Raw genomic sequence first — 72,089 nt, 5'->3', positions numbered from 1 at the left:
GAACCTAACTATTAATTCGAGTCAAAAGATCCAAAGGAAAGATTAAAAAAACTTGGGGCTCCTGGCTGACTCAATCAGTAGAGCATGAGACCCTCGATCTTGGGGTTTTAAATTCGAGCTTCATGTTGGGTGTAAAGATTACTTAAAAATTAAATAATTGGGGGGGCGCCTGGGTGGCTCAGTCAGCTAAGTGTCCGACTTCAGCTCAGGTCATGATCTCACCGTTTGTGGGTTCGAGCCTGCATCAGACTCTGAGCCTGGAGCCTGGTTCAGATTCTGTGTCTCAGTCTCTCTTCTCCCCTCCCCTGCTTGCGCTCACTCTCTCAAAAATAGATAAATAAAATAAAATAAAATTAAATTAAATTAAATAAATAAATAAATAAATTTTTAACGTTTATTTATTTTTGAGAGAGAAAGAGAGAGAGAGGGAGAGCAAGAAGCATGAGGGGGCGTGGGGTAGAGAGAGGGAGACAGAGGATCTGAAGCAGCTCTGCACTGGTAGCACAGAGCTCGACGCGGGGCTCGAACTCACACACCGTGATCTCATGACCTGAGCTGAAGACAGATGCTTAACCAACTGGGCCACTCAGGCGCCACAAAAAATCTTCTTAAAAAATTATAAAACAGTGGGGTTATAAACATCTGACAGGCACTAAACTAAATGTGTGGTTCTTTCTTGGCCTTTCTTACTCTCTCAGTTGTGTATGAATTCACTCCACGAAGCAGGCTTTGTACAAGTGTTTCAACTTCTCCCGGTGGTAAGACACAGTCAGAGGCTCTGCCTCCTTCCTGACACTGCATTCAACAGACCTATTATCTTTGTAGATTGGACCTTTGTAATAGGGCACTCGATGCCAGAATACATCCCTCATTGGCTTATTTTTTTCTAATTATCAGTTGAAATTACACTAGAGTTTATGATACAAAAACACTACACACGAGATTTACATATACACATATATATTCAGTCGTTACATGCTTGTTTTGTTAACTCATTCATCAAAATTACATACAGCCTGGCTATTTTCTTTACTGAAAATGGCTACTTTGGTTTATATCAATGTTGTCTCTGGGGATTTTAAGCGTAAGTCCAGATTTAATTTTTCATTCAAAAATCACTTTTGTGCCAATTCTTTCCTCACACCTCCCAAATGTAGGAAACTGCCAAGATTTTCAAAAAATATATTTACTCATTCTTGGAATGTACTTGGAAGGAGATTAAAGTATGGAAAAATAAAAGCAGATAAATAGGATTTGTGGGCTAAAAGAGATATATTTAGTTCATTTTGTTGTCAAGTTCAAGAAAGAGAGGGAAAATAGGAAGGACGGAGGGAGGGCGGGAGGGAGGGAGGGAGGACGGTAGTAGGGAAGTAGGGATGGAAGGAAGAAAGGAGGGAACGAAGAGAGGGAGGGAGGGAGGAAGAAAGGAAGAAAGAAAAGAAGGAGGGAGGGAAGGAAAGAGGGAGGAGGGAGGGAAGGAAGGAAGGAAGGAAGGAAGGAAGGAAGGAAGGAAGGAAGGAAGGAAGGGAGGGTTCCATAATTTGAGGCAGCAATTCTAAGGTTTCTCAAAACTATACCTTAATCAATTACATCCATCAAATTATTACAGAAACTTGTCTTAACATGTATATAAATATTACCCTATTTTGTATTCGGTGGAGGCAATGAAATAAGACTATTGGAAGTTATGGTTTGTTATGTATCCAACTGGATAGTTATGATTCTTTAAAATACAGAAGATATTATGTAGTCTCACCCAGAGGCCCACTAAAAAAAAATATCTGGCCACTAAATCCCTTCAGTTTAATCATCCTGGAGAATATTTCCAGGGAGTAGAAAGTACCAAGCATTGGTATAAAGCTGCCTACTCATTTTTCTAATTAAAAACAAGCCCCCCGAAAAAACCAACAACAACAACAACAACAAACAACCCAACAACTTTTAAATATTGTCACTTAAGACAAAACAGGGAGAATCAATCTGTGTAACCGAAATGGATTGGAGGTCGGGGGGGGGGGGGACTTTAAAAATTCCAAAATGCTCATTTCCCTCTCAGAATCCATAAGGCGATTTCAAACGGCAATTTCACACTCTTTAGGGAATGGGAGAAGAAAAGGCAATTTAAATCAGTGTGATAAAAATTAGTTTCCATTTCAAGCACCTGATAATATGCAATATGCTGTATCCATAATATGACTGGTGCCCACTGGAAGTCTTCCTCTCACAAATTCTAAGGACATCTAGGATAGTAGAGGTGAAGTGAACTTCCTAAGGTATTTAGCTCTGAGCCTTAGTTCCTGACCTGTAGAATGGAACAGGAACAGTAACTACTTTATTGGGTTATTATGAGGCTTCAACGGAATTTGTATAGAACTTGATCTGCCTTGTGAGCGTACTTGTGGGTTTTTTTTGTTTGTTTGTCGGTGTTTGGTTTTTGTTGTTTTCATAAGGTCATCTAGTAGGGAGTTTAGAGTTTCTTTCCTCCTGGTCTCAAGGCCCCGCCCTCTTTCCACTATACCGCACATACGCTGAGCACAAAGAACGGAGCCTAAACTCCCGGAGACATTTAGAAACTCCAAACACTTTCACAGGATTCCAATATTTAAAGGCCAAATAATAAAGTTTTAGCTGTCACGTGGAATTCTAATTACAATAGAGAGTTTCTCTTACCCTAAAGCATGAGTGAGAACAAGCCCCTACTTCCAACAGTAGGCACGTATACTGGTGCTCTATCATCAGCCATCATTATTAAAAATTGAAATACCCATGGGGCGCCTGGGTGGCGCAGTCGGTTAAGCGTCCGACTTCAGCCAGGTCACGATCTCGCAGTCCGTGAGTTCGAGCCCCGCGTCGGGCTCTGGGCTGATGGCTCGGAGCCTGGAGCCTGTTTCCGATTCTGTGTCTCCCTCTCTCTCTGCCCCTCCCCCGTTCATGCTCTGTCTCTCTCTGTCCCAAAAATAAATAAACGTTGAAAAAAAAATTTAAATTAAAACACCCAAATAAATGATTATCATTCCCTGGGGCAAGGTGCTAAATTCTATAAAATAATTGTTAAATCATTGTTTAAAGACTTCCCACAAGCCAGCGATGTCCGTGTAACACAGACTTCAGTAAGCCAAGTATTACCAATATGTAATATGTGTCTGTGGGATAAATCACGTCAGAGACGCGCTGGAGAACAACGCTAGCACGGGCTCAACTACAAAAAGAAACAAAAGACGTTCTTATTCCGGGTCCAAGTCATTCGAATTTTATTTGAGACAAAATTACTGCTACGTAATTATCAACAAAGTAGGAGGGCAGAAGGTAAAATGAGATGGGCGGGCAAAATCCCCTTGTAACTTGAGAGACCAGCGTATTTCATGGACACACGTTTTCCCGAACACGTATGAAACCAGGGTGGAGAACAATACGTGGAGAATTACAGTCGATTTTGACCAGCAGCGAGTGAGGTCGTGGCCACGTATGCACGTGTGCAAATGTGGCTGCCATTCCTGGGGATGTGACTGCCAAGCCACAAGCCCACAACATTTCGGCTGACGAACGATTTAATAACCATTTGAGGAAAGAATCGGTTCCTGTCTGAAAACCTGCAGACAACTTCCGGTAAGATCAACAAAAGTGCCCGCATCCAAACTCATAGACTGATTTGGATGAGATCCAGAAGTGACAAGGCGCTCGGGGCGGCTACATCGACAGGGCTCCTGCTGGCCAGATGGTGACACCATGGGGACAACAGGAGCAGGGACTGGAGGGACCTGAGTCGAAAGTGATTCAGAAGACTGTCTAAAAAAAAACCTCATAGGATTACCTCACATTTACTTAGTGATCTTTTATGTTTATGTATGTCTGAGTGATAAATCATAAACATCTGTGTGTAAATATATCTAAGCTAGTTCTTTCGAGAAGTTGAAAACAAAAATCCTAATTGAGGGGCGTCTGGGTGGCTCAGTCGGTTGAGCGTCCGACTCTTGACTTCAGCTCAGGTCATGACCTCACGATCTTGGGATGGAGCCTGAGTCAGGCGGTGCGCTGACAGCCTGCATCCTGCTTGGGATGCTCTCCCTTTCTCTCTACCCCTCCCCTGCTCGCGATCTCTCTCTCTCTCTCTGTCTGCCTCTCAAAATAAATAAATAAACATTTTTTAAAACAAAGAAGAACAAAATCCTAATTGAAAACCATGCCGTGTAAGAGTTGGGCTGGAGGACTTCCTCTTGCTCAAGGGCACACGCTGGTGGTCTTGCCCTCTTGGATCTCAGACTTGACGAAATGCAACGTATTTCCTACCTTCTTCACCTAGTCTGCTGACCTCCCAAACACCCTCTTGTAGGACAAACCCTGCTCTTGTCAATCTGCCCTCTCCTACTTCTTAATTTCTGATCCTCACGTTTCGTCTCATGTTAAATTTGGCCCTATAAAACATAAGTACAGGTTAAAAGGACAGGCTTAAACTTACAGTGTTGAGATTCAAATTCCAGTGTTCCCAATTAATGGCTGTGTGGCCATTAATTAACAAACTCCGTCTTTTAATGGCTGTGTGGCCAATTAATTAACAAACTCCGTCTTTACCTCAGCTCCCTCATCTGTAGAATGGGAATAATGATGGTATCTACCTCACAGGGTGACTGTAAAGGTTAAAGGAGAAAATACACGTAAAGTGCCTTGAACTGTGTGGCCATTAATTAACAAACTCCGTCTTTACCTCAGCTCCCTCATCTGTAGAATGGGAATAATGATGGTATCTACCTCACAGGGTGACTGTAAAGGTTAAAGGAGAAAATACACGTAAAGTGCCTTGAACTGTCCTGGGCACACGTTAGTCCTTTTAAGTGTTGGCAGTTCTACTTTTTTTGAGAGAGAGAGAGAAAGAGAGCGCACACGTACTCAAGTGGGAAAGGGGCAGAGAATTCGCAGGGGGCTCCGTGCTGACAGCAGAGACCCCCCAGGCAGGGCTCAAACTCGAGAACCACGAGCATGTGACCTGAGCCGAAGCTGGACGCTTAACCCACTGAGGTGTCCCCGCCATTGTATTGTTTAATGTGGTTGTTTTGTCATCAATTCTGGAATGCGAGCTCTTTTTCTGACTTCTCTTGAAAACAAGTCGGAAACCTCTCCCCTCTGGCCCAGGCCTCCCCTTCCCACCTGCCAAAGACACTGCCTCGCTGACTGTGGGGAGGACTCCTACTTCTCTAACACCAGACCCTCTGTGGGTTCTCTCCCTCGTTAGCGTGTTCACCTTCCACAGGACCTCTTTGAGGGGGTGTTATCAACCTCACTTTTCTGGTGGTGCAACAGACTGGCAAGGACTCAGTAACCTAAGGTCGCTGAGCCACGTGCCAGGGGTTGCGATTTGCATCCCGGGTCTTGTGAGTCCAGAACATCCACACTCTTCCCCACCTGCCACCTGATACATGCACATCCACGGGGCCAAAGAAAGACAAGGCATGTGACCACCGTATACCTGCCGGTTTCTGCTTACATGGTAAGCATTCATGACAATACTCAGCAGCTCTGTGGGATTCAAACCCAGATCCGAACATCCTGGACCGACACTTCTTAATTTCTTCACCTTTTTTTTTTGGCCTTCGTATGGGTTAGAAAGGAGGAGTAACCTTTAAGAAGAAATAACTATTTCCAGGGGCAGAATCGTGCGTTCACATATTTACGTTAAATATATCTAGAAGGGGAGCGTGTCCAAAATGCAATCTAACAGAGAAGTTAATGTTTATGTAGGGAAGGTATCAGGATACGTTCGCATTTTGTCTAGCAGCATACCATACGCTCGCGTGGATGCCATGAATACATTAAACATAGTTTGATTATTTTTAATTGCAGGAATTGATTGCTATTTTATTAGCTTTAATTGCAGGAATAGATGATACCCCTCTCACAATTCAGATTAAAACAAAAATAGGGCCAAAAGAAAATTGTAATTCAAATAAGCGTGTCATTTTAGTATTTTCATGTGCCTTCACAAATTGCCATATTTAATACCTGCTGGCACAAGAAAACCTAAATGAGTATGTAAAATTTTATTTTTAGTGTTTTATTTTATATTAGAGAGAGAGAGAGACAGAACACGAGCAGGGGAGGGGCAGAGAGAGATGGAGACAGAATCTGAAGCAGGCTCCTGGCTCCGAGCTGTCAGCACAAAGCCCGATGCGGGGCTCGAACCCACAAGCAGTGAGATCATGACCTGAGCCGAAGTCAGACACTCAACCGACTGAGCCACCCAGGTGCCCTTGTAAAATTTTATTTTATAAATTATTTGCATTTATAGTTTTATCCAAAAGACAACAGGAAAGTCAGAGGCCCTGAAGAACAACAAAATCCCACCCCAAGGTGAACTTCTGATAAAGAGAAGCTTGGTTTCCAGGGTTTTGAGGTGAAAGGCAAGCTCTCCTCTAAACACAAAGGCCACAGGTTTCCTCCCTGTTCTCAGAAACCAGGAAACGCCCTGCTAGAACCAACTGGCACAACTTCAGGGTTCGGTCTCCTTAGGCTTTAGTCCTTCACTCATATGTCAATGTCACTGAGCACCTGCAGTGTCCCCCAAAATACACAGGAACTACGGAAGTATGGGGAACACTAGTGGGGACAAATTAAATGAGCGCAGAGCCTCGTGCAAGCCACGGGAAAAACCAGACCGTGTCACTCCATGACTTTTCTGCTGAAGAACGTAAAGTTGTACAGATACTGTCGCCTAAGCCCTCCGTGGCTGTGTCTACGTGATGCTGGGCCCTGGACACATTTACAGACCAGAGAGCAGCGAAGGCATAAAAAGTACGGGACTAGACAGCTACTCACCAGGAAAACCAAAGCTGCATTGAGGGCTTCCGATGTATAGGTCAGGATTTAGAAAAAACGAAACGTATCTTCTTCACCCGAAATGGCTATTTTTGTAAATGTGGTTACGTAGACTAATTTCCAAAATGAAGTGGATGTTAAATTGCTCGAGCTCAACGGATGTAAAAGAATGCATGCTGAAGATCTACAATTCACCATCGGTGCTCATTATTCAACCAAGAAACAGATGAGATTCCACAGACATCCTGTTACTGGTACATGGAGAGATTTGAAAGTGGAGGAAGTTGGCCAAAAAAGTGTCCATAATTACACAAGTACACTCTGTCCTCGGGGTAACTCTAGGAGGGGAAAAAAGGTAAATTTTTCATTTAAAATTGTTCAAGAGTACTCTTTTAAATTAAAAAATCCTCAGTGGAGCAGCATATGGCCCGGAATGAGACTAGAAGGTATTCATTTTCCAGTTTCAGATGAAAGACGTTAAAAGCTGCCTTATGTGAAGCGATTTTATTAATGATATAAACCATCCCATGTTTTTTTACCAAACACTCCTTACTTGGGATTTCTATTTCATGCATGCAACTCCCCATTAAAAAAAAATACATTCTAGTGCTGGCTGCCAATATTATGGACTTTTCTAAATATGCTTGATAGACCAAGGAAGACTTGAAGCCTAAGATTTTAGAGCTGAAAGATGAGGCTTTCATAATGTGATGCTGGCCCCTGCAGAGCCCTGGGGCTGCTTGGACTTTTAGGATATGAGTAAAAGTGTTCTGAGGCTAGGTCTCAAAAACTACGGAGCTAAGTTGAAATTAAGGCCAGTCTAGAGAGATGGGTCTCTTTTGAAGATGCCACGGATCCCTTTAGGTAGACTTTCCAGACTCTGAGACAAAAAGCCAGGATTTAGAGGGTCTGGGAGAACAAACGTCAGGCCACAAACTCCGGGCTCGCCAGTGTCTGAACCAGATTATGTTATCCTAGGATGCTTTTCACTTCTAACCTTCTAATTGTTACATATTTCTTCCTAATAGTTACCCTGCATCTTGCTTGCTTTAAATTTATATTCTGCTCACCTTGAATTCAGTGGGAATAAAAACAGTCCTTCATCATCACCAAACATACCACACATGGTGCCATTTATACAGAACCCACAATGCTACTACTGATATATATATATGCGTGTGTGTGTGTGTGTGTGTGTGTGTGTGTGTGTGTGTGTGTGTAATTGATGTTTTGGGCCTGCTTATCATGTGCTAATTATCGTGCTAAGGTCTATATTTATTTATTCCATTTGCTCAAGATCCTGAAGCCAGAAGGCAGTGAGGCCAGGATCTGAGTCTGATAGACTCTAGATCTAATGATCCCTAAGATGTCGCTTGTCTGTGGATGCATCACAACCTGTGGGTGATGGATATTCAAGGCTGTGGGAGCCTGCCACCTAATAGATCCCGCCACCCCACCTCCTACTCTGGTGAAGCACAATTACTGGCACAAAATCGCATGCTATCACCCTCGGGAGTACTTTTTTAGTTGGAAGTGGGGAGGAGGGGGAGGAGAAAGGCACGACATACGCGTCTGTAACAATCACACAAATGCATCCAAGCACACATCGTAACGATTTATTTGCATTTTGCATGGTGTGTGGGGAGCCTGGCTTTCTCCTGTCTTTCAAGTTGGAACTCTGATTTCCCATGCTACCCATAATGCTACATTACTGTAAACATTTATATATTGTCAATTTAAACAACACACAAACTCTACGCCATTCACCGAAATGTAAACGATTACAAAAGAGGCCAAGGCGGAACCGCTGTGAAAGCCATAACATTTATTGAAGAGCGGACATATGTTTGCAAATCACAGCGCTGCACGGGCACACAATCCACAGTTCATGATGCTGTTCCAATTAAGCTTTTAATAGAGCCTTCTCATATAATCCGTTTTAAAGACAATTAATGAAAGGGGAAAAAGGTGTCAGTTGCAATTACATTTGTAAAAACCAAACTGCAGCTTTTATTTAGAATGAATCTGTGCTCAGCTATGTAGATGTACACGTTGATTATTTGGACCTATGCACGCATTTCTGGATGGGCAGAACTTCTCAATGAGTAATGGCTGTAGTAACCCAAAAAGTATCTCAGAATATTGTCAGTCTTAGAGACCAGGGCAACAACTGCAATAGAATTTCTACCATTTGCCCCAATTAACACACCACTTTGCCCTGAAGATGTTCAAGTCAGCATTTTATTGTTGGAATAATAAAGAGAAATTCATCTGACAAAGGGCATGATACAGAATACATCTATAGAAGACACTTCTCATCTTAATGTTGACAAGTGGATGTCCTTCCTTTTGTATCAGTGAAAGAAATTTTGGTCAAGGGGCGCCTGGGTGGCGCAGTCGGTTAAGCGTCCGACTTCAGCCAGGTCACGATCTCGCGGTCCGTGAGTTCGAGCCCCGCGTCGGGCTCTGGGCTGATGGCTCAGAGCCTGGAGCCTGTTTCCGATTCTGTGTCTCCCTCTCTCTCTGCCCCTCCCCTGTTCATGCTCTGTCTCTCTCTGTCCCAAAAATAAATAAACGTTGAAAAAAAAAAAAGAAATTTTGGTCAAATTGTCAAAAAGAAAAAAAAAACCCCAAAAAAACAAAAAAACCCACCAGCTCCTAATGTGGAATTTAACCTCCCATTTTCGTCTAAAAGTTATCTTTTAACAATAACGACAATAAAAAATAAAACTTCATTTCCAGGAATTTAAAAAATTGAAAGAAAAACATCAAAGTTGATAATTAAAAATAAAAATGTATATTATTCATTTTTCTGAACTACTCCTGTTTTGTTTTGTTTTTTATGTGTACCTTTCATGGAAATATCTGTCACAGATATTCCATTTCATGGAATAGAAATTTGATTTTATATCCTTAGAGGTTAATAATATGATGTTAACGACAATTTTCTAATCAAAGAATCCGATAGTGTAAAACATCTGATGTAGGAATATCTAACCGATGACCACTGAGATTGCGAAGAATCTAGAAACTTCAGAAAGAGAAAACCTAGCTGATTTGATTGGCTCTGTGCTGTACTACTTACTTTGTTTAATACAGCATCTGTTATTAAAGATGCTTTGGTCAAAGCACAAGTTGTCAACTGACTTCTAAGCATTGCCTATTACTTGGCCCCTGGTCTGAACAGAGAACTGGCAATTTAAGGTCAGGCTCTTGCTCATTTCCTGTATATGTCTCTGGATATAATATTCTATTGTTTATTCCCTATTTTACTTTGAAATTCAGAAACCTTCTACCTGCCTGACCCTGATGTTTTGATACCTAATTTAATATTACATGTAAGAATTTATATAAATCAAATATTTTGTCTAAAAATGTAATTTTCTTTAACCTCTCTTTTTGTTATTCTTCAATGCCCAGGCAAGGAACCTGTTTACAGCAGTCAGGCTCTTTCCAGAGAATAATCCAGATAGGCTCAGCTCAGTTTTCTGGCGGGTGCTTCCTAGTCACTGGTACATCTGGTTTCTCTTCACATAGAAAAGTTTGTTGATCTGCCATCATCTGCCAGGTACCTTGCTGGATTTATCCCAGAAGAATCTACGGAGAAATGCCCATTTGCACTCCTAATTTGTAAATCACAGTCACAAAATCAGATACACTACTCACTAACCTACACACCAAATTTATAAATCTAAAGCTGTAAAAAAAGAAGAAAGTTGAAGAAATACCTTCCTATGTGTCTATGGGACTATTTCCTCAGCCTTGAAAAGTGCTGGCCTTACACATTTGCTCACTGTTTTTAAAAAATCATTCTTTTCATTCAATCAATAAACATTTACTGAATTCCTACTGTGAGTGGCCACTGTAACCTTTCTATCCTTTCTAAAAGAAAGCAAAGGGGCCTTGTTCAGTGGGTCTAAGGCAGTAATAAGGACATGTCAATTTATGCTGGAGTTTTCTAGTCAGTTTTAAGGTAATTTCTTTCACATAAGAGGTAATCACAGAGTAACAAATGGAAGAGAGGAAGGCACTCAGTACCTATTTGTCAAGCACTGGGCCAGGAACTCTGTGGATGTTTGGTGCAGAATGCTAATAAGCCTCTTAGGAATTATGGAAGGTATTTATTTTTCCTATTTGATGGACAAGGATAAAAAGCTGTTGATTAGTTCAATAATCGTTCAAGACCATTCCCCATGCTACACTATAGTTTATGTTCTAAATTGATTCACCACCTGAAAAGGCAATCGGCATGATTCCAAAATTTGAACTAAGAGCCAAGGAGCTCCAAAGTAAAAACTCAAGGCTTACTGTTTTTGTTGTTGATTTCACAACACAAGATGCTGTAAACTTCTCTGGACTAAGAAACTGCTTGAGTACAGCTGTTCTAATTTGCTTAAATTCCTGTAGTGGGAGGGAGCCCTTCACATTATGCATTACCTAAGTCAAGAAAAGGCTGATTCCTCACCCCACAAAATTTTGTTGTAAGATGAACTGAACAGGAATTTTGCTATAATCCTCCAAATTCATAATATCCTCAATATTATGAAAGAAAAGTCTCTAACTAATATCTTTTGATGTTCTAGGAAATACAAATCAAGGTACTCCTGTAGTTCTGTTAACATATCTGTCCCTTACTTACCTAATCTTAAAATATTAAAGATATCATAAATGTTAGATAAAAGAGAAAATGCTACGAAATAATTATTCATCCTAAGAGTAATTATCTCCAGGTGTAATTCATGGTAAGACTCCTTCCTTTCTCTTATATTTTAACGCTTACCTGATCTTCATTTAATGCAAAAGGATTAATGAGCTGCCTTTAATACTTCTCTACTTAAAGTTTTCTTCCTCTGGCTTTAGGTAAGAAGTCTTACAAGTCCATTGGCTAGTTAACCATTCTAGATTGTGACTCTTGATTTAGGTAGAGAATCATTATTTTCAGATTCCAACAGCAGACACAAAGAGATTTAAATGTAGCAAGATAACTGAAGTTAGACATAACACAAATAGAAAATAAAACTTTAAATGACCAGAGTCCCCCCCACCTTTTTTTTTTTTTTCCGGTTGCCATAGATTGTATCATAATGCCCATGGTGAGCAGAATTTTCAGAAATTGGGTCCTTTCTAGCAACAGGTCAAAAAATGCATGTAAATGTACATCTGTGAAATAAATCTACCACTGATGCTGCACCTGGAAATGAGGTCGTGAAGAGGAAGCCATTTGTTATCACAATAAATTATATCTGTAATCTATACAGACCTCCCACTCCTTAAAACAAAACAAAACAAAACAAAACAAAACAAAACAAAATCTAGCTTGGAAATTTTAAAGACTCTGGTTCCCTTAGAAAAAATGACGAAAAGGTTGACTGGAGTATGATCCTTACTTATCTGCAAGCAGCATAGAGTTTAAAGGACAATTTATACATGCTTTTGAGCTTAATCTCCTTGCGTTGCATTTGAGACTGATTTTACAGTGTCTAAATTAATCTCTAGAAGTAGATAAACTATGTAAACCTTAGATTTTTAAAGCAGTACTGTGATAAAAATGCCCTTGGAGACCTTAACTGCTCACCTAGGGACCAGTATGCACCAGGAAGAAAATGAATGTTAATTGCTTTTCCTTTGAGAGTCTCCTACTCTTAAGAATCACAATGCTATGTAAACTTACATATCGTGTCTATTTCCAAGTAGTGTGGGAAAGATTCTGTAATGCAGGACTGCTCAGGGGCTCTCAGAAGCTGCCTGACCAGGGAGCCTGCTGTGTATCTGTGTCTTCTTTGATAACTTCCTTTCAATTATTTTTGATCCCATCACCATGGCTGTGTTTTCTAAGCAGGAAATAAAACTACTGACATCCAAAGGCAAGAAAAGTAAGAATCAGGAATTTCCAGATTTGTCTTCATTTCCTTCCCCTACTTCCTTCTACTCTCCTTTCTGGCTGTGGTTATGCGGCCAGTGGTTAGGTCTACCTCCCTGCCCCCCACAGGCCTGACATCAGAAACTTGGGGAGTGAGGTGGGATTGGACACAACACTGGCCTTGGCAGCCCCCAGGGAGTGAGGGAAACTAGCTATCAAGTTACAGAGCTGGCTCTAGCCGGGCTTCTGGGATGGCAAGACACTGTTACTGGTCTAAACTTCAGCCAGGTTAAATTTAAAATGAGAAGTTAGAAAAATTGGTCTTCCCTGGGTGATGTTCCTTAATTCATCAGCTTTATGATTCTACCTATATATGAAATGACTATAAAAAGCACCTTAAAATAAGAATTCCATCACCAAACTATTCTATATTGAATTCTATAAAAAAAAAAATCTCAACCCACGAAAACATGGTCCTATATGAAGTGAGAAGAAGATGTATGTTAAAATATAAAATGAAAGCTCCTAATTCTCAAGTTAAAGGCTAATGTGGAAACGACGTAATGGCGAGCTAATGCCAGAAACCTGCTCTGTGTCTTATATTACACTTACAATCAGTTATCACCCAAATGCCTCAGCCAACCTCATTTATTTCCCCCCAAGAATTCGGAGAACGGACAGAAGAGTTCCCAAAGTATGCACAAGACCTTATCTCAAAACTGAACTGAGTTCTTCTTTATGTGATGTTTCACTGCCTCATTTCTAGCTGTTGTAAGTTAGTTACCCAGTATACTAAGTTGATTATTCCAGAATTTTTCCAAGCAAAAAGTTAAGCTGATGAGTATTTCCAGGGTCATCATCCATGTCCCTTTTTTGAAAGAAGGTTCTAAATATGCCCTTTTCGAGTCTTCAGGCACCTCATCAGTCCTCCACGAGTTCTCAAAAATGATATCTAGCGGTTCTGTGATGACTTCGGCCAATTCATTAAGTACTCTAGGATGCCGGCCATGGGGACCTGTGGATTTGAACATATCGGGGTTATTTAGGTTCTCCTTTACCCATTCTTCCCCTAGTCCATCATGGATTTCTGCTCCTAGTTTTCTTTTAAGTAAACTCCACACCCAGTGTGGGACTCGAACTCACGACCCTGAGCTCAAGAGTTACATGCTGTACCGACTGCTGCTCCTATGTTTAAGTCACAATTGTCCTTTCTGCTTATCAAATGGACTTTTAAAACAATAGTTTTTTTTTTAATGTTTACTTTTTGAGAGAGAGAGAGAGAGAGAGAGAGAGAGAGAGAGAGAGAGAAAGTAAGTGGGAGAGGGGCAGACAGAGGGAGACACAGAATCTGAAGCTGACTCCAGGCTCTGAGCTGTCAGCACAAAGCCCGACGCAGGGCTCGAACTCACGAACCATGAGACCATGACCTGAGCTGAAGTTGGACGCTTAACTTACTGAGCCCCCCAGGTGCCCCTGAAAAAACAGCTTTAAGTCTCTGGGTTTTTTTTAACCTATCAATTTTCTCCTTGAAGCTACTAAATGAAAAATGTAATTTTTTTCAGGTCCAAGTCTTATTTGCCTTGTTTAAAAACATTGTTCTTTTTTCCCCCCTTTTATGGTTCTTGTAAGAACAGGCAAGTAAAGCAAAAAAAAAAATAAAAAAAAAAAAATAAATAAATAAATGAAAGCATATCTTGCAACAGTTTGTCTCCTGACGTCACCTCGCTCCCTACTACGCGGGAGCGTCCTTAGTAGCAGAAGTAACAGCAACACTTGGAGACATTCTAAAGGCCACCAATCTCGGGCTCAGAGGGCACATATCTATTCAACTTGTACCTGCAACTGCTAACTCAAAATGCACCTTCTGAAATAGAAAAAAGATTCACAGTCATCCTTAGAATCGTTTGTAGGCACACACAGTCACTTTTTCACGTAGGCATTTCAAAAGCGTAGTCGTACACGAGCTGGAAAGAGATGGAGAAGGATTTCTTAGGAAGCAGCCCCCTCTCGTAGAAATTGCCTGCTGTCGTGCGGTCATCTGTGCCCACAGTTCTGGGATTGCTGTTACACTAATTATCACCGAGCTGTGATAGGCGTTGACAGTTTTAACCCCTTCTTTGTCACAGAGAGTCCTCAGAAACCGAAAGCCAGCGACAGATTATGGCTTCCTGCCCATATGTCGCCGCATGCCCCAAATCCCCTGATGGATCTAGAATACATTCAGGGGAGGAAGAAAGAGAGTGCAGAGGGGAAGAATGAGGACACATGAGTCTTCCAACGCGATGTCTGATGTGACAGGCAGGCCGTGCCGCTTGGATTCGACTGTTAACTTGTTTCATTTTGTTTTCTAATTGGAACAGCTTTTGAAAAAGGTTGAATCAGTTGTGCGGTCTTTTGTTTTGCCTTTCTAGTCTCCACCTCTCCAGTCTCACCCCTCGTTTTAGCTCTTAAAAGCGCTGTGTTAAGTGCCAAAAAAAAAAAAAAAATGTATTCTAGACATCACTAAAAGACTCTTTTAAAGAATAATTCTGCACATTTCTCTAGGGTACAACAATTTGTTTTAGCATGTGCCATTTTCACCCCTGCTCAAATAGCCACCTGCTGATGGCAATATGTTAACTAATATGTCATTATTAATTAGCGTGGGTAATATCATCCACCAACTGCATCTAAATGGAGAGCAAGTATTACTATCCGTGCTCAGAAAGTTTCTTTCTCCGGGGAATCAAGCTCTTTCCAGGCCCTTTTTTTTTCTATATTACTAAGTAATAATATCATACTACTAGTTTACATATTCAAACAGTCACTCCAATAAATTCACATCTAAGCCAACGCCTCTATCAAGATCACTTCCTGCTAGGAACTGTGGAAAAATCATGTTCAATCTATCTTGACAAACTATTTTTGCAGGGCGGTGGGGTGGGCGGGGGGGGGGGGCGGGGAACAAGGGGAAGTTCCGTAGAGGAGGGTAGTCACCCTAATATAAAGACGGCAAGACTGTTTGGTGTAACGTTGTCATAGGTGAATGAATGGAAAGGCATTCCACCAAAAACTGTCTTGCCTATGCAGTGCAAGAGACTGCATTTCAAACAGAACAGGCAGAAGAAAGAGCTTCAGGTTACAGCATTAGGCGTCAGGCATTTCTCAGATGGCAGGAAGACCCCAGCTAGGATCCGGCAGAGTCACAAAAGGAGGGATAAGGCAACACCCATGGTGAGGACATTCTTCCTACAAGGAAAGAGTCTCTGATGTCTGCCCAAGCTAGATATAGTTCCGTCTGAAGTCAGAAAGATGGCCTCACCTACCTTGAAAAGTCATTTTTATTCTAGGAACCTACGAAAGTAAGGAAAATGCCTTTGGACAGGTTATCACCAGCAAATGCAGACACCTTCCATATTATTAAACCCCTTAAAGACGTGGGGCGTGAAGTCATTCACAAACCCAGCACCGAGCTGACAGCCTCTGAAACCTCGTGTGTGCCTTTGCTTCAACAAAAACAAATCACATTCATTAAACAAGCCCAGCCTTGCAATTTGCTTTGTTTTATTTATTTATTTATTTACTTACTTACTTGCTTGTTTATTTATTGTTCTTTGGGGGAGAAAGCAGGAGGCAGACAAACAGGATTTCCGCAGTTGGGTCAATGGAGAGTTTCAAGATGTGAGCAGTCGCAGAGAGCTGTAATGAGCCCAGCACATGTTGGTTCATGATTGCAAGGAAACGTCACTAATTTCTCTGTTACAAACGCGGCTTCACGCTCTGGCAGCTGACATGCACCGTGACGTCCCTGATCCGGCTCCTGATAGAGCCCACTCTTCGTGTGGAATAGGAGCGAACAGATTTTGAAAATTCTGCCCGGCTTTCAGGGGATACCTGCTGGAAAGGAGTCTTCTGGGCACCGCCAGTCCAGCCTTATCTCGCACGGCTGCTCTCCCCGCCACACATTTTTCATATTAACTTTCCCCCCTAAATTATCTGGCAGATGCCTACCAAGAAAGAAGCTCTTTCTTCACTCCGAGAGAAATAATAATCTGTTTATATGTATTAATAGGCTTCTCTGGATATTAGGTTGACAAAAAAAATCACGCATGGCATTGCTTCAAATCTGGTCCTTTCTCAAAAACCATGAAAAGCCAAGCCTTGGAACAATAAATAGCAGGCTATATTTTTGGTGCTATCAATGCTCCTGAAGTGTTGCTATTTTTAAAGGTGGAGTTTATGAAAAATGAATGCAGTAGTTTGTAATGTGCCAAATTATATCTATTTCTAGGGAAACACTGCTAGAAAAGAAGAGAAAAGAGAAGAGAAGAGAGAAAAGAAAAGAAAAGAAAAGAAAAGAAAAGAAAAGAAAAGAAAAGAAAAGAAAAGAAAAGAAAAGAAAAAAGGGTTCTTCCCCACTGGCCTAATTCTCCCCTAACCTGCCTTTGAAATCACTCTCAATAATAGTTATGGCCACACAAACCTAATTCTTGGGCTGAACGGTGACTTTTCAGTTTTATATGTTCTAGGCTATTATGGGGAGTGGGAGGGGTGGAGGGAAAGTCTTTCACTTCACAGATATTTGGCAATTCTCCTAATCGACGTTAGAGTTCCAATCCGAGAAACAGGGAGGGGCGGCGAAAGTTATTTAATGAATAAAGAAACTATTGTGCTGTAGTTAAAAATTAGATTTATGAGACTACATTTTTTTCTCGGTTGATTATTCTGATTTTTAAGTGATTTCAAGTCTGTTACTCTTTTTAGCTTGTGATTTACCCCCCTAATTAAAGGCAATCAGAGTTACACGGAGGGTGCCCGATTTAGAAGTTATTTCTCTGTTGTGTTATTATTCTAGAGGCTATAACTCCACTGCAGATATAGAGCCAACAGGCAGAAAATATCCACATTTGGGTGCTGGGATAAAGACATAAAACTGGAGAGTGAATATTAATAGCCCATGCAGTTTCCTTACAATGGGGGTGGGAAAAACACTCTCAGGAAAAAGTTAAGATTGATGGTACAAATGCCACGTTCTCTCCTTCTGGACGACACAAGGGGCACAGAGCTGAATGTGGTCTGGTGGTCCGGTGACAAGATAAAAGCTTTTTTTACCTCATGACTTTCTCAAGCTAAGTTTACCAACATTCAGTCACATCACAATGCCTATCGTTATGGAACGGAAGGATGGTTGGAATTTGCTTAGAGAGACGGGGCTTAAATACAGCTTGTTTTTGTTTTTTTATTTTTTTTTTATGTTTATTTAGTTTTGAGAGAGAGAGAGAGAGGGAATATGAGCGGGGAGGGGCAGAGAGAGAGGGAGACACAGAATCCAAAGCAGACTCCGGGCTCTGAGCTGTCAGCAGAGATCCCGATGTGGGGCTCGAACTCATGAACCATGAGATCAAGACCTGAACCGAAGTCAGACGCTTAACCGACGGAGCCACCCAGGAGCCCCTTCAGCTTTGTTTCAACTGTTAACTTCTCCAAGGGCAGAAACCACATTTCATTCTCTTTATGTCTCCAGTGGAAGCATACATATAACGTCACACACACGACTATCGCTGACCGATGGGATCCCCCACAGTGTAACGTTTACATATCATTCCTCAGTAAGCTAAGTTCCTACTGGAAAATATTAGTCCGGCAGTCAACTGAGAGTATCTATTTCCAACAGAGAAAACATTTTCAGTATATGTCCACTCCACCAGCATGCATCATGATGGTCACCTTTCCGTTCCTCGAAAGGCCTGGGTCTCCTCGGCTGCTGCGCTAGGAAAGGCCAAGGCTGCCTCCCAGACCCCAGGAAGCTGGAGGATGCATACTTAACGTCACATAATTAGCTGGCATACATGTCCTTTCGCTGCTAGATTTCCCAGGGGATTCTACAGACTAAAAAAAAAAGAAAAATAACTGACTTCGGAGTGACCTACGTATATTTTCTTTTTTTTGACTTTAAACACAAACACCCAATGGGGCTCCTGGGTGGCTCAGTCGGTTGGGTGTCCGACTTCGGCTCAGGTCATCATCTCACAATCCGTGGGTTCGAGCCCCACATCGGGCTCTGTGCTGACAGCTCAGAGCCTGGAGCCTCCTTGGGATTCTGTGTCTCCCTCTCTCTCTCTGCCCCTCCCCTGCTCATACTCTGTCTCTCTCTGTCTCAAAAATAAATAAAATTTAAAAAAAAATAAAAAATAAGCACAAACACCCAAATGCTCTGCAAACTGTTCTGCGCCACTGTCCCACCTGTCTTCACCTGTGGTGCTTCCTCGCTGACTACTCCTTTGCCATCTATTCCCGGGGAAAAACTCAAGTTGGATGTAAGAAACCGCGCTGCCTCTCACTACCTCCTCTTGACTCCCACGGGTTCTAAACTTCACGCAGGACTTATCCGCCGGTTTTTCGGCAAATGGAAAACATACTGGAGAGGCTGGAAATGTTCTTACCCGCTCATTATTCAGAAAACTCTCAGCAACAAATGCAGAGCTTAAAGGACAAAAGTGTCTTTGTTTACACTACCCTCGGGGCACCTACCGATTTGACCATTTTTCCAACAGAACAGCTACGTAAATTCCCGACTTCTTAAAAGCACTTTGTTACACTCCTCACCGAATATTCTGGATGTGCTAAACGCCCACACATTGAGAACCCGTAGAGTTGTGGTCTGAAAGCTCCAGGAGACCAGGTTCCGAGGCCCCAACCTCCTCACTGCCCGGGGTCAGAGCCACATCTTACCTGTACCAGGAAGATGTTATCAGGATTAGCTACTGGGAATTCCGTATTGTTCTTTCAATAATTTTATAATAATTAATAGCTGTCACAACATGAAGCTGGGGCTAGGTCAGCGCACTTTGAAGAAGTTGGATAGTCGAGCTGAGGAAAATGGTAGCTGGAGGGGACAGTGGTTTTAAGAACCAAGATGGAGCTTGGACATATTTACAGACTGAATGGAAGGATTCCATGGAGGGAGACCAAACGCCAGAAAACAAAGGGATAATTATGGATCGTAATTATTACTTGGGACAGGAGTAGATATCCAGGGGAGGGATTCGTTTTAGAGGGGAGAGGGGTAATTCCTCATCAGAAATAGAGGAAAAGAACAAATGGGCAAGAATAAGAATATTCTTAATTCTTATTGGAATAAGATACGGATATTGTGCCCACGAAGGACAGAAATGGATGGAGCTCACGTGCAACGGGGTGCTAGCTCTCAGTGAGGACCAAGCCAAGGCTATCTGCAGGGGAGAAGGGAGGTGCGAGGGGCAAGGGCAGGGTTTTAAGGAGAGGGGAGGAATCTGAAACAGCCACCGAGGGAACAGTGGCAGGAGCTCAGCATGACAGCGGCAGTAGGGTGGACTGAGCTGGACTGGACTAATGGGATTATAGAAAAATGGGCTTCAAGGTCTCCAAATACCACCCAAAGTCATGATCGAGGCACAGGCCTAGAAATGAGCGATACAAACCCTGAACAAAAATAATGATACATGCTGGAGTGCTAAATACCAGTGTTCTGTCCCCCAGGGCAGCTCTTAAAACATACCTGGTGGGTCCTGTTGATGACCGTCTTAGTCCATTCGGGCTGATACAACAGAATACCAGAGACTGGGTGGTTTATAAACAACAAAGGCTGGGAAGGCCAACCTCAAGGGGCCTACAGATTCGGTGGTGAAGGCTCTCTTCTTGGTTCACAGACACCATCTTCTCGCTGAAGGGGTGAGGGAGCTTTCTGGGGGACCTTTTATAAAGGCGCCGACCCCGTCACCGATGCCTCATCCTCACGACCCAATCACCTCCCAAAGGCCCCACCTCCAAATACCATTCTAGGCATTAGGTTTCAACCTACGAATCTTGGAGAACACAGACTCAGTCTGCAGGAATGTTTGTCTCTAACCAGACTCAAGGCTGCCCACTGAAGGGTTCTCCTCTCTCTCTCTCTCTCTCTCTCTCATCTACCTAGTCACTGTAAAATCATCCATTATTATGCACTAATGGTCTCTGAAGACACCATTAGCACTAATCTGCTAACTCTTACTATGATTATCATCAATATGATTGCCCTTAATGGTATGTTTACAGTGAATACTGTAATTATTATTACCTGCCTATCCTAGCAACAGTAAACAACTGCTAATATTTATTAAGTGACCTTCCTCTGTGCCAGGCACTGTGCTGAGAACATCGTGTATTTATGCGAAATCTCCATCACTTGTCACCAGACGCCAATGTGATGCCTATCACAGACCCACTTTTATAGATGAGGAATCTGAGGCTTTGAAGTGTAGGTAACCTGGCTGGGTTAAAGTGCTAATCAGTGGCAGAGGGGGTCTGTCCAACAGCAGAGCCTCCTCTTATAAAAGGACGTCTGCACCCTGTCATTTTTTTGAATTTTTTAACATTTTTATTCATTTTTTGTGAGACAGAGAGAGACAGGGTGTGAGCAGGGGAGAGGCAGAGACAGAGGGTGACATAGAATCCAAAGCAGGCTCCAGGCTCTGAGCTGTCAGCACAGAGCCCGATGCAGGGCTCGAAGCCATGAACCATAGAATCACGACCTGAGCCAAAGTCGCATGCTCAACTGACTGAGCCACCCAGGTGCCCTAAGGAGGTCTGCACCCCATCGTTTGCGATTGGGAACGTATAATAAATGGTGTTCCCCAAAGTGCCTATCACTTAGAATGTGAACTTAGAGATACGGCCTTTGCAGAAGGTTCAGGATCTCAAGATAAAATCATCCTGGATTTAGGGCTCACCCTAATCCTAAATCCAGTCACTGGTGTGCTTGTAAGAGGAGAGCAGTACACAGAGAGACATACACAGAGGAGAAGCCCATGTGAAGACAGAGGCAGAGGACAGAGAGAGAGGCAGCCATAAGCCAGGTGATGCCAGGAGTCGCCTGACGCCGGAAGGAGTGAGGAAGGATTCTCTCCTGGAGGCTTTGGGGGGAGCACGCCCTCTCCCCCAAGACCTGATGTTGGACTTCTGGATTCCAGAACCATGAGAGAATAAATTTCCGTTGGTTTAAGCCACTCAGCTTTTGTCACTTTGTCATAGAGGGCCTCGGAAACTAATACAGAGCCGTCTCACAGAAAGATATAATTTCTCAAATGCTCTTAGGAATATTTTTAATCACTTCATTGTTTTAGGCAGTACATGCAAATGTGATTTTAGGCAAACGGTATTTTTATTCAGAATATTAAATGCTGAGCATAATGCTTACTTAGATATTATATGCAATGTCATTCATAATATATAAGGGAAATTTTGCTTCTTCACATTAAATAAATGATGCAAACTATTTAAATTAATTATATAAGAAAAATACGACTTCTGAAAAATACATTAAAGACGATACACTGTGTTTATACATGAACTCCGTGTATATTAAAAAGCCGACTGAGATTTAACCACTTGCTACAGCATCAAAAATAGAAAATAATCAGAATTTGAAATGACTGCTTTTCTTTTGCTTAATGTCCACTGGTTTATTATTTGTTTGAATATTTATGATTTACTTTAAATTGCAGGACAAGAGAAGGGTTCAGTGGCTATTTGCAAGCATTTTTCTACAGGTAACAAACCATGTATGTGGAAACTTTGATTTCCAATGAGTTAAAATTGCACATAATTGCCCATATTTTTCTGTTTTTGATGAATGAGAATTTAATGTGCAAGGTAAGCATATGTGAGCTCTATGAGGTTTTCATTTTAAAGAGGATAATATTTAAATAATTTGCAATATTTTCATTACAAAATACATTTAAAGGTCTATAATGAAACAGTCACTATTCCCAACCTGGAAAACTTTTTTTGATTTCTCTGACAGCTCAGAACGCTCCAGCTGGAAAACACTGCAATTCTCTATTAGCAGTCACCAAACATTTGGTTCCAGGATCCATTTGTATTTAAAAAAAAAAAAAAAAAAAAAAAAAAAAATTGAGGATTTCAAAGAGCTTTTGTTTATGTGGGTTATAACTATTGATATTTACACTATTTGAAATCACAACTGAGCAATGTTTGAAATATTTAATTCATTTAAAAATAAAAATAGTAAATGCATTACATGTTAACCTAAGTAAGATTTTTATGAAAAAAAACATTTTCCCCCCAAATTAAGAAGCATGGCGTTAATTTTCATTTTTGGATATTTATTTAATGGCTGGTTCGACAGACTACTGCATTCTCACCTCATCCACATTTGATCTGTGACAATATGTTATTTTAGGTGAAGTATCTAAACAAAATCTAGCCTCACACAGATATGTCATTAGAAAAAGACTAAAAAAAAATAAAAAGGAAAATTATTTTCATAGTTTTATTTTTTATTTTCAAAAAATTTAATGTTTATTTACTTTTGAGAGAGAGAGACAGAGTGCGAGCAGGGAAGAGGCAGAGAGAGAGAGGGAGACACAATCTGAAGCAGGCTCCAGGCTATGAGCCATCAGCACAGAGCCTGAAGTGGGGCTTGAACCCATAGGCTGTAAGATCATGACCTGAGCTGACGTAGGACGCTTAACCGACTGAGCCACCCAGACACCCCTGGTCTGTTTTCTACTAATGGACCTCTTTCCATATATGACTTGGTAACATCATGCATTGGTCATTTGGAAACTGGTGGATTCATGGGTTATGCAGCTCTTCCAAACAATACACATCATTATTCGATATCAAAAAAGTAATGTATTTGTTAATGTCACTGCCCATTTCATCAAAAAAGCCTTCGACATGGGAAAATGGTCAATCTCACTGTGACAGATGTAAGTTTTCCAAAATGTACTTTTATTTGAATATTCAGATTTTAGCATTAACCATAAATATCCATCACTCACGTTCAAAAAGTTATCTGCTAAAAAAAAAACAAAATACAAAAAACAAAAAAAAAAAACAAAAAGTTATCTGCTAAACACCCAAGTCTAAATAACCACAGTTTGTTTCTCAGTCACTCTTTCAACTGAAAGTGATGTTCCACGAATAAAGCAGCCAATTCAGCAGGTAACTCAAACAAGAAGAGACTTGGTTTGCAGAGTCAAGGTTCACACACACTTCCATTTGCAAAGGAAGTCTTTATGGGTATGTAGGAGAAAGAAAATAAATTTCTCCCTACCCTCTAGGTTCTTGGCTGAACTCACCCCCCCACCCCATAATAAAAGACTAAAAAGAGAAAAACAAATTTAATATCGTACAGAAGCCAATTTGACAATACGTTATATTAAAAAATAAATAAAGATAATATTGTGTGCATGAAGGCCCCAAAGATATGAGACCCAAAGAAGTGACAAAAACAGGCAGGTCTTATACCTTTTTGGCAAAGAAACAATAAATGCATAAAGAATTGACAAGGCAAAGAAGTTGAGGCTTAGGGTAGTAACTTAGTAAAGAAATATCAAGCTTTGTTTACAAAGGCTCTTGGCCTTGAACTCCCTAGCTCTGATGGTAAGGATGACTCCTTTCCTCCTGGAGCAGGGGCCACCATTCACATGGAGATTTATTTTCTGCTCTCAGAGAGACAAAGGACAGTCAGAGCATCCTTCCTGCATCAGCTGTTTCTCATGGAACTTTAATTCAAAGTAATCAATATGCCAAAGTGGCATTATTTGGGGGAACCCGGCCCCTAACCCCCATGAAACAGTTTTCTCTTGGTCAGATTGAGTGTTTTTTTGAAATGTACGCAGAGATTGTGATTTAATAAACATACGAATCGCCACTACTCACCAAAGACATTTTAAGACAGTTGACTTTCTGGGGCATGTAAAGGTGAGGAATACAATAAACCCTAATACAGCTGGTGTCACTGCCTTGATCGGCACCAACATGCCTGCGTTTTTACTCCCTGTTGCTTTTGTGCAACTGGTGCAAATGTCCACGGGGCGAAAAGGTGAACAATGTCACAGTGTTGCTATAAAGTAACTATTACCTTGCAGAACCTAGAAGGGTCTCAGAGACCCCCTGAGGTCTGTGGCTCACACTTTGAGAACCACCGCTCTATACCACTTCTAGACGCAAGGGTCAAGTTGATATCGCAAAATCAGCACCAATCTCTGACCAACTCCTCAGTCTGGAATAGAATTCTGCCCTTTGAAATAAAAGCTCCTCGCTAATAATTGCTCTGCGTTTACCCTCCTGGCTCCCTATTTGCCTCAGCCCCAAGAAACTAGAAAGTCTGGAGCCTTCCCGCCATGAAAGCGAGTTGACTTTCTTCTCCTGTCTGGTGAGAGAGATGGCAGCGATAGCTGGTCTGAGGGGGTCGGGGGCTTCTCTAAGGCACGGTGCCTGCCAGCTTTCACAACAGGAGCTTTTGAAATCACTTGGGCAATTCTGAACACAGCCAGCCTGCCGCATCAAAATAACCGTGGTCTCTTGGCATCCCATCCCGGCTTCCTGAACACTGAAGCGTGGCCTCCACGGGGCCCTGACCTCACCTGCCAAATTGGAATGGGCAGGGAAGCAAGGCAACTGTCATAATCCTCTTTAGCAATTCCTTGCAAAGCATATTTGCATGTTTAGTGGCAGCCAGAATGAAGGACTGTCCAGGGCATCTGTGCGGTTTGCTATCTCTCTACCTCTTCTCTGGTGTTGGCAGGGGAAAAGAGGGACAATTTCAAGTGTCTCACAAAGGCCACACTCTCTGATGCCGTCACTCAGAGTCTCAGAGGCCATTGGCTCATTGTCTTAAAGGAAGAGTATTTATAAAGGCATCTGAAGAATCCTCAAGGTGCTGGCCTTGGCCAAATGAACTCCGAAGACACATGAATGGGTCACCGGAAGCCGCAAAATATGTAACTAGGACTGAGTTGCATCACACACCGGACGCCTTTACCACACATACTTGGTGCTAGGAAGTGATAGTTCCAGAAGGTTTGGGAACAGAGCCCAGATCAAAGGACTCCACAGTTATAGTACAAGGTAGCTTAATGTCATTGTTTCCAGAGTAAGCCCAGGTGACTCTGTGTGTGTGTGTGTGTGTGTGTGGGTGTGTGTGTGTGTGCGCGTGTGTGTGGTATTGAGGGTTAGGGATAGGGAATGGAGAACACACAGGGGTACACTACCTGAAATCAAACCAGCCTACCCTCCAGGTAGTCCTCAAGAGCCATCTATCCCTTTCTGCCAGGAAAGAAGTGAAATCCTCTGTGGGTTGGGGGGGGGGGGGGGGGAGCGTCAGAAAGCAGTGCAGGACCAGAGATCCAGGCTCAGAATCTGAAATGAAACCCTAGGTTTACTGCTTCCTGATGGGTGGCCATGGGCAATCACTTAATCTAACCATTCTGTGCCTCAGTTTCTCATCTATAAAATGGGAACAACAGTAGTACCTACATCTCAGAGTGTTATTAGGAGCATTAAACAAGCTGGCTAATATTTCTAGACTATTTAGAACAGTATCGGGCACAATGTAAGCCCATATAAGTGTCTGGGTGTTTTTTTCCTAACACTTACCCCATAAAAGGCACGGAACTCTATTTCTTCGTTCAGTCACTGAGTGATATAAACTGCCCCCCCCCCCCCAAAGGAGGCACAGATACTTAGGCACATCTTCAGGAAAAAAACAGAATGGATGTGCGGCAGCATTAAGTTAGTCATCCACAAATGTTATTAGAATAAATCATGAGTAATGTGTATGCTTTAAGCACTATCTAGCCATTAACTTTTAAATATTTCATTTAGCTTTGTGAAGCATGCCCTATAGAACATAACTACCATAGGAGTATAGTTCTCAGCTTGTTCAAGCACAAAGACCTCTTTAATTATTTTAAAAACATAGTACAACATAGTACCCCCGGCCCCCCCCACACACAGGGCATGTTAATAAAAAAGTAATTTTACTGTTATACATACTTTTTTTTTACTTTCCTCCTGCCCTTTGATTGAGAAAAAAAAAAAAAAAACTGCTTTAAAAGTGACCAAGAACCCCTTCAAATAAATGTATGCAAAGCAGGTTATTTACGTGGATATCCAACTGAGAATGTTTGGTACCCAAACAGGTTCTACGACTCTTATTCCCCAAGGGTCCATCTTCTTTGGATTATGAGCAACTTTGCCAGAGGGACAGAATCCTCAGAAGCTAAAATCACATTCTTGGGAACATTCAAATATATTAAAATGAAGATGGGTTAACCAAATGAAAGTCAAACCCCAGAATCCCAACCTCAGTGTCACCCTTGTGGCCCCTACATTCTTGCATTGGTTAGCATTTGCCAGGCAAGACTTTTTAGAGCAGTATTTCAAGAAGCCAAAGGCCAACATTTTTTATGTCTTAACTCAGAATAGCCTGCTTTACTCTTCACACAATCTTCCACAGTTGGGCCTTACAATTTTTCATTGTTTACTCCTTCAGGAATCCAAACCACTGTAGCAAAGACGTTAAACAGAGAAACGGATAATCCCACGTAGTTTCTGCAGGAACCATGCCTGTTTCCAGAGATAAAAGAATGGATCCAAATTTCATGGAACTAATACAGATCCATGGAAACCTCCCCAAGCAAAAAACACAGAAGCTCAATGGATTGGATATTTTCCAGAAAATTCAAAACCAGGATAACAAGGGATTTTAGGACTCCCCCCACCCCTTCCGTTGATAGGAATTTCTCTCCTATGTGACCCGGAACACGATTCCAAGAACTGACTTTTGTCCACCCGGTAAAATAGTATTTAAAATAGATATATCCATCGGCTGAAATCATGTTTAAGAATGACTTCTTGTCTGTTTCTCATTCCCTTTGAAACCAAATGTAAAATAACCTTTCGCACTGCTGTATTTTACTACCACTTTAAAGGAGTTGTTTTTATTTTAGGATGTAATGTGCAAAATCATGCTACTTAACACTACATTATATTCACAGATCATGAAAGTTAAATACAGACACCTTGCTGATTTCCTAATATAGATTCAGCTAAGATTAGTTATGCATCCACCACCTTAACATTCAGATGGGGGGGAGGAAAAGCCTTAGTTAAAAATCACACTTGCATTGTAAGTGCTTAGACTTTCATGGTTCATTTAAGAGCTTCACAATCAAGAATTTAATTATGTCAAAAAAAAAAAAAAAAAAAAAAAAAGAATGGTATCTTCTTAACAGGCAGGATTGCATCCCCCTCAACTTCTCCCCAACCCCCTCAAATGGATCATTATCTTTAACCTCTGTGGACTTGTTTTCTGACCTATGAAATAAGGCATTTGGTTAGGTGATTTTAAGATACCCTCTGGTTCTATCATGCTGCGATTTTAAGATTTCTAAGGAACAGACTAATGAGGAGGCGAAGAGGAAACAGAGCCAAGATGCTATGGGAACCCGGCCAATTCAATTCCTAAACAAGGTGATGTTTCCCATGATGCCAGACAAATGTCCCACACCTCACTGTCGGGGGACTGGCAACCGGGCTGATGAGTAACAAGGCACCATAGAACAACGGAGACCCCAAAACCTCAATTTTGCTTTAATATTTGAACATTTGCCTCACAATATGCTATTCAACAAATCACTGACTCTCAAAAATCATGGCCCTGGGTGTTAAAGCACCAGGACGGAAGGAGAACTAATAATAAGAGACTAATCGGGGCGGGGGGGTGGGGGGGGGGGGAAGGTCTTGTTTTTGGATCAGCAAATCTAACAATAACTTCCAGGCTGAGTAACAAAGTGTTTATGCTTTGCAAGTTTGTATCAATGCACAGTATAATCCTTTACTTAAATTACTTAAATAATTCACCCTGGTGGTAGCCAGTGTTCTGACTGGTTCGACTAAATGAAGGTCTGACTGGTGAGGAGTCTTGCTCCCCCACCAAACAAAGCCTAAGACACAGGCTTGCGTGTGTGCAGTTTATTTGGGAACGCGATCCCCGAGAGTAGAAGTAAGGGCCAGGGAAAGTGAAATAAAGGAAGGAAAGCCAAAAGGAGGATGCATGATGGAGTTGGCCACTTGGTGAAGTGTTCGTTCAATCCTGCAGGACCTTCTGAGGAGCCTTGGGAAATGCATCTCAGAACCGTGCATGTAAGAGAAGAAAGAGGGAAACATTTATCCCTCCGAGTTTCTTGCCCATATGTCAAGGTTTTGCCTCGTGGGTGTTCATTTCCCTGCACTTCCTGTTCATACATGTGAGTTCTTAGCTCCCACAGGAATGCATGACAAAGCCAGAGGAGCCCCTGGACATGAAGCAAGAAGAATGGGCTTATGCCAACGAGCTGTCAGCCTGCACCTATGTGCTGCTAGCTAAGGCCTGTGTACAAGCGCTTGTTTAGCAGTGCCTGGAATATGAACCAAGGCCAAGATGGTTTGAACTGGCATACACAAGCATCCAGGCATGTGCAGCAGTCAGGATGGGCCAGTTACGCTGCAGGAACAAATGCCCCCACGGTGTCAATGGCTTACAACAACAAAGGTTTGTTTTTCAGTCATGCTCTAAGTCCAATGTGGGGCTGCTATGGTTCTCTGCCATTTTCTTCACCCCAGGACCAAAGGGGACAAAACGGTCTCCATCAGGAACATTGCCAGTCAATATGACTTGAGAGAAAAGGTTACATTTATGAACCATGCATAGTTTTGTCAAGCTTTTGCCTACAAGAAATTCATCTTCTACTCACCTTTCGTTGACCAAAACAGGCCATACACCTATTCTCGGTTCAGGGCTGGAATGTATGATACTCTGGCGGGGGGAGGGGGGCGGTGCGGGGGATGGGGGCAGGCAACACAGGAAGGATGATGTGGAGCAGAGTAATTAATACAATCTAGCACACTATGCCTTCACTTTCATGGAAGAAAAGCCAAGGGTAGGAGGAACAAATCACTTCAGGGAATCCTGTGGAAATTCTTTAATAGCACCAACTTTTCCGTGGGCACATGGCCAGCCAGTATTTAGAAATATGAAGTCCCAGGGCACTTGGGTGGCTCAGTCGGTTAAGCATCTGACTCTTGATTTCAGCTCGGGTCACGATCTCATGGTTCATGAGATTGAGCCCCGCGTCCGGCTCTGTGTTGATACAGTGTGGAGCTTGCTTGGGAGTCTCTCTCTCCCCCCTTCCCCTGCCCTCCCGTTCTCTCTCTCTCTCTTAAAAATAAGTGAAAGAACATTTAATTTTTTTTTTTAACGTTTATTTATTTTTGAGACAGAGAGAGACAGAGCATGAACGGGGGAGGGGCAGAGAGAGAGGGAGACACAGAATCGGAAGCAGGCTCCAGGCTCTGAGCCGTCAGCACAGAGCCCGACATGGAGCTCGAACTCACGGAGTGTGAGATCATGACCTGAACTGAAGTCGGCCGCTTCACCGACTGAGCCACCCAGGCGCCCCTAGAACATTTAAAAAAAGAATAGAAGCTTTAAAAATAAAAGCAAAAAAACCCAAGAAGTATTGAGTCCCATTCAAAGAAAGCAGATCTTTTACCAATGAGAGAGGAAAAAAAAAAACAAAAACAAAAACAGTGGTGGGTGATTCCTCAGGGGGAAGCGTTAGAAATTATCTACTTCTTATGCCATAAATTTCTTCATTTTATAGATGTTGAGATGGGTCAGTTCTCAGAAATCACAAATGAAGTGACTCGTGCACAAGTTCGTGACAGAGCTGGGACCAGGCGTCAGTCAATTCTCCGTATTCCCATTCCAGGGCAAAGTTGAAGGAAACATTGCAGTTATAACCTTATATTCAAGTTACCTGAAAGGTATCTATATTTTACAGAAAATATATTCTTTTCAGATTTAACAACCTCGCGTAACAATGAAACAATTTTAAATAGCTAGGTTAGCCCTACACTGACAAGATAAAGTCCAACCTAATTTATTAGTAAGTATTCCTGTGAGTGAGCATTTTACGGTCAAGGCACTTATCTACCAGCCTCGTGACCAGAGACATCAAGTGCTTTGTATAAACAGTTAAGAAGCATCAGAATTCTGTCGGACGAAAGGACCAAGAGGGAAAAGGCCAGACGGGCCTCCCTCTAGAGGAAAGCAAACGTAACCTCCAGGCCCTTCCTTCACTTCATCTGCTTCACAGACCAATGGGGAAAGGGTGGCAAACCATTTCATTCGGTTATTGATTCAATCAGTATTCCCTGAGCCCCTACCACGTGCACAGGGCAGTTCGAGCCACAGGGCTTACAGTGAAAATCTGAGGCAGCCGAGGTCCCCGCCATCGTGGGATGCACGCTTTAGGGAAGGGGTACAGAATGCGGAAGAGAAACAATTAGACGTGAAGGTAACCAAGATCATTTCAAATTACAACCTGCCTGTAAATCTAGCAAGACAGTGACACGGAAGTGAGAGGTGGGGTGCCAAGCCGTACGTGATGTTCTCCCTGAACAGGCAACAGATAAGAAAGTTACAAAACCGCTTCGGTAAAACCACAACACGGTTTTCAGCAGCAGTTAGCAGCATTATCCCGTAAGGGCTATTGTTCCTCTATCAGAGATCTTGGGATGAGTTTTACCTTCTGTGCTCTCTACCTCCCGTTCCCCACTAAATCTCTCCCTTAATTAGCCATTACTATAGTTCTTCTGGCTGTATGTATTAAATGCAGTTTTGTGATTATGGTTCTTAATTTATTTTTTTTTTAAATTTTTTTTTTTCAACGTTTATTTATTTTTGGGACAGAGAGAGACAGAGCATGAACGGGGGAGGGGCAGAGAGAGAGGGAGACACAGAATCGGAAACAGGCTCCAGGCTCCGAGCCATCAGCCCAGAGCCCGACGCGGGGCTCGAACTCCCGGACCGCGAGATCGTGACCTGGCTGAAGTCGGACGCTTAACCGACTGCGCCACCCAGGCGCCCCGGTTCTTAATTTAAAAATCAAGCAAGGAAGCTTTTCATATGCCCCTTAAATTCAGTTGCTTTTTAAGTATTTTCTGTATATCACAAAGCCTTTGAAAGAAGATTCATCCTTTCTCCTGACAAACCCTAGCCACCCTACCGGCATCTAATTCTTGTTGTAGAAAGATCTCTTACCTTTCAAAACTGTAGTTTGGGGCAAAAATTAAAACTTCCTTTCTAAACTATCTTGGGCAACACCCATGCCTTTGTCCAACGCCCTCCCTTCCAAGCATGGGTGGACCTGTGAATGCGTGAGAGGTTCCTCTGATTAGGTTACATTATCAGACAAAAGGCAGATTCTTGCAGTGTCTTCCAGTGCCTAATCTAACCCTCGTGTTTTAAAAGTATGGTGTTTTTCTGACCAGAAGACAGGAAGTCAGAGAGACTGACCCAACCCGCCACCACTGGCTTGAAGATGGAGAGGATACTTGAGAAGAAATGCAGTTAGCATCTCAATGCAGAGTGGCCCGGTCTAACAGCAAAAACCTGGGGACCCTGGACGTACAGCTGCAAGGAACTGGATTCTCTCAATAACTTAATTAAGATGAGATACAGATTCTCCCCCAAATCCTCCAGATAAGAGCTCAGGCTGGCTGCTCCCTTGACTGGCCTTGTAAGACCCTGACCCGGTCCAGCTTGCCCAGAATGTTGACCTACGGAACCCTGAGATACTAAACGAGGGTTATCTTTAGCCATTAAGCTTGTGATAATTTGTCATGCAGCAATAGAAAACTAATACATATAACCAGATTTATCAACGGAAGTCTTCTGTTAAACAGCCGAATGACTCTTCCCCGCCTTCAAAATGTGCACCATTAATTCGAATGAAAGGAAGGGAATTCTCTGGGGGGAAAGGGGAGGATGGTCAGTGATGGAAAACCAGGACCCAAGGTGGGACAGACCAATGGGAAACACGGTATCATTTACCTGCCCAGTTGCAATGTTACACTTGGGCTGGACCACCAACTCCTCTCAAGGAAGGAAAGGGATAGATGGACTGTGATAAACTGAAATGCTCCAAGCCACAAGTGATGGGGATTTGGAGACAACCAACTGATTTTCTTTCCTATTCTTACTACATGGGGTGGGAGTGAGAAGGCTGTTGTCGTGTCATGTGGATCATGCCATCCTTGTCACGCCTTTATGGCATTTCTCCAATTATAAATTCACATGCTTGCATGCAAAGAGTTCAAAAGCATTTACAGAATGCAGCAGAGACACTGCTTATTCACCTGACACCCCACTCTCCCCCCTTTTTCTTGGCACAAAGGAAGGCTACAGTTCTCAGGCTCCTCTACAAATAGGTGGGAGACATCTGATGGCATTCTGGCCAATGGGATGGAAGCAGAAATAACCGAAGTCATTCCCAGGCCATACTTTTTTAAAAATATCATGAGTCAATATCTAGTTCTCTTGTCCCTGAAGAGGCCATGTGTTGAGATGATAGGTCGCTGGATGGAGGGAGCCTGGGTCTCTGAGTCACCAGATGGAAGAAAGTCTCCACCAACACACTGGACTTTGCAGGAGCCAGAAACAAGTATTTGTTATATTAAGGCTTTGAGAGTTGGGGGGGAGGGGTATTTTCTTATTACAGCATAGCTTCCTAATGCAGGAGTCCCTCCATCTGTGATACGAATGTGGGCTCCCTCTCTCTTACCACCTTATTCCACTGAGCTCCCCCTTCTTCTTGTGATGATGTGAGATGATAAATTGCCTATGTGATGAGGTGAAGCCAGGTGAGTGACATAGGCACTGTGACCTAGCACGAGGTTGCTACTGACCTTGTGAAGCTACGTCAGAAAGAGGATCACCTGCTTCCAGACCCTGATTAACCGTGGGTGACGCAAACCGCAGACGGCAAAACCACAGATAAGGGGAAGACTACTGTCTTAACCCACCCTGAATACATCACACACATTTTCTCATTGGATTCGATTTAACAGGTTTAGACAGAGTCTCTTCATCTTCGACTTTCTCTTGATTTGGTACAACAACCAAGCATTTACACAAGAACATTAGCACAGGCATTTGAATATCAAATTTAATTACTGTAACAAGAAATTCATATTCTGACACATCTGATATTTACGCTGGGTGATTTCTGTCTTACATAAAACCACAATGAGGAGCATATAAATCCTGATCTTTTGTATACATGTGTAAATATACTATATGTATACACACACGTAAATTCACACATATACGATAGTTATTAATAACAGGAATGATGGAATAACAGTGGAAACCATGACAAACTCCTTGCGATGCCAAATGAAAGTGTGCTCAGCCAGGGGCACCTTGGTCGCTCAGTCGGTTAAGCGACAACTTTGGCTCAGGTCATGATCTCACAGTTTGTGAGTTTGAGCCCTGCGTCGGGCTCTGTGCTGACAGCTCACAGCCTGGAGCCTGCTTTGGATTCTGTGTGTCCCTCTCTCTCTCTCTGCCCCTCCCCAACTCACACACTCTCTCTCTCAAAAGTAAATAAACATTAAAAAAAAATTTAAAAAGAAAGTGTGCTCATCCTTAACTACCGCTCAGTCTCCCACAACTCCACCCCCAAATCAAGAGAAGGGCCTACCTCTCTGATCCTTTCCAGACCAATCTAAGCAATGTCAACCTAGAACAAGAATAAGTTTAAAACAAAAAAACTAGCATTTGTTTAACAGGGAGAAGGACTGGCAATGAGAAGTCAAAATCACTTTCCCAAACACTCAGAAAAGGTGTTAACCATTTGCAAACCAGGAAGCAGAAGTGAAGGCACCCGTCACTTCCAACCCCATCACCCATCACCCCACTTGCTTGAAATGAATTTCAAAGGGCCTAGGAAGTGACAAAGGGCTAATACCTATTCTTTAATGTACAAGATTATAATTAACCTAACGTCTGTTTCAAATTTACTATTATCTATTAAAGAGTAAATAATTTTACAGTCCTCTAATATAGGTCTTAAGCTTTAAATCACTGACCATAACTAATAAGCAACTTAATAGCAAGAATGCCCTAAATAGAACCACAGACTGCAATTTCACTGAGCATAAATCATCGTCATTTTTAATGCAAAGGCAACAGCAAATCTCGGTAATTACTGGGTGCATTTTGAATCACTTTTATTATTACTGCACTGGCCCCATTAAAAATCCAAAACACTGAACTGCATGGAATATAAAACTGGAATTATGATACCCTACAAACTCTAATTGAAATCCATAAATTTCCTACTGGTATTCAGAATTATTTTGTTGCCAAAGAATTTCAGCTCTTCAGAATTAATTTTGAAAGCGTTTGCTTTGTCTGGAGCCGTAAGTAAGAAGATTTTATACCGCCAAATTTGGAGAGTCAGATCTAAAGCAAAACTATGTGGATGGTTTCTTATTCATTCAGGACTTCACCTTTCTCAAGCAAACCAGAATTTGCAAAAAAAAAAAAAAAAAAAAAAAAGAACAGAAAAATAAAATAGAATATACCATCCACAAAAAGAGTATTAATTGGTGCATCCCTTCCAGAATCACTGCCATGCCTAAGGAAGCCCTCACCCATTGTACAACAGGGGTGAGCCTCCACAGCATCAGCATTAATCTCCTTACTAAAAATGAGAGGCGCCTGGGTGGCTCAGTCAGTTACGCATGCGACTCTCGGTTTCAGCTCAGGTCACGATTGTACAGTTCGGGAGTTCGAGCCCCGTGCCAGGCTTCACGCTGCCCGTGCAGAGCCTGCTTGGGACTCTGTCTCCCTCTCTCTGTGTCCCTCCCCTGGTCACTCTCTATCTCTCTCTCTCAAAAATAAATAAATAAACATTAAAAAAACAAACAGCAAAAAACCTCCTTACTAAAAATGATAAAGAGATGCCACTAAATTCATGAAAGGGTAATAACGGCAACATTATTTGTGTGCATAATAAGAAACGATCACAGGATGGACCACGAGCTGTTGGGGGGGGGGCAGCGGTGAAAATACTATGCACATAACTTCCTGTGTAAATTTAATGGTTAATGATTTAATAACGGCCTCATACGTATTCCATAAACACTGGCCTTCGTATGAATGTATGTATGTAAACAGAATGTTTACTACTTTACATCATGTGGCTGAGCACGTAGTGCGATCATCCTATTAAAATCAAATTCTCTATCCGTTGACTCTTACTAATTTGCCTGATGTCCACAAAGGAGGGTACCGCCCTGGAAAACCAACAATTTTCTTATAATCAGGTTGTGCCACCATAGGGAGCCTTTTCATAAATTATATGTCTCCTAATTTTCTATTCACAGTACGCTGGCATCTTAAGGGCCGTAATCTCCCTGAAGGATCTGTATTTTAAACATCCCTTTTCTACCTTTAAAAAAAGAGGACTCCGCTCCTTTGAACACTCCAATCCCACTCGGCATCACCCTGCTATCTTATGCTCTCCAGGACTGCCTTGGCTGCCCCTTCCTCCCCATATCTGCATCCGACTCAAGTCCCATCCTTTCTGTTGGAAATACCCAGAGCACCCCATCCGAAAGAATTCATCCTCCTCATTCTAAAGATTATTTGTAAGGGAGCTCAAACTCACGACCCCGAGATCAAGAGTCACATGCTCTACCAACTGAGCCAGCCAGGTGCACCCATTCTTCTTATTCTAAATTCTGTCTTCGTTTGACAACCATCCTGATTTCCTAGCTTTGCCGCCTTAAGCTCTCTTTGAACTTACGCATTTAATAGTCCACAAATTTGTTTTTCTCGTCAACTCGAAGTTCATCAACAGAGACCCTATCTTAGTGCTGAAGCATCCAAAAAAACTGTTCATGATTCTATTTTTTTTTTAATGTTTATTTTTGAGAGAGAGAGAGAGAGAGAGACAGAGTGTGAACGGGCAAGGAGCAGAGAGAAAGGGAGACACAGAATCCAAAGCAGGCTGCAGGCTCCGAGCCGTCAGCACAGAGGCCAATGCCGGGGCCTGAACTCACAAACAAGAGTAAGCTACACCTTTCGGTGGAGAGAAAGGATTTTGCGGACAGAGGGAATGTAACCTCAAATCTGCTCTTGTCCTTCTGTGATCTTGGGACGCTGGTTTATTGGTTTAAAAACCCGGGATTAGAGAGTACGGTGAGAATGGCAGCGATCAGTGATTCTGGCCCCCGCTGCGGCAGGGAGGCCGGGTCCTCTTCCTCATCCTGCCCGGTCATTCAAACTCCTTCTAGCTCTGTTTTCAAGTTTGAGACTCCTTGAGAGATTCTGCCTCAAAAAAAGTTTCTACAGGAAACAAAAGACAGAAACCTCCAGTCTTTTCGCCTCTGACATGCATGTCTCTGCAGACACCCCCATTTTATAGAGTAGAAAACTCAGGCTGGAAAGGTAAAAGGGCTCCTCTCCTTCAGGACTGAAAATGAAAGCAGCCAGTGGCCGAGCGGGGGTCTGCCTGCCACGTTCCACCTGTGGTTCTGCTCCTCCATTCTGGGTGCAGAAAGCCATCTCCACAGTGTGGGAGGAGGCGAGCTGCCCTCCTCGCCCTCTGTCGCGGTCTAAGCCACAACAGAAGCTGCACTGAGGCTTGTGATGAGTAATTCTATGTGTCAACCTGCCTCGACTATGGCGCCCAAGTCTTTGGTCAAACACAATCTAGAGGTGGCATACCTGGGTGGCTCAGTCGGTTAAGCATCCGACTTTGGCTCAGGTTCGTGAGTTCGAGCCCCACATCAGGCTCTGTGCTGACAGCTCAGATTCTGGAGCCTGTTTTGGATTCTGGGTCTCCCTCTTTCTCTCTGCCCTTATCCCACTCTTTCTCTCTCTCTCTCTCTCAAACATAAACAAACAAAAAAACAATCTCGAGGATGCTATGAAGATATTTTTTAGACATTTAAATTAGTACATTGTGAATAAAACAGATTATCCTGCATAATATGGGTGGGCCTTATCCAATCAGTTGAAGAGCTAAAGAGCAAAGAAGGAAGAAGGAAGGAATTGTCCCTCTGGGCACCAGTCCCAGTCAAACCGACAATATCACCTCTTCCCTGGGCCTCCAGCCTGCTGGCCTGCTCTGCAGATTTCAGACTTGCCAGCCCCACAGCTGTGGGAGCCAATTTCTTAAAATCACTCAATCCCTCTCTGTCTTTCTTTCCTTCTTTCTTTTCTTTTCTTTCTTTCTTTCTTTCTCTCTCTCTCTCTCTCTCTCTCTCTTTCTTTCTTTCTTTCTCCACGTACCCCACCCCCACCTGGTTGCTTCTGTTTCTGTAATACAGGGCTCTTCCTTCTGTTGGATTCACAGTGACTCCCTCACGGGCTGTTGCCACCACTGATGTTCTTGAGAATCCTGCTATCTTCCCATCTCAATCTGAGAGCTTGCCTGATCTCTTAAATGCTTTGTTTGCTTGAGCAAAGGCAGGAAGCCTCAGGGCTTCTTACTGGGGCTTTTCCCAGGACTTTTACCTAACTGCATATGCCCTCAATTTTCCAAGCTTCACCTCCATACGACCCAGCTCCAGTGGACTGATCTGGGCTCCTACATTGGAGTCTGAGCTATGAATGTCACAACCTTCTGGAAGCACTGCTAGACTCCTCCTCTGCCCAAGGCCTGACCATTCCAGGGTGGGGAGGGGGGTGGGGAGGGCAGACTCTCACTGTAGGTGCATTGAGCATGGAGAATAAAATAAGACCGCGCCTTCAAATCTCAGTTCAGGAGTTAATAATTAACTGAAGTTAACCTTTACTATCCCAAGTCTTAGATGTAACTATAATAAGGCCTCCTCGGTGGGGCACTGCTAAATATTGGGAAACTGGCTTTCTGGAAGACCGGGGGCGGGGGGGGGGGGGATATATGCACATATACACGTTCATACATTTATTATTTTACTGATATAAAGGATGTATATTGCACAATAAAGTTTATAATACCCCTTATTGTGAATTCTATATCTCCACCTGATTCCCACAGAATACTTTTGATGGTTTGGGCTGAACTCATAATTCTTTCTTAATGGTTTTTTGGGGTTTTTTTTTTGTTTTTTCTTTTTTGAGAGAGAGAGAAAGAGAGAGAGAGAGAGAGACCCCACACGTATGAGCGTGAATGGGGCAGGAGCAGAGAGAGAGAGGGAGACAGAGAATCTGAACCAGGCTCCAGGCTCTGAGACACAGAGCCCGACGTGGGACTTGAACGCTTGAGCTGAGCCATGAGATCAGACCTAAGCCAAAGTCAGATGCTTAACCGACTGAGCCACCCAGGCGCCCCTGGGCTGAACTCTTACATTAGGAGCCAACATATATGATAATAATGAGTATATCTGTGACGTGAATGTTGGTTGATATGTTTGCTCACACTAACGAGCAAGATGAAAATGAAGGCAAGTGCCCTGTTAGTACACATTCCATTCAGTGTGACACTCACTGGGAGCCTGCCAGGCACCAGGCATGGTATCCTCTGGCCTTGGGGCTAAACGGATGAGTGAGACATGGGCCCGCCTTCGCGTCTTAAGGAACTAACTAGACTTAAAACAGCAATTATCTTGCCAATAATCTAAAATTACAACCACCTACTGCAATTTCAGGCAAAATATTTTATTTAAATTTTTTTTTTAACGTTTATTTATTTTTGAGACAGAGAGAGACAGAGCATGAACGGGGGAGGGTCAGAGAGAGGGAGACACAGAATCTGAAACAGGCTCCAGGTTCTGAGCTGGCAGCACAGAGCCTGACGCGGGGCTCGAACTCACGGAACGTGAGATCACGACCTGAGCGGAAGTCGGCCGCTTAACCGACAGAGCCACCCAGGCGCCCCCAGGCAAAATATTTTAAGTGTTTGGCCAAATTCACATCTACAATTTACGTAAGCGTAACCGACTATTATGACTTTGGTGTAGCTTTCACATGTGGACTCAACTTTATTCACATAAACAAGATTAAAGTATTTTTCTAAGACAATGGAGCAAAATGAATTGAGCATTTTAGACTCTGAAGAATCTCTTTGATCTCTAAAATTGAAAGGAGAGAGAGAGACAGAGAGAGAAAGAAAGAGAAAAGGAGGGACAGAAACAAAGAAAGTAAACTATTATTTTTAAATCCCTGAAAGTTTAAATGTCTGGGATAATTGAACTATATATTCTGGTTTTCTTGTATAGACTTCTCAAGCCAAAAAGGATCTACAGTAGGAAAAGAAAAAGGCCTATGTTTTATAAACAGAGCACTATTTAACGTGCTGTAGTCAAGACAGTTTACAATTTTAAATAAAACTAATTCCAAATGAAAGTAGGCCAAGTTCGGAGGTTAACTTGGATTAACTTGGATCTGTGCACCATGACTTTGTAGTTCTCAGAATAACAGATTAAGACATCAAACAGCAGAAATTGCAAAGAAGGCTGATTAGGCAAAACGCCCAGGGCTCAGAACCCAGAACGCGACGCTGCTCCCAGAGTTTGGGAACCACTGACCTGGCCTGAGTCTCTCTAAGACCTCACCTCCACCCAAACACTTTGCACGCCTACTCTCTCCCTCCCACTTGGTCATCCTCTGCACTTACAGCAAGTCCTTTGTCTGCACGGTTTGCATCTCACTGGTTGTTCTGCTTTATTAAGTTAATTACACAATCCTCAATAACCACCAGAAAGATTTAAAAACAAAACCACAAGCCAGTGGTGGCTGAGGAGGCAGGGGCCGGAGCTATATGGCAGGTAAGATGTCAGCTAAGGAAGGAGTCGGTTGGCCCCAGAGGGCACCGTGGGTGGCTTCGCTTTGTACTTCTCTGCAGAAAGGAACTGAGCCTTGACATGCCCTATGACTTACAGAAAGCTGTCTGCACCTGCCTCCCGCACAGTGCGTGTAGGCTCTGCTCCCAGGGAAAGGCCAACAAGTCAATTGTGCGTGTGCGTGTGCATGTGAGCGTGCGTGTGCATGTGCACACAGCAGGGGAGGAAGTCACTGTGTTGCCAAAAAACATGCCTCCGCTAATATCAGTGTGGTTCCTATCCATATCACCGTTACGTAGAATTAAAACTCTATGGTTCTTACCAAAGAGAACTCTCAAACACAAACAACAAATATTCTCCTTCCTGCAGCAAAACTTACGTTTGACAGTTCTTTTTGCAGTTTTTTTTTAACAGAACCTCAATATCAGAAAAATATCTTCCCCGTATATGTAAAGACCAATCCACTTTAAAGAAAAAGAGAAAAACCACAAGAAGAAAAAATACTGAAATATCCCAACTGTATATATATATATATATATTTTTTAATTTTGTCTTTTTTTAACGTTTTATTTTTGGGACAGAGAGAGACAGAGCATGAACAGGGAAGGGGCAGAGAGAGAGGGAGACACAGAATCTGAAACGGGCTCCAGGCTCTGAGCTGTCAGCACAGAGCCCGACGCGGGGCTCGAACTCACGGACCGCGAGATCATGACCTGAGCCGAAGTCGGACGCTTAACCGACTGAGCCACCCAGGCGCCCCCCAACTGTATATATGTTTTAATGTCCTCTCAACCCATCTCTAATAAAATTTTCTTACTAACTTGATTCTTTTATTTTTTTTAATTTTTTTATTTTGAGAGAGAGAGAGAGAGAGAGAGAGAGAGAGTGCATACATGCACAAGCATGCGTGGGGGAGGGGCAGAGACAGAGAGAGGGAAAGAAAATCCTGCTCGGGTTCTGTGCTGTCAGCATAGAGCCTGATCGGGGCGGGGGGGGGGGGGGGGGGGTTCGATCTCATGAACTGCGAGATCATGACCTGAACAGAAATCAATAGTCAGACACCTAACCTTGACTGAGCCACACAGGTGCCCCTAACTTCATTATTTTAAACACCCAGTTTAAAGCTGTATTGGAGATACGGTCTCTAAATAGATGTTTAGGGTAAAACGAGGTCATAGGAGTGGGTCTTAATACACTACGTCCAGAATCCTCATAAGAAGAAATGAGGAGATTAGAACACAGACTAAGGGGCCACCATGTGACCACGCGGCGAGAAAATGCTCGTCCATCACTGAGGAGGGAAATGTCAAGAAACCAAGTCTGCTGACACGTTGATCTCAGATTTCCTGCCTCCAGAACTGTGAGAAAATAAATTTCTATTGCTTAAGCCACCCAGGCTATGGTATTTTGTTATGGCAGCCCTAGCAAATTAATACGGTCAGCAATTAAATCCACCTCCAACCCTTGCAGGGAGTCCCTGTTCCTGAGTTACATGCTTTTGACCAATACGAGCAGGAAATTCAACTGCCATTGGAGCCACCTGTACCAAAGATTTTTAGGCCAAAGCCAGAAGATGGAGGGTAGGGTGGGACACAATAAATGGGGTGTCTGTGAAAAAGAGGTTGAGAACTCCTGAGGAGAGAATGGGGAAGAAATCAAGGAAAGTTTAAGTCAAAAGGAGATTTGTAAAGTAAATAGGTTTAAGTAACTCTCCAGGTCAAATATATCCGATGGGTTCCAGTCAGTGGAATAAATCCTAATCCCCTGGCATGACAGAAGAGTGTCTCAACAACTCAGCCCAACCCTATGCTTCACGTGGCACCATATAACCGGCCCCCAACCTACCAGCACCGACGATGGACCACTCACCAATCCATATCATATACTTTCTCTACTCTGAGACTTTGCTTACGCCATCTTCTATGTTCATTCAACAAATACTTGCAACAGGTGCTGAATATACCAAAGTTTATAAAGATAGGTAAGATCCTTGTAGAACAATCTTGTTCTCTCCACTTCTGGTTCCTAGTCTACCTCTTGCTCTGCCTTGTGAAATCCTACCTATCCTTCCCACCCCGGCTGTTCTCCAAAGTTCCTCCAAACCCCCAACCACTAGGAACAGTTCTCACTTGGGTGCTCCTAGAGAATTCTATTTATATTTCACTCTGGCATTCACATTATATTGAAATGTTATATATACATGCTTAATTATATATTTATTATGTATGGATTTGTGAATATATATGTGTGTGCGTGTGTGTGCGCGTGTGTGTGCATGTGACTAGATCAGATACTGACACTGACACAGATCTCCCTCCAGATTATAAATTCCACGAGGACATAATTATACTTGAGTTATCTCTGAATTCCCCACGACACCTACCCTCTGTGCTCAATAAATATTTGTTGAAGGTAATTAATAATAGTAATGAAGAATAGTCAGTAATATGCTAAGGCACAGAACTAAACAAAAATATGAAACTCACCAAATCCAAGCCGAAACATTTCTAGGTTTCCAATGCTTTCTCTGCAAAACACTGGTCCTCATTCCCTCTACAACTGTTCATGCTTTTCAGATGAATTGCAACAAGTCTGTATCATCACGCTTGAACTCTGCCCCAGGAATTCATTTCTAGCAGGTCGTTTGAAGAGTGTGGTGTCGAGGTGACATGAATGAAAATGTCAAAAAGCGGCCAGGTGCAGTCTCTGTGGTATATCCAAGGATAACAGCCAGAAGGTTGGACCTGTATCTGCTTGTTGGGAACTTATATTGGTTTAGAGACTGATGTCTTATCGTCATCATGAAACCATCTAGCTTTCCAGAAGGCACCCTGGCTTTCTTGGTTGTGTTTTTCTACCTGTAGACAAGCATATCAACAGACAGATTCCACCAAGCAGCAGAATTTGTGTAGCACATTCAGGGACATTGACGGTTCCCAGTGCTTCCCTCGAACCTAGGCTGGCAGATGTTTCTCTCTTCCTCAGACTGTGACACAGACAGGCATTGGCTGATTCTGCCTCGTAAGAACCAACCACCATGGTTCACACCTCAATTAAAATCTTAACGGCTGTCTTTAGGAGGTTGATGGCCGTGTTTTAAGTTTGACCTTTCCGGGGCGCCTGGGTGGCGCAGTCGGTTAAGCGTCCGACTTCAGCCAGGTCACGATCTCGCGCTCCGTGAGTTCGAGCCCCGCGTTGGGCTCTGGGCTGATGGCTCAGAGCCTGGAGCCTGTTTCCGATTCTGTGTCTCCCTCTCTCTCTGCCCCTCCCCCGTTCATGCTCTGTCTCTCTCTGTCCCAAAAATAAATAAAAAAACGTTGAAAAAAAAAAAATTCTTTAAGTTTGACCTTTCCACTGTGAGTAATGACAATGCCAAGTCACAAGTGAGAAAAAGTTGGAATCCTATTCCTTGGAACCTCTAGCTACCTGTACTTTGTGTATCAGTTGATTGAAAGATCAAATACTATTTACACAGATTTAGAGGGCCTTTTTTGTTTTGTTTTAGTGTTCCAGGGACTTTAAAAAATGTACTCCCACTCCCAAATAGGCCAAACCGATCGCCAATTTGCCTCCAACGCATACTCCTTAGGGTTCAGCCATATCATCACCTCCCCCATAAAATCTTTCTCCCCTCCAGATTATATACCTATTCCACAGACTCCCATAACAGGCTCCCACGCCTACTCATGCTACTTACCACAGTCAATGCACTGTAATCCCCTACCAATTGGTCTGTTTTCACAGTAAGTTCCTGGAGGGCACAGACCAAGCCTTACTCTTCGAGATAATTCTACCACTCAACCCAATGTCTGACATAAAGTACTCAACAAAACAAAACAAAACAAAACTCTGAAGGAACACAAAGATGATCCCATACAATGGTAAAACAGTAACATTCATCTAAGTTCTTAGATCAGGCCTTCAACAACAGGTGGAGCTCCGACCACTTTCACATATAGAAGCTAAAGCTGCCTCTGGGAACGCACGCTGGTGCAGCTACTCTGGAAAACAGTATGCAGGTTCCTCAAAAAAACTCAAAACAGAACTACCCTATGGCCCAGCAATTGCACTACTAGGCATTTATCCACGGGATACAGGTGTGCTGTTTCGAAGGGACTCATGCACCCCCATGTTTATAGCAGCACCATCAACAATAGCCAAAGTATGGAAAGAGCCCAAATGTCCATCAATGGATGAATGGAAAAAGAAGATGTGGTGTGTACACACACACACACACACACACACTGGAGTATTACTCGGAAATCAAAAAGAATGAAATCTTGCCATTTGCAACCACGTGGATGGAACCAGAGGGTATTATGCTAAGTGAAATTAGTCAGAGAAAGACAAAAATCATATGGCTTCACTCATATGAAGACTTTAAGAGACAAAACAGATGAACATAAGGGAAGGCAGACAAAAATAATATAAAAACAGGGAGGGGGACAAAACAGAAGAGACTCATAAATATGGAGAACAAAGGGAGGGTTGCTGGAGGGGTGATGGGAGGGGGGATGGGCTAAATAGGGAAGGGGCATTAAGGAATCTACTCCTGAAATCATTGTTGCACTATATGCTAACTAATTTGGATGTAAATTTTAAAAAATAAAAAATAAAAATAAAATAAAATTTAAAAATTGAAATAAATAAATAAATAAATAAATAAATAAATAAATAAAAAGAAGCTAAAGCAGCCTCAACATCCTCATGGAGAGCATTATTTGAGGACTTACTATGTTCTGGGAATTTTTCTAAGCCCTTTATGTGTACTATTTGATGAATGCTCACACAAAAAAAAAAATCAACCAAGATCTGTAGGACTGGTACCTCATTTCATAGACAAGAAAAATTAGGCATTAAGAAGGTACTTACTCAAGGCCACTCAGAGAGCACATCGTTATCAGACATTGCCCACATTTTTAAAATCCCATTTTAAATCATTTTCTGAGAACCTACTACATGGCCTTCTGGAATTTCGCAGCATTTTTTTGGATGGGTTTGTTGATATAATTTGAACACAATAATTTGCCGTTTTTATCTATTCAGCTCAAAGAGTTGGCAACTGTATAGTCACATAACCATAACCATAATCAAGATTGTGTAGGCAGTCTGTAGTCAGTCCCCTCTCTGGCCTAATCCATAGCAATCACTGATCGTCTGTGATGGTCATCATAGTTTTTGTCTTTTCTAGAATATCATATAAATGGAGACAGACTCCATGTATTCTTTTGTGTCTGGCTTCTTTCCTTTTGCATAACGTTTTTGAGGTTTATCCACATTAGGTAAGTATCAGTGATTGGTTCCTTTTTTGTTCAATAGTATTTCATAGTATGGATATTTGACTATCTTTTTCCATTCACAAGTAAAGAGGTTTGAGTAGTTTCCAGTTTGGGGCTGTTTTAAGTAAAGCTGCTACATATCTACACAGCAAGTCTTTCTTATATATTTGGTTTTAACAGGCTTTTTAATTCTAATATCCACTCTAATGATGTCTTATTGTGGTTTTAATTTACTTTTCTCTAATGACTAATGATGTTGAGTGTCATATGCACAACTAAAATCCATAGATCTTCTTTGATGAAGGTCCAAATGTCCATTTTCTTGGTGAATTGGCTTTCTTCTTATTAGTAAATTGTAAGAGTTCTTTATAGATTTTAGTTTGCAGTTCTTTACCAGTTTTGTGCTTTGCAAATTCTTTCTCCAAGTCATTGTCTTGACCTTTTCTTTCCTTAACAATACATTTTAAATGTATCCCTTGATGGTGTAATTTTTAATAAACTTTATTTTTCAAAAACAGTTTTGGATTTAGCTGAAAAGACAGTACAGAGGATTCCCTGATAATCCTTCCCTCAATTTCCCTAATTTTTGACATCTTACATTAGTATGATAGATTTTTAATAATTCAGAGCCATTGTTTAAGTTTTTACCTGGCAGTTTCAACATCCGAGCCATTTCTGGGTCTAGTTCTATTGACCGCTTTTTCTTTTGGTAGGTCAATTTTTTTTTTTTTTTTTTCCTTTTTCATTTGCAGGTCTTGTGTCTTTTTTTTTTTATTAAATGCATAACATTGTATGTAAATGAACAGCCAAGACTGAAGGAAACTGAGTTTACTTCTAGAATGGGCATATCTCTTCTGCTGTGAAGCTATTTCCGGAAGCGGGTAAGTCAAAATAAAAGTAGTTGAGGTAGCTTTGTATTTGGTGGTTGCTATAGTACTCTTCAGTTCAGCAAAGGCCGTGAATTCCTCTAGTAGTGCGTTCGAGCCACCTTGCATTTCATGTGAAGCCTGGAGTGACAGAGGACTTTTCTTAGCGTTCCTCCTCCACACTTACATCACAGAGGGGGCCTCTCTGTACCCACGTCCTTCCCTAGCTTTAGACTTGCTATTCCACGGAAGTCTCATAGTGGAGTCAAAGGAGTTTTCTTTAATCTCCTGCTGCAGCCTCTGTCTTTGATAGACCTTGTGTACCTAAGCTTTAGCTGTATGGCTTTCTCAGCATTCCTACCTCTTTCAAGCATGAATAACAGTCAAACTCAACCTGGTACTGTTGGTGGCTGTTGAGTCTACCCAGTTATGGTAGACCATCGTGTAGTATCAGTTCTGGCACAAGGGATTTCCCACCCCTCCCCTGGCACAGATGACATTTATCTAGCGTCAGCGCAGTGTCTAGCTCTTGAAGAGGGCAAGAGCATGTTTTCTATTCCTATCCCAACAACTGTCCATCTTTGCCCAGATCCAGGTGTTTGGGCAGGTTTCCGGCCCTCCCTCTATGACAGCCTCTATGTCCTCTGATAGAAGTCCTGGGACACTAGTGGATTCTGTGCCTACCTCGCAAAGGTAGCTGATCTTTCTCCACCCGCCTGTTCCACCGAGGGGCTCTCTCTGGCTTCCTGCTCCAGTTCTAATGTTTCTAACGTTTCTCACGAGCATCTAATGGAGGCCTGTGGGCAAAGAGCTGACAAGTGGATACAGATCTTCTGTGCGTCTAAGGTCCCTGAATATTTGAAATTATCATGCCAGCCCATACTTGGCCTTTAAAAATTCACAAAAATTTTAGTTGTTTTCCTCACATTTTCTTTAATGGTTGCCAACCCTCCCTCACTTGGGCTCTGCCAAAGACAGAAGGCTCTGTCCCTTCTCTCCTTTAGATCATGTGGTTGTCTTTAGACCTCAGGTCTCCGATGGAGTGAAAAAGGGCATAATGTGGTAGGTTATTCATCCTTTTCTCAAAGTTAAAGAGCAATGTCTTCTTATGGCTTTCTACACCCTATGTGAAAGGAGATTCATAGAGTTCCATATCATGTAAAACGATAATCCTACAGGAAGTGTTGGTTCCATAGAAAATTATAGTATAACCAAACACTTTCTTGTCATTTTGAAACTCCCCTTTCCTCTCTTCCTACGCAATGAAGTCACTAATCAGGATGTGACTCTTTTGTTCACACTCAGATGATCTGAAAATATCCTAGACAGATTTCCATTAAACACACATGATGTTCATAGATGTAGCATGGGTCTCAGTCTTAGTGAACTGTACAATATGGCAACTAATTCTTCAGAGCAGGTTCACTCCCCCTTTCCCAACTAAGGTCTAGGAGAGAGCCTGTTTCCTCAGATTTATATTTGCTAGTCACTGAATTTCTAATATTTATTCTTAATTTTGATAGTAAAATAAGACCATTTAAAGGGGATACTTATTACAAAGGGGTAAGTAGATCTTTCAAGCAAACAAATCAAAACTTGAATGCTAAAAAAGTATCTCTAAAAGCGCTTTTCGTTGGGGGGGCGCCTGGGTGGCTCAGTGGGTTAAGCGTCCAACTTTGGCTCAGGTCATGATCTCACAGTTCGTGGGTTCGAGCCCCATGTCAGGCTCTGCGCTAACAGCCCAGAGCCTGAAGCCTGTTTCGGATTCTGTGTCTCCATCTCTCTATCCCTCCCCACTCACACTCTCTCAAAAATAAATAAACATTAAAAAAATTTTTTAAAGAGTAATTTTTGTTGGAAGACTTATTATTATTATTATTATTATTATTATTATTATTACAACAGCAGAACCACATACATGATCAAGATATTAATGAACCATTTCCCCTTGGAAGTGTCCATTTCTAAGAAAACTAGCCTTATCGCTTTGTAATCACATTTTTCTTTTCTTATTTGATTGGGATGTGGTACTAAAAATAGGACTACATACTACCTAACTCATTTACCAAAATGACTTTCAACTGTTACCAAATCTTACCTCAAACACCGAAAATGCCATTACAGATATTTAAAAGCTGCCGGAGGCTACAAAAGCAACTCCAATTAACTTCTAGAAGGATTCTAAGAAAGAATCATTTGCTTAAATGTCTGGTTCCCAGGGGTGTCTGGGTGGCTCAGTCGGTTAAGCATCTAACTCTTGATTTCAGCTCAGGTCATGATCTCAACGGTTCGTGAGTTTGAGCCGTCGGGCTCTGCACTGACAGTGTGGAGCCTTCTTGAGGTTCTCTCTCTCTCCCTCTCTCTAAAAATAAATTAAGAACATTTTTTAAAAAGTCTTTAAATATTTAAAAATAAAATAAAGTACAATAAGATAAACACCCAGTTCCCACATTATTCTCCCCTCTATCTAAAAGAAGGAATGCCTCTGATCTTAAGAAGATACCATAAACTAAATTGCAAGGTATGGATCTAGCAAAGACATTATCATGGTGAAAGTTCCTGAAGGGCTAAACCAAAGAGAACCAATATTTGTTTGCACTTTGGGACACAGTTGGGATTCAAACACAGTTAATGTTTGCTGATCACTTTGTCAGACGATAGAATATGGGACAAGACATTAGATCCTCAAGTTGAACAGGAGCTGTTTTTTTTTTTTTTTTTCCACCAAATTGGTGCGATTTAATTTACATCCGACTTACTTTCTTGTCTCCTTCTGTTGATGAGTATTTGTAATACGTGTTCAAAGAATGAAGGAATTCTCTTTGACTTAAATCAAACACAAATTATGGACTCATTGTACCATTAACGTCTTTGAAATCTACACTAATTAGCATGCTATTATATTTTTTAAAAAAATTAAAAAATTTTTTTTTTCTTTTAAGTTCATTTATTCTTGAGACAGAGACAGACAGAGCATGAACGGGGGAGGGTCAGAGAGAGAGGGAGACACAGAATCGGAAGCAGGCTCCAGGCTCTGAGCCATCAGCCCAGAGCCCGACGTGGGGCTCAAACTCACGGACTGCGAGATCATGACCTGAGCTGAAGTCAGACGCTTAACCCGACTGAGCCACCCAGGCGCCCTATATTTTTTTAAGTAAACGTGAAAATCTCAAGACATTCCCAGTCCCTACCTCACACCTGCTTTTCACCAACTGAAAGGCAGCTGCCAAATCCCAAAAGCAGAGTTTGAGGCAGAATTTCACAGCAAAGATGATCATGGGCTCTGGGGTGAGTACACCTGGTTTCCAAAGAAGATTTGCTAACTGGGTGACTTTGGACAAGTTATGTAAACCCTTTGAGCCTCATTTCCTTCATCTATAAAACAGAGATGACAAAAACATTACCACAGAAGCTTGTTATGAGGATTGAATAAAACAATATAGGAAAGCACTCAACAAATAATATATATTGACCGTTATCAGATATTATTATTATTCTGCATACGTCAAAACTGTTTCCTTATGTTCTATCTGAAAAAGTTACCAAGAGCAAGAAGCTTATCCTAATTTGTGCGAGTCTGACTGAAACAGTAACTCTAGGTAGGATGGAAAATGATATTTTAGCTTTCTAAACTCCACGGGGAGAAAAAGGGAGGAGGTTCAAGGAAGAAGAGAAGTCCCCTCCAGATGTGAAGAGTAAAGTCAAAATATCTGTAACTAATGGCCATATGGTTGGATTAAGAATAAATCGAATTTTCACAATTAATGAAATCAAAGCACAGGGGAAAGGTTTTTAGAATATGGGTTGAGTTCACTACCCTAGGGGCTCTTGCTTTTTCAATTTGCCTGCTTTCAGAAGAACAACATCACTCTCCCTCTTTCCCACAAATCGCATTTAATATAATTGAGCACGTGCATCCCCAAATAGCAATATTGGGGGTGACACAGGATGTCATACTTCCTGTCAGAGAGCGAGATTGATGTGGCTCAACAGTTGAAGCATATTACTGTCCCACTGCTTTAATAAGCGATCAGAAAACGATCAGAGGATTCAGTTCACCACCATTTTCAAGGTAAGTATATCCATATAAGGGGTCATGTTAACAGAGATAAATACACTGGCCCAAACTGCTGTGCCAAGACGTGGCAGGAAAAAACTCTGATTTAAAAAATGACACCGCAATAAAACTCAAAGTTAATGCCACCAACCTAACTCCCAACTCCCCACCACCTCTCGGTAATGAAGTACATCTCAAAGGAGTAAAATTACTCTGCATACCCTCTGGCACAACTCTAATCTCTAATGGATGCCATGTGCCTATCTTGAATTTTCTCCTACTGTATAAACCTAATGAAGCCAGAGACACGGTGGATCTGGTTGATCCCAGATAGCAACTAATGTACCACCTTTTCTTCAGATGACTTACGAATGACCGTGACTAGAGCACCAACGTTGGATGCCATTAACAACTTACCAAATTAACAGTTTTTTTTCTTTCACATTTAGGTAGAGCTCCTTTTCACCTTAACGGGATCTACCGTAGGAAGCAAGTCTTCTGGCTGGGTGGCGGTTCCTTATGTAAAATATTTTCTCTTCATAAAGATTATCTAGAGCTTTATTACTTTCTGGCCATGAAAATATTGCCCCTGCTTAATGCAACACCACTTTTGTCAATCAAGAATTTCCCAGAGGAGCATTTCATAACACAGCAGTGTTCCATTCAGTGTTGATACATGGTTACTTGAAAGTGGTTGTATCTTTATTGCCAGATTGATGGCTAGCTTGGGAAGAGCTGGGTGCATCCTACTCTGCAAACCCAGCTGATTTCTGCAAACCCCGCCGAATTCAGCACCTGATAGAGGTATTTTCCCCAGAAACATAACATTCGTGGACTCCGTTGTTAATTCTTGCCTCAACGACCTTTTAAGGAAGTCATTCTATTTGACCAGTCAAGAAATGTTGAGATGTAAATCAAGGACTCGGTACAATATTTCTTACTGCGTCTTCCAATTGTATCTTTGTTACATATTGGGCTGTTGTTTCTATGCAAAATCAAAGACCCAAGTTAAAATGAATGCCACATCAATTTCCTTTATAAGGGTTTTCAATTTAACACGGCATCTGGCAAGCAGCCCCTTGTATTTTCCACCAAAAGGCCTGGGGGGGGGGGGTGGCGGGGGCAGGAAGAGAGCAGGTGCCCTGTGAGGGTTGGGGGCGCAGTGGGTGGACAAGAGGGAGAATTCTCGGAAAACAGTAAAACCAACAGGGATTCAAGTTCAACCCGACTCCCTACCCTCCTCAGAGTTTCTGCTCTGTGGTTCAAACACAAAATGTCTGCACAAACCAGAAAAATAAGTAGTTACCCACAACTATGCAGCTGTGGCCTTCTGAGCCACAGGCTGCAGGCCTGGCCCCATGTCTCACCGCTGTGACTTCCACAAAGCCATTGGCACAAAGTCAACTGTAATAATGTCATGACGATAACTGTCGAAGGGGTTACAAACTGAAGGTAAATGTCAAGCATTATTCATGAGAGAAAAGATATGCAATGTAAAAAAATGTCATCACAAACTGGGAGTAAGAACATAATTCCTCCTCTCAAACTCAGGTTGCTTCAGAAGACATTGCTTCATTATTGACTTCACCTCAATGATGTAAGGATGGTTTAATATTTAAAAATCTATTAACGTAATACTACATCACAACATTAAGCCCAGTAAGAAAAGCACTGTCGATTATTTCTAAGTTGTTGAAAATATATTTAATAGAATCAAATATCCACTGCCAATAAAAATTCCCACAAATTAGAAAAATGAAAATAATTTTTAACATTATGAGGAGAATCTTACAATGAGAACCAGTGGCAGAATAATTGCAAAATGTCTGCAGCATTTCCATTAAAATTTGGAACAAGACAAGAACACAGAAATGAAAGCTAGAATTCCTATAAGGTGCACGATAAAATTGTCATGTATGTATGATTACAGATAACATCAGAGCTTTACCTTATCATATTTATACTTTATATCATGCACCAAAATAAACTTCAGATGGATGAGAGAGTGAAATGTAGAAATTAAATGAACAAACAAAAGGAATAATGGGAGATGTAAGTAAATATGAACTTATTTTGGACTTGGGAAGGGGCTTATAAGGGTAAAAGTGATCACAAAGAGAGAGATTAACAATATATATTCTCTACTTAAAAAAAAAAAAGGAAAACCTGAAAAGCAAATGATCAATTCAGCAAAATATTCTCAATGGTTATAGCAGGCAAAAATATTATACATGTTGCTGTGATTTAAAGAGCTTTTTGAAATTATGAAAAGAATACTTAGCTTCAATAGAATGGTAAGGATGTGAACTAACTATTTAAGGTCTTCATACAGAGAATAGCTTCATAATCATAAGGTTAAGAAGTAGATAATATTATATGTATTTTATAGATGAGACAACTCAGATTTAGAAAGATTAAATGACTTGTCGAAGTAAATGGTAAAAAAAAATAATTCAAATTCAATTATATCTGAGTTTGTACCTTCTATATTCCACCAGTCTGAAAAAAAAATACTAAAATTATTGGCAAATTAGAATACATAAGAGTTTTAATTTTGGGGGCATACGGAAAAAAAAAAAACGTAAAATTCTAAGGTAAACCACCATTCTGGGAAATAGCTCTATAAACCACTATGCAATAATGATCGTTTTCCTTTATATATAAAAAGTTCTTGCAAAGCAACTGGGAGTAGTCTGAGACCACAGGGGGAAGAAAAAAACAGGCAAGCACCATGAACAGGCAGTACATAATTATAAATATTAAAAGCCATAAATACGAAATTATGTAAGCTGGTAATCTAAGAAATCTAATTCAAAGAACAACAAAATACTCTTTCTCAAACATGCCATCTTCAAATGACAAAAAGTTGTAACAATCAATAATGATATGGGTAAGGTTTCAACCCAATAAGAAATGATTATAAATTATGGTATTAAACTCAGAGAGACTACTTAGTATAAAAATCATTTTTCAAATGATATCTGAGATACAGGAACAGCCTGACCCTTATCCATTAACAGTGTAACACGAAATTTGTGCACATGTACAAAACAAATATTCTTATATATAAATGACTTTTAAAGAGATACACTGTATCATTAGAAATTGCAATGTAGACTGTTTTAAATTTCGTCCTGATCTGCTTCAGTGTTCTCCAAATTTTCTCGGTTCAGGATGATTAATTTTCAATCAGAAATGCTTTCAAAATGTTATGATAAACATAATGACTTATCCACTATCAATAAGCACACCTTAAATCTGTAAAGTCCTCCTAGAACTTAAAAAACAACTTCATAAATATTATCCCATTTCATTCACACTATAACCCTGTGAGAGGTGCCAGCACCACTTTACAGAAGAAACAGCTTCTCTTAAACTAAAATGATCACATTGTTTAATGTCTCCCAGGCAGGGCAGAGGAAAGGGTTCACCTCAGTTGTAGGCAATAAAAAGGTACCTAAAAACAAAATAAACCTTTTAATTATAAACATGCCCTACAGACAATTCTAAACAATGTTAGTGGTCTAACACTTCTCCCTGAAAAAGTCTTTGGTCTAAATTACTTACTGTAGCTGCTGCAATTACTTACTGTTCAGTTTTAATGGTATGTGTATTCACTTCCAATTAGCATCTTTTTATGACCCGTCCTTTAAATGAGCACCGTGTTCTACATGACAGTTAACTCTGAGAACTCCCAGTGATACAGCTGGCACCAACCCACAGACTTGATTCACAAGAGTCCTTTTCTAGAATAAGTACAAGTCTGTGGGTTGGTGACACGTGTCTCTTATGCTACTATTATATATTCCTAAATTAAACAGGATATTTGAAATAAACAGTGATAGGAACCATGATTTATAAAAACAAAATAAAAAATAACAAAAACAACTTAAATTGTTTCAGTTCTATTTGTCTTATGTGACCACTTAGAGTTTTTGTGTTGAAAATTCAAAACAGGGGCGCCTGGGTGGCTCAGTCGGTTGGGCAACCGACTTTGGCTTAAGTCACGATCTCACGGCTTGTGAGTTCGAGCCCCACATCGGACTCCGTGCTGACAGCTCAGAGCCTGGAGCCTGTTTCGGATTCTGTATCTCCCTCTCTCTCTCTGCCCCTCCCCCACTCATGCTCTGTCTCCGTCTCAGAAATAAACCAACATTAAAAAAGACTGTTTTTTAAAAAGAAAATTCAAAACAGTGAGACAGCACAAATTGCAAAGCATAATACTTCAGTCTGGTTAAGTGCAAGTTTTATTTCATAGATAAAAGTTTTGTTAAGTTTGAACACTTTGTTTTTTTTTTTTTTTTAAGTTTATTTAAACTCACGAAACATGAGATCAATACCTGAGTCAAAATCAAGAGTTGGATGCTATACCGACTGAGCCACCTGGGCACCCCAAGTTTGAATATCTTAAAATTAAAATGTGTTCCTTATTTTAACTGTTAATTGCTTTAAAACTCAAGAAGAAATCAAGAAAATCATTACTATATACTATCCCATGACTATTACTTAAGATAATTGTGTCAAACAGAAGTGGGGTGTTAAAAAATTATACACCCTGGGGGTTAAATACAGTAGACATACCTCTAGTCTTATTATAAAAGTTATGACAGATTCTAGGGAAAACACCTTAAAATTTGGAACAGCTGTTCCTTCTGATTTGGGTAAACAAAAAATACATACCAATTCTTTTCCTTATGTTTTGAACGTGTTCCAAATAAAGTAAGTCTTATTCTGTTTGTATTTATAACCTTATGGAAACCTAAGAGTAAGGTTTTTAGAGCTCATCAGACCATTTATTTCGATTAGAAGCAGTAATGAAATCTCTTTAAACTATTAGATGTCACTTAATCTCTATGTAAGACAGATTGTATCCTTAATGTCTCTTGGCACGATCCGCAGTTATTTACCCTTAATAGTTTTTATATTGACTGAAAACGAGAATTCCCTTCCGATCCCTCCCAGGCCTCTCAAGTCCGAATCAGCAGTTGATCTGAAATAACATTTTTTCATAAAACTTAGAATATAGCTGTTAAAAACCTATCAACTCAAGCTTGGGTGGCAGCGAGAATAAGCCAAGGACTCCACGCCATCTAGCTCTGCACAGGCTGTGACGTTGAGGCCATGACCATCTTGGTTCCTGGTGAACTTTCCCTCGCTATGGGCACTGTTTCTCCAAATATCTCAGGGCACCCTTGTATGTTTCGAGGACCGGCCCTGGTCAAGCCCATGGCATCTGACCCACCTTCAAGAACATTCATTTCAGAACACACTTCCAGTGAGCTGAGATCAGAGCAATGACATAATCTAAAAATAACTGCATTTATATCAAAACCTGTTGTCTCTTTCTTATCTGTCACCGTAAACCTCAGACAACTACCTAAGAGCACACAAGGTTCACAAAGGCATTCTTAACACTGGCGTGCCTGCCCTTAGCATCTTCTCTGCACTCAACAGTGAGAGGGAAAAATGAGAACTCTGACTTCCGTAACCCTGGTGAAAGCAGCCAGAGAGCAGAGCTTTCTAAGAGCAGCAGGATGGGCAAAGGAAAAGCCACACACACCCCCAGGAGACTACCCACACCCCGGTTAGCCCATCGAGTGTTGCGGCTTACTAATATCTACGGAGTTACCAAACTCCTCCCCTTTAAGGCCACAAGCACTGGGCACTAATTATCTCCTCGCGGAGCCCATGACTAGTGCCTTACTCTTCGCAGATACGCAGGGAATGGACATTGGTATTTTACACAGCTTTGTTGAAGAGTTTCCATTCTTAGGACGTGGGTACACCATAAAAGCATATTTTTAAGGATGCAAAAGTAGGAAAAGGATTATATCATAAAATGTAAAACTACAAGTCATACCAAGAAAAAAAAAATACTCCATCTGTTGTCAGATGCCGTCTTCCATTTCCTATTTGTATCGAATGTCATTACTCATAATTGTCAGATTTGATTCCAAATCACTCTAGGTATTTACCCCAAACCGGATCCACCTTAGAAGAACGAAGGCTTGTCACCACTAAAGATGTTCTAGAGTGTTCTGCAGACGCCAGACCTTCAGAAATGTTTTGAGTAATGGAAACGCTGTGATGGATCAAGCGACTGTGTTAAAGATTACGATCTAATTTTGAATGTCTAAATTCTGAAATGTTTACATTTTTATTTTTTTAATGTGTATTTACTGTGGGGGGAGGGGTGCTCCAAGAGAGGCAGAGAGAATCCCAGGCAGGCTCCGCACTGTCAGCACAGAGCTCGACGTGGGGCTCAACCTTACGAACTATGCGATCATGACCTGAGCCGAAATCAAGAGTGGGACGCTTAACCAACTGAGCCACCCCTGAAATGTTGATATTTTTAAAAATCATTTCCATTATTGTATCTTCAGGCAAGAAATGAACAGACATCGGTTGTAGTAATAATCTGCCCCTCATTAATTACCAAACACCCCGATAATCAGGAAGGGGACCTGAGCCAACGCGATTTTCTGTACAAAGCTGACAGAAGGCCACTATGATGGAGGCTGCAGCATCTGAGCAAAATGAGGTATGTGTGGCGGAACAGGGACTGCAATGGGGGGCACTTAACCTGAACAAGGTTCCTCATGTGGCAAACGCAATTTTCTCAATGCCCAGAAAATCCACCAGGCAAGGCCAGCAGCAGACCTTCAGTGACCTACCCCCCAGGGGCCATAGCAAGTCTCCAGCGCCTCTGTTGTCATTTAGTTCATGGGGTTCTCGATCACACGTCCCTCCCGCCGATGATGCCGTGCCGCCTGGACCTAGCGGACAAGGAGTCGCAACTCCCCTAGACTTCGTGGTACGAAATTTGCACGTCAGAAGGTGAGAAATCTGATACACACTGAGGGGCCTTCCCGTGAAGTGTTCAGGGGCCTGGAGTGCAGGGCATCTTGAGACATCCTTTCATAAGGGAGGAGAAGTTGTGCCATCGGGCCCCTCCTAAAACCAGAAGGGAGGCAACCTCAGAAGGGCTTCAGAGGCAACCTCTCCCTCACTGGGAAATGCCGCCCCAGCCCTTTTACCAAGCTGCTCATTCTGAGTTTGGCCCAGAGCAAGAGAACGTTCTGCACGGGCGGCACTGCCACCCGGGCCATGCGCTCCAGCAGACCCAACGGCGCCCGACGTGACAGGTGGCACATACAGGGATGCCCTCCGGAGGCTTGGGCAGCCCCTGTAGATAAACCACAGTGCAGACCCTTAGGATTTTGGAGCAAGACCCCATGGACATGTTAAACTGGGACCTGCAGCCCCCAGAACCATGAGAGAATAAATGTCTGTTGTTTTATGGACCCCGTCTGTGGTACTTTACCACGGCAGCCCCAGGAAACGGATACAAATTATAGCCTCCTAAGTTCTTAGCGCATCCCACCTCCGTAAGAACCTTGTGACCTAGTCACTGGTGTTGTCCACTTTTCGCAGGGGGGCCGAGGTGACCCCGCACAGAGCACAGCTGGGGCCTGGACTGGACGGTCTGGTTCTGAGCCGGTGGTCTCACCCACCGCAGCCCGGTGTGAGCGGCGAGGACCGACGAGGATGCGCAGAGCTCTCTCCCATCTGGATGAGCTCCACCAGCTGCCATAACGCACAGAACGCAGGCCAGTCCAGGGTGGGCGCTCGGGACAGGTTTGAAGCGTGGGAAGAGCAAGTGACGGCTTTGCAGGTGACTGGAGGGCGGCCGACATGCCCATGGATACCTGATCTTCCATGACGACTGACTTCCCCCGTTAATGGCGGCCAGCCCGCTGGCAGGGTCTAGACTTCACATCCCCAAGGATGAGCACCTTCTTACATTTTGTACTCTGGTCCTGACCCTGCTTTGCAGGTCTGCTTTTTATAAATTCTTCTTACTTTTTTTGGAATGTTTACTTATTTTTAAGAGAGAAAGAGAGAGACAAAGCACAAGCAGGGGAAGGGCAGAGAGACAGAGAGGGAGACACAGAATCCGAAGCAGGCTCCAGGCTCCAAGCCGTCAGCACAGAGCCCGACGCGGGGCTCGAACCCACGAACCATGAGATCATGACCTGAGCCAACGTCAGTGCTCAACTGACTGAGCCACCCAGGCACCCCAGAGGTCTGTTTTTTAAATGACCTGTCCAACCAGCCATTTTAATTCCCAGCTCTTCTTTGATGATACTTAACGAATAAGCATACTTGGATTTTAAATTTCTTCACTGACAATCTGCATTCAAGTTTTGACCAAAGTTGATCTTTTTTTTTTTTTTTTTTTTTAACATTCGAAACCAACCTAAGTGCAGAATTCACCAACTCTTGGCATTTGTGGAGACAACATTGAACTGTTTTGTTTGTTTGTTTGGAAAGGCAGACTGCCGCATGCACAGAGACTCACTGGGATGTGTCTGGAGTCTTGGAAGCCTGACTGCCCAACGTTCCACAAATGGACCTTGAGAGCTTGTTTGGAGGTTCTAGGAGGGCAGTGCAGCTATTCATAGACCCTTGACCCAGGAGCAGCCCTCCCCTATCTGGGAAGGTCATCCTCTTAGACTCAGTGTCACCTTGAGTAGGAAAGCACATTGAGCGGTAAGGGAGGAAGGGGACACCTGCCTAGCCAGCCAGATCAGCCCCATCAACCCTGGCGATCAACAGGGTGACAGATGTCACAGCCAGATAGCCTTCGCGTCCTACATTCAACTTTTATAAGGTGTCATTTTTGCATGTCAGACACTGGGTGAGGCCCTCCAACATACACATCCATCAATCGTAAGCAGGAGCCATATCTTTCCGGTTCACTGCGAGAATCCTAGGGCCTGGCCGCTGGATGGCGGTCATTGAGAGAAGGTGACCACCAGTGGACCCGAGAGCTGGACCCCAGCAAGCGGAGGCTCCTCAGACTCACCCCTGTCTTTGGAATGAATACCCATTGGTACGTTCCCATACCAGGAACCACTTCAAGAACACAGCCTTTAGACAGTAATGTGCTGTTGAGAGCATCTGGATGATATGTATGACCATGCCCCATTATGACCTCTGTACAAACTTTTAAGATTCTGGCAGGCGGGTGCAGAGAGCTACTCACCACACAGCACCCAAGACAAGCCTCACTTGTCAGTTCCCTTGCTTATATCAGACCTGCCACCTACCAACCTGGACTGGTCTGCCTCTCTCTCTGGTCTCTATCTGCGCTTCGTGGACAGGGGCCAGTTTCAAATTTCACCTGAGGAACTCTGGAGGGGATGTTTGTTAAGTAGATGGACGGACAGATGGACAGCTAGACGGCTGGCCGGCCGGCTAGGAGTCCATGTACGTGGAAACTCTCCGGAAAGTAAACTATAAAGAGCATGTGGAAAGTCGTCTCACTCCCAGCCCCTTCTTTCTAGATGGATCTTCATTCGCCTAGGCTGCAGATACTTGAGGACATCGACTTGAGCTGGGAAAACTGAACTTTGCCAGCTTCCAATCTGTCCCTGATAACTTCACGAAGGTGGAAGAATTCTTCGGGAGGAATATTTATCATCAGTTCAGCTCTGCCAGGACCCAGGGCAGAACTCTAAAGTTATTTTCACCAACTTCTGTCTTTCCTTTCTGACTATTTCTTCCGTATCCTCTCCCTGGCACAGACACAGAAGCCCTCATGCCGCCTGTCCTTCATCCCAGGCCATCTCTCCCAAACATCCATTAACAGGCCTATTACCACAGGCGTCTTGTTACATAATTAAATTCACGCTGAGGTATGAAAGAAACCTAACACTCTGACAGCATTATTAAATAAGGTTATAGTAACTCACAGGTTTTTCTTAAAGTTTATTTATTTATTTTGAGAGAGAGAGAGAGCACACAACCGGGGGAGGGGCAGAGAGAGACTCCCAAGCAGGCTCCACACTGTCAGTGCACAGCCCAATGTGGGGCTTGAACCCACAAACTGTGAGATCACGACCTGAGCCGAAACTAAGAGTCAGACGCTTAACCACCCAGGTGCCCCTAACTCACAGCTTTAACTGGAAAGGAGATGTTATTCAAATGAAAAAGTCAAGAAGCCTACCCCGTCTGCTATCTACCCTGAGGCCTGCTTTCTGCTTTTCCAAGTCTGCTAGGAAACAGGATACCTTTATAGCCCCATAGCATTCCCCTCCACCACACCACAGTCCAGAGCACCGCCAAACTCCACAGGACTCGATAAAACTTACGCACAGCCTGCAACTTGCACCACACACATATGCACGACGAGGGTACCTTCTATACATGTGTGGTTACGCACATCCTATAAATACTGTGTCATGTTCAGGCATAGCCGTAGCACCAGATCATAACACCCAATGCTTGTATATGACCACAACCTTCTCCCCTAAACCTCTAATCCCTCCACCTCCCCCTCACTGGCATCAGGCGGTCAGAGAAATGAGGACTTCTCAATGTCACCCCCACAATGTTCCCAGTCTCCTTGCCCATCCTTCCTGTGCTCCCTCCCACTGCGGAGGAGGAACTCCTCTCCTACTAGAAGCAAATCCACCTTTTCCTTCCAACGCTTTGGGCACGATTCCCTCCCACCTCCTCCAAGACTTTGACCTCCTGGGTGTCTCCCTTTCTCTGGCTCCCCACCACCAACACTTCGACACGTTTGAGTTCTTCTCATCCTTAAAAATAATTAAACAAACAAACAAAAACGCAACCCGCAAAACCCTTCCCATGACGGAGTCTACCTTCTTCCCTAGCAGTAGCCTTGGTTCTGTCTTCTCTGCCAAACTTCACCATGTCGGTGGTACATCCGTTCAACGGAATATGGTTCGGCGCTAAAGAGAAATGAGCTGTCAGGCCATGAGGAGACATGGAGGAGCCTTAAACACACATTACTAAGTGAAAGAAGCTAATCTGAAAGAACTACATACTGCGTGCTTTCAACCATGGAATGTTCTAGAAAAGACACTATGGAAAGAGTAAAAAGATCAGCGGTTGCCAGGGTTTTAGGGAGGAGGAAGAGTTGGAACTCAAGAGGATTTTTAGGGTAGTGAAGACACTGGAGACACTCTGTATGTTTATACCTGAAGGCAGCCTCTTCCTTCCCAAACTTGCTCTTCTGTCAGGTCCTCTACCTCATCAGGGAACAGCATCAGAATCTGAATCCTGAAATCCGCAGGTCCTCCCAACCTCTCTCCTCTCATCCCTGTCAGCCAAACGGTCACCGTGTTCCGTCCATTCCACCTCACAATTCCCTCCACTGCTCCTCCCCCACTGTCACTACCCAGTCCAGGCCACCAGCAAATCTCTCCTGACCCTACAACAACCTAAACTGTTTACCCTCCCTCTGGGCAGGATCCATGGAGAGCTCCCCTCTTAAGATACTCTGAACTCCTAAAGATGAGTTCAAGGCCATCCAGGACCAGCCACTGTCTGTCTCTCGTATGTTGCCGTTTCCTCCAAGCATTCTGGGCTCCGTCCAGACTGAATTCCCTTAAGTTCCTGTTGCCAGGTTGCATACCTCAACCTCCTCCCTTTCTGGCCTTTGCACATACTGTTCTCCCTCTCTAGAACACTCTTCCCTTAGGATCCTTGCTCATAGCAAACTTTCAGGCCAAACCCTTCCCAACCTTCAGCTCTCTGACCCAATGTCAGTTCTGGAAAGCCTGCCCAGACCCGCCTCCCTGCAAATGAAGTTGGACGCACCTGTCCATGGCATCATGTGCTACCCACCAAAGCAATCGTGTCTTTAGCATTACTGTTCACTCCATTTGATGTCTTCCCTGCTAGACCAAGCTCCTCGAGGGCAGGCTTCTGCATCCTGCCAAGCACAGGGACCAGGAGCCTAGAGGCTTGGCACAGGGCTCGGAGCCTGGTGAGTATGGAGATAATATGTGTAAAGCTTGACCTAATATTTACCCTGTGAAAACATAACCCCATTCCACTGAGGCAGGAATCACAGCAGTCACAGAAGCTAAGTACAGCACAGAAAAGGGACCCATCCAATGCTTTTTTATTTCAAGCAGCATTCGTTCTTTGCAAGTTCCTGGTTTTCCAAAGCTGCAGACTTGCTTTGGGAACCAAAGGGGAACTTACTTTGAACTTACATTTTAATTACTTTCTTTGGAAAACCAAAGGGAAACTTACTTTGAACTTGTATTTTAATTACAGCCTTTGGAAAACAAAGAGGAACTTAACTTTTTTACTTACATTTTAACTCACCGAAGAGGGGAAAGTGGCAACAGTTGGTAAGATGCACAGCACCCCCAACATTAACCCCAACATTAACTGTTTCCTGAGGCAAATCCTACAATCCTAACGTCCTCTCAAGTGATTCTTGGGAAAACTCCTCAATTTACTTTCCTCTCTAAAGATTTGCTATCCCTGCCTTGATCATTCATGGTATGACCCACTTTCAAGCCACCTAATATTCTTACCAAAATGCAAAAAAATAATCACAGGGATCAACGATGCAAATGACTATAAAGGAAACGTAAGGCCTGCTTGAATAAGCAGAATCCCAAATGCACATAATGAACCACCTACACGTTCTGACCATGACCGAGCCAAGGAACTTGGAGCTATTTTAATGTGGATCACATTCTGAAGGAAAAGTCCTAGCACTATCTGCCCACACACAAGCTGTGCCAGAAAACAATTCTTAAATCATGTAAAACCCAAAACTTTTCAGGCAATGCACACATAAGTGACACATTCAGAACGAGCAACATGATTTGACACTGTGGCTCACTTGTATGTTCAATGCAATGTTAATTACACCTTAGTTCCTATTATGTGTTTTTCTTATAACAGATGTATAAAACTACACCAAGAGAACTTTTTTTAATAATTCAATTTGTCATCTCTATGTTTTTGGTCCCCAGTCGGAGCATCCGTGGAGGTCCAAAAACACTTCTGCCCCCCTTTGATTCCTCCATCAGTTTAAGAACCAGAATTAAGTGTATATGGAAAGTGAATAGGGTGTTATCTTTTTTATCAAGGATTGTTATCGGATTTATATGGAAGTTGACTGAAATCATCATTTACACGGAAAGTAAACAGTATTGCAACACGAGGTGAAATCTTCTTCTCTAAATCGCACTTGCTCAAATGAGCTACCATATGGACACCATGATCTAGGCAGGAGGATTCAGTCCAAAGTCTGCACCCAGACATTTCACATCCATAGAATTCTCGACCGCTTCTAAATGGAACGAGAGTCCTTCTCAGCTTCTAAGTTTGATATCTATGCCTGTATGTTTAAGTCTCAGGACCAAATGTGATACTTCCTGCACATCACTCCCTCCAGCACACGCTCTCCTCTGCCCTCTTGCCTGTACTCAGCTCTGTTCCCGAAGAATAAGCTAGTGGCACAGTGATATATCTTATTCTCCGTATCCCATTCTGGCCAGGCCTTGACCCATGTCCTCACCATGTGCCCACCTGCTCACATATTCTCAGCCCACACCCACTTCACTTCCTGGGATGTAAATCACAAGAGTCTGACACCTTGAACTCCTTTGATCTGCTGTCTCTGGGAACAAGCCTTGAGACTAATGGTCCTGTCCCTCTATCCACACCAGACAGGACTAACTCTACCTGCCTGGGCAAAGCGTGCTTTCCTCTCTACTCCCCGGTTTGGGGCCTACATCGGTTATATCGGTAACACAGGGAGGGTGACTGGGATACACGTTTAATTTGAGGCAAACTGTCCTCCGGACCTGCCCTCTCTATATTTTTATAAGACGAATGTCTACTCTCAAGCAAGTTATCCAAATTCCCTTTCTTGCAAGATAACATGTGGATAATATCGAACGCTTTATTCCCGTCTATCCACTTTTTACCAAGTTTTCGCTTGCCCTTCCTGAAAGCTGGACATTATGACCTGTACTTAAGAACATAAGGCAACGCAAGTGACCAAGATGAGCACAGAACATGTAGATAATCCGTGTTCCCCTGTTAGGGTGCTGTGTTTACAGCCGTTCCCCCCACCCCCACCCCCCCCTCACCCCCCAGCTGCAGCTCCTTTACCACCATTCCCCCCTGAGCTTCTCTATAGGATTTCCAGCTGAAGTCCTCCCTTTCCTGGGTAAATCCAATCAAGTTTGAGGATCACCTGTGCTGTCTACTTCTCCCTTTCAAGGCAAAGACCCTCAACTTGGAAGGCTTCAGGAACCTAAACGGAACAGACTCGGCTGGAGGGAGAGCTCCTGTGTGAAAATAAGACTTCCTGTTCATTATTCAAGGCCCAAACCTGTACTTGAGCCTTCCTCACAGGGCAGTTTCCATAACCTCCCAGTTCCTTCCCCCCCTCCCCCCCCAGAATTCCTCACTGGCCACTGAAAATCTCACTTCCTTGGACTGTGCTCTCCCCTCCCAACCGCCAGTCCTCTCAACACTTTCTAGAACTCAGAGTGGCTCCTCCTTTGTGGCATCTGGATTAACAGTAAACCAAATCGGTGACCCAGCACAGACCCCGGCAGCCCACCCTCCGCGGCCCCATTATCTTCAGTGTCTTTAGCACAGATTACCTCCCTGTACTCCAGGTGAGGGAACTCATCCCAAGTGGCCACACATTTGTTTTACCCGCACCCCCCCCCCCGCCCCCCGCCCCCGGTCCGTGTCAATGGTTCACTTTACAAACGTGCAGCACTGCTGAGATTTGACTTTATGGAATTGGGAATCACAGGGCTTGACTTCCCACCCTTTAAAGAGTTCGTCAATTTCCCTCTGGAAATTTCTCAAAAAGATAAGGAAAAGGATGAGAAAAAAAGATCGACACCAAGGTAGGTATTAGCCACCGTTCCGGTACCTGCCAGACTTAAACACTACCACAGAGGGTATCTGGAATTGCCCTTCGCTCCTGGAGAAGCGCCGCTCATTCCGGTTCCTGGCAGGTGAGCCCCGGACCTAAGCGGAGACTTGGTCCTCGTTTAGAACTGACACCTGGGTGCGGGATCTTGCCTTACCAACCGCTGGTGACACCGGGAAGGAAGGACCCAAGAGCGAATACGGAAAGAACAGACGAGAGCATCCCAACTACCCAAAGCATCCTTGGCCTCCCCGTCGTCACCTGGCATGCGCTGCCGCCGCTGGGCCGTGTCCCCTCCCGCCGCGCGCCCCGCGCGGTCCGGGCGGCGCCACCTTACCTTGCGGGAGTACGGGGGCTTGCTCAGGTGGATGCCATCGCGGACGAGCTTATCCCTGATCATGATCTTCAGCTTCAGCTTGGGGTAGCTCACCAGCTCCCTGCTGCGGGGGGCGGTCGTCTGGCTGCGGGGGTCCCCGCGGGTGCCCGAGGCCGGGCCGCCACACGGCTCCCCCCGGCGGCCGGTGGGGACGGTCACCGCGGGCGGCACGGGCGGCGGCTGCGGCTCCAGCGTGAAGTAGAGGCCGGCGGCGGCGGCATCCTGCTCCCGCAGCCGGTGCACGGCCTCCAGGATGCGGCGGCGGTGCGCGGGCGCCAGCACCCCGATGGCGTCCAGGTCCGGGTCCCCGATCTGTTTGCACACCTCCAGGTCATCGTAGCCGTTATCCACGAAGGACTCCGCGTACTGCGGGAGCTGCAGCGCTTTCAGCCACTCGTAAACTATGTTGGTGCACATGGTGGGACTGGAACCCCGCCGGCAAGCACCGTCCCAGCGCCCGAGCGGCACGGGCGGCACCAGTTCTTGGAACTTTTAATCCTCTCCTCCAAGGGGAAAGAGAAACCGCCGCGAAGTTCTCCGTGTAAAGGAAAGGAGAGGGCCGGAGCCAGAAAGCCAGCAGAAGAATCCCGAAGAGGGAGAAGCGTAAAAGCGGCAAAGTGAATTCCCCAAGCAGCCTGGAGCTCGCAGGCACTGGCGGCTGTGCGAGCCGCTCCGCTCCGCGCCGCCCCTGGATGCGCCGCCGCCGCGGGGAGGGGCGCGCGGCGGGCGCGGGAGGGGGCGGAGGCGGGCGGGGCCGGCACAGCCCTCGGACTCGCGCCGGGTCAGCGGCGCGCGGTGCCGCCCCGGAGTTTGCTCCGCCGGGACCGGCCGGGAGCCGCGCGCCGCATCTCGCCTTCCGGCGGCCGGTGGCGGCGTCTGAACGCGCGCCCCACGCTGGGGAGGCGGCTCCTGCGCGCAGCCCCGCGGCCGCCCTGGAGCGCCTCGTCTTCGCGAGTGCGGGTCACCGCCGTCCTCCCGGCGCGCAGCGGGCGGCTTCTAGGCTGCCCGGCTCCCGCGGCTGCCTGGGATCGCTCTGTGCGTTTCTTTTTAATCCGATTTCTCCAGCTCGTGGAAATCTCACTTGGTCGCGAGCCGCCCCGACTTCGGCCGGCGTGCCCGCGGACAGCCCAAGGGCACGTCCCGCTGCCTGACCCGGCCGGGCGAGGCCGTGAGGCCAAGTTGCCCTCCTCCTTGCCCAAATCGAGTTAGCGCCCCTTCCTCGGAGCCGGCGCGCAGGCCGGAGCCAGGCGGTCTGGCTTCTTCCGTGGACGCCCGCCCAGAGCCCCGAGCCGCGGCGCTTTAGCCCGGCGGGTGGGCGCGACGAGGGGACCGCCCGAGTCCAGCCGGCGCTGCGTGCCGCCCCTCCTCGCTGCGGCGGGGCGCGCGGGGCGGCGGAAAAAGCTGGCGCTCCTGCCTGGCTCTCCCCTCCGAAAACCCCCGAGTCTGTGAAAGTTTGGGATGGGTCGGACCTTTCCCCTGGGCCGGCGCCTTCCACCCGGCCCCCCCACCCTACTTTCTGCCAGGTTCTTTCATCCTCGTCTCCAGTGTGCTTTCAGTCCGGTCCGCCCACCATGCGTTCCGCCCGAATCTCCCGGGTGGCTCTGTCCCCAGGGACGCTTCCGGCGACCTGTCCTGGAGCCCAGGGAGCAGAGCTCACACCTCCCGCCCGGGATCGCGAGGACACGGATACACCGCCACCCAGCCGGCTTTACAGGAGACGCTGGGACACCTTGGTGCGCCGCACTTTCCCTCCAGGGAAGAGAATCAGCCGAGTTTCCCCCTTTTTCCCAAATGCCTGGGCAAACGCCTGGGGGTGGGGACCCGAGCGGTAGGTGGAACAGAGCGAGTGCCTCGACTACATTTCCTGAATTATCTGACCTCTTCTTGGGGCTAAGAGAATTTTGGTCGAGGTACTCGATGGGGCAGGTCTCCTCTCTTTTCGCAGAAGGGCGATTCAACTTCGCGCCTGAGATATTGGAGGACCGAAACTGGGCGCTGTTCCCGGAGGAGTCCCGGTGGGGAGTGCCATCCGCTAACCTGGACCTTGGAGACAGACTACTGATGATTTCAGAGTCGTTTCCAGAATTGCGCATTTGGCTTTGGGGGGTGGGGGAGGGGAGAGTCCTCTTTCCCTAAATCAGAAAAGCTTAACCCCTTAAGGGACACAGAGCCCTTAAAGAAGCAAACGGCAGCTTTGACCCTTTTGCCCGGAAAAGCACCCCACCTAGGCGCACCCAAAATGTTCCCTACAGTTCGTGGGGGGGGGGGGGGGGCGGGGGGGTCCGGGGCTAGGGTGTCCGGGTTTCTGAGCTCAGGCACTAGCGAGCGGATCCCACGTTATGAAGAGCCGCCAGGAAGAACCTGCCAGGAAGGGACCTGTTGCAGGGTGCGAGGAGCACGAGCTCGAAGAGCTATCGGGCTACCTGTAGCCCCTCGCTCCTGCTGTCATCAAGGCCACTCCTTCCGGAGCCCGAGCTGGGGCGGGGCGTTTCTCCCGGACGCCGGGATCCAGTCCTCGCGGCCCAGCGCTGCTGGCGCCTCTCCCGCGCCAAAGCAGACTCACAGTGCCCCCTTGCGGTCGCGCAGGCGAATTTTAAGGCGTTGTCCAAACACGCTTTATTCAGTGTAAGAGAGTGAGCCGAATCAATCTTTGTATCAGTTCCCTGCCCCACCTTTTAAATGAAGAATTTTTACATCACGTTTACCTTTGTACCCCAACGCTCTTTCCTAAGGACCTTTGATCTTTAGGAGGAAAACACTCCATCAGTTTGAATTTTGCTGCTAAAGTCAAGTTATAGAAGATACTTACTTGGAACTCACTATATGTCAGGAATCTATACGTGTATCTCCACGTATCTAAGTAGTATTACATTCAGCATCTTACAGAAGAAGAAATTGAGGAAGCAGAACACTAATTTGACCCCTCCCCAAGATGTCGCCGTTCAGGACGGAGCAAGAGCTAGAACCCTGGAGGAATAAATTCAGGCTTGCCTCCCAGCTGCTATCCATTCCAGTCTCCAATGTATGCTGGAGGAAAACTTGGGCTGGTTGTAAGATCGGAGTCCACACCACCCCCTTTCTTTTAGACTAGAGAACTTAAAGCTCTGGGGTTCTATCATTGGGGATTTCTTTCCCAAGTCGTGCGAAAAGTCCAGCAGCTTCTTACTAGTTCTTTGCTTACTTGTATACAGCCTTTTCCCCTCCGGGAGCTTAAAGACATTCACCTTATCTCATTAATCCTCTGTGAAGGCAGCAAGTATTTTTATTTCCGTTTTACAATTAGCGAAACTGGTTTGGGGGAAGATAAATGACTGGCCCAAGGTCATATAGTAAATCAGGAGGGAGACAAGAATAAACCTGCCTTGTCAAACTGTCACCCCAACAGGCAGCAGTGATTCTCTTTTATTTATGTGCAAAGTCACCATCCAATTAGGAAATAAAGTATCCTGGTGCTCCCTTTGGAAGGGAAGCCTTTTATAAATTAATCAGTTGTTAATCAGTCATAAATAAAACTTACTGTTACCTCCAGAGAAAACCTGCTGTCTGGAGACTTCTGAACTACAGGGGCGCTTTTTCTAGATATCCTTCTCCTTCTCTGGTCTCCTCCACTGGCTCACCTCTTTTATGTGTGAACCCTCAAGGCTTCTATCTTTCTACTGCTTGCCTTAGCATACAAGCCTAAAGAGATTTAGTTCTAGAGGCCACTACGTGTAATTTCAAATGCAGAGGGTTTATAGCCTAAGTGTGTCTCTACCCATGGCTACAGTCCAAAGCAAAACTGGAAAGAATGACTGGTTAATGTTAAGATTTAGAACTAGGGTTTGGGAGGTGGGAGGCCATTCGAGACTGTCTGAAACATCCGCGTTTGCGTGGAGGAAGTCAAGGCTCAGGAAGGACAGTGGACTTACCTGAGATCACACTTCTAGCTCAGGGTAGAACCAGAGCAGCAACCATCTCGATTTCCTCGAATGCTCATCACAATTGCCACATGACCTCATTTTTCTGTAAGTGCCTGGCTCCTGTCGCAATCATTCATATACTCATCAAATGTGTATTAAGTAGACATCCCAGTGCCAGTCACTGAACTAAAAAGAGAAGAGTTTTCTTCATTAAATGGAACCGGAGAGCTCTCAGAATTTTTAACATGTATAGAATAAATGGAAAGTTTCTTTTAATATATATTAGTTCATTAATTAGGAAGATTACAAAAGTTCTATTTTCTAAAAGCTTGAATTGATAATCCAAATTCTATGAATCGTAACATTAGCCGAAATCTGAAATTAAAGTGTAGTTCACATCCACACAAAAATGTACTTAAAAACAAACAAAAAAAAAAACAAGTGGCTATTATGTTCCTAGGCATAGCCTTAGAACAGCAAATTAATTTACTCAACATACATTGTCAAGTGCCTATAATTTTACAAGTACTTCTGAGTGGTATTGCTTTATTAGAGGTTTTTTTTTTTTTTTACATGAAAATTTTCAGAACACTTATCATGCTGTTTATTATTTAATATGTTTGGGGCCAGATTTTTTTTTTTTTTCAGAAAGAACTTCTTACCTAATGAAAATCAATGGAAAAATAGGTTGTGAAAAAAGTTTCTTTATAGGCACCATTTTAGAATTGTTTTGCACTAGTGATAACTCTGGCAAAATGCCTATTGATACTCTCAGTGTAATAAATTAATGATAATCATATTCAGGTTTTAAATTCTAAATATCAGGAAACAGCTTTTCCACTTTGCTCAGACTCTGTAATTTGATTTAAGGATATAGAGTGAAAAATCATTTATTATGAAATTTTCTTGGTGCCACATAGGTTTCATAGCATTTTATCCCAAAGATAAATGTTCTCACACAGGGTGCGTAAAAATTAAATTCCATTAACATCTGTTAAACGTCAGTCCCCAGGGTGTCTAGTCTTGTAAAAGTCAAGTATATATAATATTAATCTTAAAATGCAGAGTATGTTTTGCCTCTCCTTAACCATGAGCTAAAAAGCATCTAGAAGGAACATATGCCATAGGGAGAAATGAGAACAATACACTTGAGTGATGTAACGGGCAATCTGTTCTCTGGTGGCTGGGGGTGAGGCAACTACATTAGGGGAAGCCTGGGTGGAGGCGTCTGGTAAGATGTCTGATCTGTATACATTATACTCGTGTGACAACACATAGATGCACGAAGGAGAGACAAGAAACGGTAGGGAGTCACAGCAGGATACCATTAGATTATTCATTTCTATTATAACATGCCTTTCTTTCTTTAAGGAGGGAACAAAAGGTGAAAAGAAAAATGTGCAAGAAGTCAAAGACCTGGAGGTCACTAACAGAAAGATAGCCCAGCGAGAAGAGGATAGTGATGGACAAGAAAATGAGATCCATTTTTTTACATTCGTATCCTCGCATCTCTGGTACTCCCCAAACCTTCTATTATTTTTAAATGCACCCACAAAGAGGGCGAAAGTATTAGTCCAGTGTTTACTAAGGTAAAATGATAGGTGGAATATTTCGTTAAATAACCATAAGCAGCTCTTGGAACTTCCTTTTTTTTTTTTTTTTCCCAGTCTAAGTCAGCAAAAATGAACCTAAAAGTTAGGTTGTATAATCTCCTATGAATGAAATGATATTGAGAAAAGCTATTTCAGGACTCCTGGATGGCTCAGTCAGTTAAGCGATGGACTCTTGATTTCAGCTCAGGTCATGAACTCACGGTTCGAGAGTCTGAACCCTAAATCGGGCTCTGCACTGACAGTTCGGAGCCTAGAGCCTGCTTTGGAGTCTCTGTCTCCCTTTCTCTCTGCCCACTCCCCTCCTCCACAAACACAGGCGCGCACGTGCGCATGCCTTCTCTCTTCCTTTCTCTCAAAAACCAAATAAATAAACTTTTTTTTCAAAGCTATTTCAGAAAAGTGAAAGTTATTTATGTAACCACAACATTGCAATCACTCAATTGATAACCAGGTGTCCAAATCAAATAAATATTAGCTATTCCCATCGAACAGTGACTTCCATTCTGGAGTTAGGACAAAGAATTTGATGGAGGCTACTTCTTGAGATCTACCTGGCTCCAGATGACTGGGAGGTTGTAGGTTGTCTTTTTTGAAGCAAAGTCATTTCATAGGTTTGTTTTAAAATCTATTCCTTCTTATTTGACTTAAATTTGCTATTGCGGGGTGCCTAGCTGGCTCAGTTGGTAGACCATGCAACTCTTGATCAAGGGGTTGTGAGTTCAAGCCCCACATTGGGTGTAGAGATTACTTAAAAATAAAGTCTTTTAGCGACACCTGGATGGCTCAGTGGGTTGCGTACCTGACTCGATTTTGGCTCAGGTCCTGATCCCAGGGTCGTGGGATCGAGCCCCATGTTAGGCTTTATGCTGAGTGGAGCCTGCTTAATATTCTCTCCCCCCCCTTTCTCTCTCTCAAATTAAAAAAATAAAATAAAATCTTCTAAGAAAATTTTTGCTATTGGAATATGTAGGCTAAAACTCTTGAATCCTTGACTTGTAAGAAACTGGCACGTAATTAGAACTTCTGTGGAAGCCTGAAGTCTTTCCAGCTTTGGAGAAAGGTAGCATGCATTGCAGTTTCGAAACGCTAACCTTTGGGGTCACTTTTGATATATATATGACATCTTAGACCTTATTTATGGATGTGGCAACATAAAACCTGAGGGCAACATCAGATCTTTA

The 72,089-nt window shown here is 43.4% G+C and overlaps 1 protein-coding gene across 3 annotated transcripts; it reads right to left on the bottom strand.

Moving 5' to 3' along the window:
* Nucleotides 1-13,297: 13,297 nt before the first annotated feature.
* Nucleotides 13,298-66,106, bottom strand: SAMD5 (sterile alpha motif domain containing 5). 3 transcript variants are annotated; one of them, XM_086708100.1, is made up of 3 exons: nucleotides 65,358-66,106; nucleotides 16,231-16,345; nucleotides 13,298-13,682 (listed from the first exon to the last, which is right to left on the bottom strand). In XM_086708100.1, the coding sequence occupies exons 1-2, from the start codon at nucleotides 65,811-65,813 to the stop codon at nucleotides 16,247-16,249; spliced, it is 555 nt and encodes a 184-aa protein (XP_086564226.1). In that variant the 5' UTR covers nucleotides 65,814-66,106; the 3' UTR covers nucleotides 13,298-13,682; nucleotides 16,231-16,246. The 3 variants fall into 3 exon arrangements, with proteins under 3 accessions (XP_086564226.1, XP_086564225.1, XP_086564227.1); XM_086708099.1 differs by having other exon boundaries at nucleotides 16,235-16,345; XM_086708101.1 differs by lacking the exon at nucleotides 16,231-16,345.
* Between the last annotated feature and the right edge of the window lie 5,983 nt (nucleotides 66,107-72,089).

The sequence above is a fragment of the Puma concolor genome, chromosome B2 (genome assembly GCF_028749965.1).
Source record: "Puma concolor isolate L17-30 chromosome B2, mPumCon1.1.hap2, whole genome shotgun sequence".
Taxonomy (NCBI): domain Eukaryota; kingdom Metazoa; phylum Chordata; class Mammalia; order Carnivora; family Felidae; genus Puma; species Puma concolor.
This window is presented reverse-complemented; position numbering and strand designations above follow the sequence as displayed.

Coding starts and splice junctions, on each gene's coding strand:
- SAMD5 (XM_086708100.1), bottom strand. CDS start 65,813: ATGTGCACCAACATAGTTTACGAGTGGCTGAAAGCGCTGCAGCTCCCG. Junction 16,346..65,357: donor AGCCCCCGTACTCCCGCAAG/GTAAGGTGGCGC, acceptor GGCTCATTACAG/CTCTCTGCGACTGCTCACAT.